We start from the raw sequence: 72,089 nt of genomic DNA, 5'->3' as shown, positions 1-72,089 counted from the left end.
TCTTGTGAGATGTTTTTGAGAATTTGGCTTATTTCACATTCCGATGCTCTTACACATCTTTCTTCATTTCCTTTCATTCGTTCACGGTAAAACACAAGTCACCCGTGTTGTCAGGCACTCAGTTACAGTTACGCAATACTGCACTGCAGGGTGAATGAAGATGGACATCGTCGCTTGATTAAGACCTGCTGTTTATTATTGAGTCGAGTTGATAAAACAAACTTACAGTTGTTTGTTTTATTATTCTGCTCATATTGTTTTGTTTTCACAGGTTGTAGTTTTCTAGAACCATGAAACTTTGGATGATCATAGAGCTGAAGCAGGAATAGTGCGCTTGTGCTTTTGGGGTTAATTGTACGTATGATTTTCATAGAGTGTTGAGAGACAATTTAAATCTAACTGCCACAGATGACGTCACAAAGGACGTCTCTCACACTGACCCTCACGGACATTACACACAGACTTACATGCATACTAGAACACAAACGTGTAATATATATTTAAGCAATAAGACACGAGAGGGAGGGTGTTATTCGCGATAACACACAACCTCGAGTGTTCTATCGCTTTTATACAACAGTTAAATAAATAAAGTAATAAATTAATAAACTGGGTCGTGAACGCGGCGTTTAATATGTTTTAATGTTAGAAATTCCTTCTGCCAAATTATAGTTCCTTAACAAGCAGCTTGTTGCTACGTCAGAGTAACGAACTCCACTCACTCGCTGCAATATCAAGTTCAGCTCAGTTTTGTCAGTTTTTGCCAGATCAGTATTAATGTTGTTTTGCTCCAGCCAGTGTGTAAAGCATCTTACAGCCCGTTTAGTTTGGCGAATGGTGTTGGGTTCATTTCTGGATGATTCCAGGTTGTTTAGCTGTTCTTCTGTCACAGCTGCCGACTGAAAAGCTGCTCAGTCGTGATGACAGTTTGGGAATTTAGTGTCGTCTCATCTTCAGAGTCGGACCAAATCGGCTGTCGGTCAAATGTTAAAAGTGTCCATTTTTTTGTTTGTGTGCAAAATGAGAAGTAAAAACGTTTAAATGGCTTGAGCGTCTCCTACAGCTGTCAAAGTCGTTGCTTAGCAACAGCGTCTCCGTGGAGTGATACAACTGTGATGTTGTGGTGAAATAACAGCACAGTTAGAACGCTTCTCAACCAATCAGCTTGCGTGGCCAGAACTAACTGTTGTATAATAAAGCAATAAGCCACGAGAGGCCATGCATTACTCAAGTGGCTTATTGCTTTTATAAACCGGCAGCCAAAATAAAGTATGACAAAATACAAGACTTTTCAGAAAATAATTTGTTATTCCTAATAATGATCAACATAAAGTATTCTGCCAAGAAATGCAGTTCCGTTCAGTCGCCCATCGCTGTATGTTGTGGTCATTTCGTTTTTTTTTATTTTTTGTCATTTAACAATGAACATATGATTTGCTTTATGAGTACTTTTTGGTCACCAAATTACAACCAAGTCTTATTTAGCACAATCTCAAACAGCCCCCTGCTCCCTACATAGTGCACATAGTGAATTTAAATACTGGATGCTGCAGCCGAACAGTGCAAAATACAGCTAAGAAACAGTCATCTGGGTCTCAGACACACCCACACTCGATAAATGATGCACTTTTTGGCTGTAGAGAAATAAAACCTGTGAACTTCCATAGCTCGCACACTATTTAGGGAGTACAGAGCCGTTTGGGATTCAGCCTGGGTTTGACACTACTTCTGACTAAAACACGAACATATAAATCACGTAATCCATTCTAGTGATATTTTTAGACTTACCTGTTTACTCAATATTTTTAGAAAAATATATTAATATATTATTAAGTATATTTATAAAATGGATAGTTCTGGTCCTAAAATCTAATTGGCTGAGTCTTGTTTGGTGTCGTTGTAAATTCCACAATATACGCACACCTAAGACCACCTAACAACAACTGAACTCTGTATTACTGCACCATGGCATGATCTATCTATCTATCTATCTATCTATCTATCTATCTATCTATCTATCTGTGTAACAGCCACCTGGAATTTCATAACAATGGTCTAGCAACATCTAAGCAACCATCTAGGAATAACATAGCAACACCCTAGCAATTACCTGGGATACCATAGCCTTGGCCTAGCAACATCCTAGGAACCGACTAAGATTGTAACACAGTGGCTTTGAGAGTCAACTTTATTCTTTATTTTCTGGAGACATTTTTAAGGAGATTAGATGTTACATTATCCACTAGCATAACGAAGGAGAAAGTCAAAACTGAGTTCAAAAAAAGACTGAGATAAACAGAAAATGGGGCTCCTAACAACCACCTGGAAGACCTGGTAGACACCAAAACTGCCCCCATCAGATAAACAGCACTTAAAGCTTTCATCTCTGAGAGAGAGGAGAAAATCAAGCTGCTTCAGATCTGAAAACATCCTCAGGTGTATCTGTCCATCCTTCCACTGTGAGAAGACGACTCAGCGCTGTGGGTCTGAAAGGATGTGTAGCTGTCAAGAGACCTCAGCATCACTCAAAGGATTACTTGGACTGTCTTCGTAGGTTTTCTGAAAGCAAGAATCCGGGAAAGAATGGAAACTGAAATAAAATCTGATTTCTAATTCTGAAATATTTATATTTTCTTATATTTACTTGTTGTAATTTTCTGTAAAGGATATGTTTTCTGCATTTGTTCTGAGGCCGAAAAATGAATAGCAGTCCGGTCTATATATATATATATATATATATATATATTATATATATATATATATATAGTATCACAATTTATTACAAGGAGACAGAAGTTAATCAGAAAAAGCATCATAATAAATCAAACTGTGGTCACATGAAGGGGCAGAAAGAGCCAAGCTTGCCCTGTCATTTTAGGCAATGCTTTCTATGTCAACGTTGCCCAAGAAGCAGGAAACCATAGGCCGCAGATCCACGGGGAGCCATGTTAGAGAGAGAGAGGAAGTCAAGCTGACTGGCCGCAAAGCATGACACATCATTTGCTAGCATGTGTATGAGAGAGAGAGAGAGAGAGAGAGAGAGAGAGAGAGAGAGAGAGTTCAAACTGCTGTCATTATACATGCAGCTCATGTACTCCAACTCATCCAAAGAGGACGTTATTCTACATCCAATCTACATCCAAATGGCTCCTCGGTTGAAAGAAACATTTTATGTTCCAGATACATCTTTAATTGTGGAACATAAAAACAAGGTATTACTCAACGTAGCTCAGGTGTTTTCTCCCCTTTTCCGAAACTATGAACGATATGAAAGTACTGCCCTCTAGTGTACAAAAGGAGAAACACTTCATTCTTTTACTGTATATCTCTGTCAGAAGTCTGGACATGTACACACTTAAAAAGATGGTTCTTCAAGGGTTCTTTAGTAAAGGCAAAGGTTCTGTTCAGAACTATGAGTTCTATATAAAACCACTGCATGCTTAAATGGTTCTCTGCATGGTCAAATGGTTCTTCAGACGATGGAGAAGGTGTTGTCTATGGTTCTATTTATAATCTTTGAAAGTGGTTCTATATAGCACCAAAAAAGGGTTCTGCTACTGTTACAAGCTGGACGTCATAACCATTTTCAAAAGGTTCAAAACAGAACCCTTGACAAAACGTTCTCCACTAATCTGAAGAACAATTTCACTATGCAGTAAACCATTTAAGCATGAAATGGGTCTATATAGAACCATTCCATGCTTAAATGGTTCTTTTACAATTGCCTTTACTAAAAAAAACCCTGGAGAACCACAGTTTTAAGTGTGTGGCTTTTTTGTTTACACACTTATACCTCGAAGAACCATTGTTTTATTTAGTAAAGAAAATGGTTCTATATAGAACCATAAGCACTTTGCATGATTGAAGTGTTCTTTGCATCGTGAAAGCGTTCCTCAGACTGATGGAAAAAGTGCTATAGATGGTTCTATATAGAACCTTTTTGAAAAGGGTTCTATATAGCACCCAAACGGTTCTTCTATTGACATCATAACAATAGAAGAACCAATTTGGTGCCATTTAGAACTCTTTTTAAAAAGGTTCACATACACAAGACATTCTCCTTCAGTCTAAATATGCAAAGAACACTTTGTGGTTTACTGAGTGTTCATGGTTCTATATAGAACCATTTTCTTTATTAAAGAACCCTTGAAGAACCTTCTTTTTTAAGAGTGTGTAAAACAAATTAGCGCGTTTTCTTTATCAGTTTGAAATCAGTTAACATGTTAAAGCCTAAGATCGTTTATTTTATTGAAAATAATATCGCACATGCAAACTTTTGCACCAAATTGCACTTTTTTAACCCCTTTTTGTGATGTCATCACATCTTCCAGGAGTTTAAACTGAGTTTTGAAGTGTGTATTTGAACCATAGTTTGGAAAAGAAAAGTGTGAAAGTCATCATTTAAACCAGCTCTTCATAGCAGTGAAGACACTTTAATAAGCTGAGTGTTGCTAAATGTACCCTGAAATCTAATATATAGGCAAAATATTTGTAGGTATTTTCATAACTTTATTGACAGTTAGCAGTGAGAAAATTCAAATTGCAAATAGAAGACAAAGTGCCCCAAACTTCTGGCAGGCAGTGACTACACACAGGTAGGCCTTAACATGACCAGCTGACCACGCTGTAAAGATAGAACTGCCCATAGAGTAACTACATGACCAATAGAAAAAGATAAGCATGTTAGAGATTCTGTGATTCTGTACCAACAGTGTGTGTTAATACCTGTAGACACCTGAATCAATATTGTTGCAGAAAAAATAATTTATGCTTACAGTTCCATAAAAACAGGAAAGAAGAACTGAGTTAGTTCATTTAGAAATGAAAAGGTTTTCTTCTACATCTGCTGTAAGTCACATTTCATAGAGCTTTGCAGTTCGCATGCAAAATGTACCTGTTAAAAAGTTTAGCCAGTGTTTTAATACATCTATAACTGTTTAAAACGTTCTTAAATCACAAACGTCTCGATCTCAGAACAAGACGGACGTTTTTTACCAAAAAATACCCGCATTAATTCAATAATAATGTTGTTATTCCATGTTCTCAAGTTGTTGTTTTTTTGTGTGAAGTTATTAATATTATTATTATTGTTGTTGTTGTTGATGTTGTTGTTGTTGATGTTGTTGTTGTTGTTGTTGTTGATGTTGTTGTTGTTGTTCGTGTTTTATTTGTATTGTTTTTGTGTTTTATTTTATATTTAAATGTCTTTGGTTCACAATTATTATCTTACTTTAATCTCCCTGTAAAGTATGTTTGTGTTACAAGTTTCTGAAAAAATAAAGTTTTATTTATTTATTTATATTTTTTTTCCTCCAGGGTGAAAGGATGGTCTGTTGTTTTTTCAGCAGGTCATTCTTAAGTAACCAAAGTGAAATGTTTTTGTAATTTATTTTATATTTTATATTTTTATGCCCTTTATTTTCATTTACTGTCTCGTTTTTTCTCCCTGTCAAGCATTTTGTGCTATTTGTTACTTGGGATAGAAGGAGTTATATAAAGGTTATAATAACAATAAATACAATAATAAGAAGAAGAAGTTCAACTCCCCTGGGGTCCAGGGAGTCTGTGTGGAGTTTGCATGTTCTCCCCGTGTCTGTGTGGGTTTCCTCCAGGTGCTCCAGACTCCTCCCACAAGTCCAGAGACATGCATTCAGGCCAACTGGAGATACTAAATTGCCCCTTGGTGTGAGTGTTTGTGCATCTGCCCTGTGATGGGCTGGTGGCCTGTCCAGAGTGTTTCCTGCCTTCTGCCAAATGACCACTGGGATAGACTCCAGCAGCCCCTGTGACCCAGGAGGATAAGCGGCTTAGATTAGTTGAGTGAGAGAGAATTATTATCATTATTAGTATTAGTAGTAGTAGTATTAATCTTCTATCTTATATTTTGTGTGTTTGTGTGTCTATCACACATCAGTGTGTTAGTGTAGAGCGAAGGTTTCAGTAGGCCTCTCTTAAGCACGCAAAGTGAAGTACTTATTTAGCTCTGAGCAGCTTTGCTGTGTTCAGAGAAGATGATTAGTGCTGAAAGTGCTGTCACTGCAGGTAAAACTCCCACTACCACACACCGAGCACTGCAGCTTTCAATGTGCTTTTGTCTGCAGGATTGTTATTTGGCTTTTTTGAGTTTGGAGTCCTGATTTGCTCCCAGAATCATGTGTGAAATGTAAATGAATCCTGTGCTCAGCAAATCCTGGCACACTTTCAACAAGTCCTGAATCCACAACTGCGACTGTGATCTTCAGGTCTGTAGGACTGAAAGAAGCTAATCTGGATGATTAAATTCATTTAGTTACTTCATTTAGTTTAATTTTATTGATCTTTCTGCACTGATCCTTCTGTAAACGTCCCACAGTGCACTGGGATTCTGCAGGTAAATTTCACACAGTGCTCTCAAATTTTACAGGTGAGGTTCTCACAATACACTGTGTTTCTCCAGGTACACAATGTATTGTAGTTTAAAGGTGAAGTTCCTACATTGCACTGTGGTTCAACAGCTGAGGTTCCCACTGTCCACTGCTTCTTCAGGTAAAGCTTTCACGATGCACTGTATGTCCATAGGTGAAGTTCCCACAATGCACTGTGCTTCAAAAGGCACAGATCCAAAAATGCACCGTGCTTCAACAGGTAAAGTTCCCACAATGCACTGAAGTTCTGCAGGTGAAGTTTTCACAGTGAACTGTGCCTCAACAGACAAAGTTCCCACAATGCACTGTGCTTCAACAGACAAAGTTCCCACAATGCACTGTGCTTCTGCATATAAAGTTCCCACAATGCACTGTGCCTCTGCATGTAAAGTTCCCACAATGCACTGTGTTTCTGCATGTAAAGTTCCCACAATGCACTGTGCTTCTGCATGTAAAGTTCCCACAATGTATTGTGCTTCTGCAAATAAAGTTCCCACAATGCACCATGCTTCTGCTTGTAAAGTTTCCACAATGCACTGTGCTTCTGCAAATAAAGTTCCCACAATGCACTATGCTTCTGCAAATAAAGTTCCCACAATGCACCATGCTTCTGTATGTAAAGTTCCCACAATGCACTGTGCCTCTGCAAATAAAGTTCCCACAATGCACTATGCTTCTGTATATAAAGTTCCCACAATGCACTGTGCTTCTGTATGTAAAGTTCCCACAATGCACTGTGCTTCTGTATATAAAGTTCCCACAATGCACTATGCTTCTGCAAATAAAGTTCCCACAATGCACCATGCTTCTGTATGTAAAGTTCCCACAATGCACTGTGCTTCTGTATATAAAGTTCCCACAATGCACTGTGCTTCTGTATATAAAGTTCCCACAATGCACTGTGCTTCTGTATGTAAAGTTCCCACAATGCACTGTGCTTCTGTATATAAAGTTCCCACAATGCACTATGCTTCTGTATATAAAGTTCCCACAATGCACTGTGCTTCTGTATGTAAGTTCCCACAATGCACTGTGCTTCTGTATATAAAGTTCCCACAATGCACTATGCTTCTGTATATAAAGTTCCCACAATGCACTGTGCTTCTGTATATAAAGTTCCCACAATGCACTATGCTTCTGTATGTAAAGTTCCCACAATGCACTGTGCTTCTGTATGTAAAGTTCCCACAATGTACTGTGCTTCTGTATGTAAAGTTCCCACAATGCACTGTGCTTCTGCAAATAAAGTTCCCACAATGCACTGTGCTTCTGCAAATAAAGTTCCCACAATGCACTGTGCTTCTGTATGTAAAGTTCCCACAATGCACTATGCTTCTGTATGTAAAGTTCCCACAATGCACTGTGCTTCTGCATGTAAAGTTCCCACAATGCATTGTGCTTCTGCTTGTAAAGTTCCCACAATGCACTGTGCTTCTGCAGGTAAAGTTCCCACAATGCATTGTGCGTCTGCTTGTAAAGTTCCCACAATGCACTGTGCTTCTGCAGGTAAAGTTCCACAATGCACCGTGCTTCTGCATATAAAGTTCCCACAATGCACTGTGCTTCTGCATATAAAGTTCCACTGCTTCTTCAGGTAAAGCTTCCACGATGCACTGTAGTTTCTTAGGTGAAGTTCCCACAATGCACTGTGCTTCAAAAGGCACAGTTCCAAAAATGCACCGTGCTTCAACAGGTAAAGTTCCCACAATGCACTGTGCTTCTGCAGGTGAAGTTTTCACAGTGAACTGTGCCTCAACAGACAAAGTTCCCACAATGCACTGTGCTTCAACAGACAAAGTTCCCACAATGCACTGTGCTTCTGCATATAAAGTTCCCACAATGCACTGTGCTTCTGCATGTAAAGTTCCCACAATGTATTGTGCTTCTGCATATAAAGTTCCCACGATGCACTGTGCTTCTGCATATAAAGTTCCCACAATGCACTGTGCTTCTGCATGTAAAGTTCCCACAATGCACTGTGTTTCTGCATGTAAAGTTCCCACAATGCACTGTGCTTCTGCAAATAAAATTCCCACAATGTATTGTGCTTCTGCAAATAAAGTTCCCACAATGCACCATGCTTCTGTATGTAAAGTTCCCACAATGCACCATGCTTCTGTATGTAAAGTTCCCACAATGCACTGTGCTTCTGCAAATAAAGTTCCCACAATGCACTATGCTTCTGCAAATAAAGTTCCCACAATGCACCATGCTTCTGTATGTAAAGTTCCCACAATGCACTGTGCTTCTGCATGTAAAGTTCCCACAATGCACCATGCTTCTGTATGTAAAGTTCCCACAATGCACTATGCTTCTGCAAATAAAGTTCCCACAATGCACCATGCTTCTGTATGTAAAGTTCCCACAATGCACCATGCTTCTGTATGTAAAGTTCCCACAATGCACTGTGCTTCTGTATATAAAGTTCCCACAATGCACCGTGCTTCTGTATATAAAGTTCCCACAATGCACTATGCTTCTGTATATAAAGTTCCCACAATGCACTGTGCTTCTGTATATAAAGTTCCCACAATGTACTGTGCTTCTGTGTGTAAAGTTCCCACAATGCATTGTGCTTCTGCTTGTAAAGTTCCCACAATGCACTGTGCTTCTGCAGGTAAAGTTCCACAATGCACCGTGCTTCTGCATATAAAGTTCCCACAATGCACTGTGCTTCTGCATATAAAGTTCCCACAATGCACCGTGCTTCTGCATATAAGTTCCCACAATGCACTGTGCTTCTGTATATAAAGTTCCCACAATGCACCGTGCTTCTGCATATAAAGTTCCCACAATGCACCGTGCTTCTGCATATAAAGTTCCCACAATGCACTGTGCTTCTGCATATAAAGTTCCCACAATGCACCGTGCTTCTGCATATAAAGTTCCCACAATGCACTGTGCTTCTGTATATAAAGTTCCCACAATGCACCGTGCTTCTGCATATAAAGTTCCCACAATGCACTGTGCTTCTGCTTGTAAAGTTTCCACAATGCACTGTGCTTCTGCTTGTAAAGTTCCCACAATGCACCGTGCTTCTGCAGGTAAAGTTCCCACAATGCACTGTGCTTCTGCATGCAAAGTTCCCACAATGCACTGTGCTTCTGCATGTAAATCCCTTACAATCCATTGGTATTTTGCAGGTAAAGTGCCCACAATGCACTGTGCTCCCACCGAGAACTCTTCTCTGCTTCATTAAGTGCTCTGCGAATATAAAGAAAGCAAAAGCTCCTGAGGGACAGGGGACTAATTAATTATTTACAGACGGCTCGTTAAAGACTCACACACAGACACTCATGAGAGAGAGAGAGAGAGAGAGAGAGAGAGAGACCGACCTGAAAGCTCAACAGATGGCCTCCTCTGGGGATCTCTCTCCCTCTTAGCCTCTTCGCCCACTCGTTCTCTTAGCGGAAACACTGCATCCACTTCATTCAAGCTTTAGTTTGTGAAATATTTGATCAGCTGAAACAATGTCTAGTGTCTGAGGTTTGCTTCTTAAATTTTACACAGCAGCTACAAGACTAATATACCTAACAAGTAGTGGAGGCAGTGTGTTGTGCACTCTCCATGGCGTTTGTCCATTTTTATAAATAACAGTTAGTCTCAGAGCAGTGGTCATCAACCCTTCTCCTGAAGATCCACCTTCCTGCAGATTTCACCTCCAACCCAAATTTAACGCTCCATTCATGACAACTGGGAACACTGAATCTTCTACAGGTTCACCAAAAAGCTGCCGTGAGGAGCTTAGGGGCGTGACCATGCAAAGTAGCTCTCAGGTGGCACCACAGTCCTGGTAGAAGAAGGACGTTTGTCACAGCCGTTGTTGTTGTGTTGTCTTAATGTGCTGCTTTGGGTTATTCAGTTATGTCCGTGGAGGATGGGCTTTGTGTGTGAGTTTGTCCAGTCTGTATTTGCATTATGTCCTTCCACGTTACCCCATCCCCAGCTTTGTGTTGGGGTAGTGCTGGGCCTGGCATTTCTAGTCCTTGTAAAAAGACTAGGAGCACTGTTGAAGTGCCTGTTTCAATAAAGAGCATTTGCCCATATGCGGGCGGCATGGTGGTGCAGTGGGTAGCGCTGTAGCCTCACAGCAAGAATGGCCTGGGTTCGATTCCAGGCCGGGCAACCAGGGTCCTCTCTGTGTGGAGTTTGCGTGTTCTCCCCGTGTCTGCGTGGGTTTCCTCCCACAGTCCAAAGACATGCACTCAGGCCAATTGGACATGCTGAATTGCCCCTAGGAGTGAATGTTTGTGTGATTGTGTATGTCTGTCTGTCCTGTGATGGACTGGCGACCTGTCCAGGGTGTATCCTGCCTTCCGCCCAATGACAGCTGGGATAGGCTTCAGCACCCCCCGTGACCCAGATGGAGAAGCGGTTTAGATAATGTATGTATGCGCAATGTGTTTTTCTTTGTCTATACCAAAGCTCTAATTTTTTAGAATAGGCAGAAAAATTAAAGCTTTAGCACAACTTCTGCCAGGATGACTCCAATACTACATCACTCATTCATTCATTACTCTGACCAATCGCTGGCCACCTGTCTTTAAAATGACTCGACTTGCATATCTGTTCAGCTGCTTTCAGGTGCTGATGTTTCGATGTTCCTCTCCTTCGTCCCCACACCACCACCAGTTTAGTCCCTGCTTGGTTGTCCATGGAGTGGGTTCTGCCCCTACCATTACTATCCAGCAGGATCTGCAAGGGTCTCGACGCCCCAAGACCTGGGCCGAGGATGGGGCCTACACCAAAGACTCTTTAATTCTTAAGAATTATTATCCTTCAAATTGTAACTCTTATCAATGACTAAAATATTGTTTTCCGTCACTTGTAAAACACTTTTTCACATTCAGACTGTGGCAATCTTTGTGTGGAGTGTTGGACAGTTCTAGGTGTTCAAAGCCAAAACTAGCTTTTCCTCCATGTTGGATGAGTGACTAGAGAGGGCATCCTCAATGAACTGGGCAGCTGCAGAAGATATATGGTGCTCTTTCATGGCCATTTAGATGTTTTTTTCAACCTAGGGCTAGAGAACCACGGTGGGCAGTGCTCCATGGACAACAATGAAAGAAACACCCCCTGTACAAGTCAACTTCAGACGCCAGACATGTCTTGGCTGATTGACTGCGTTTGGGGTAAGGTGGAGTTCTGTACATTTGATTTCCCACCAAACTCTCACTTTAAGCTGCAGCTCTGTTTTACAGTGAGGGCTTTTCTCTCGGCATGCGTGGAGGTGGTGGACCATCCAGATGGAGAGGTGTGAATGGCGTAGGAGTGCAATCCTCACCACGCACGGCTCATACTCCCACCTAATCTGCTTCTTTATTAATCTGTTCCCTCATTCGTTTGCTTAAATTGGACAGGTCGGTTTAGCTTGGAAGAAGCTACATTTGCTGTTCTGGTTTGTCTTCATTGTTCTAATTGATTCCATGAAGCTGGACGCACAGCAGGAATACATTATGGTCATTCTGCTGGGGAGCTGGAGTGGACAGGGGCACAAACATGTCTAGATCAGTTCTTTGTATTGGTTATCCAAAATGTGAAGTGTATTCAGGTTATTCAAGGCATTATACCCGAGACACAACAGGTGTTTCAGTAAAAATCACACTGTATCACAGTTATAAGGCAGAATTTTCAATCTGAACAACGGTGATAATAACAAATCATACATGGAGACAGGAACTGAACCCCATACACTGGTCAGGAGTAACATTATGACCACCTCCTTGTTTCTACACTCATTGTCCATTTTATCAGCTCCACTTACTATATAGGTGCACTTTGTAGTTCTACAGTTACAGACTGTAGTCCATCTGTTTCTCTGATACTTTGTTAGCCCCCTTTTACCCTGTTCGTGGTGGTGGTGTGTTAGTGTGTGTTGTGCTGGTCTGAGTGGATCAGACACAGCAGTGCTGCTGGAGTTTTTAAACACTGTGTCCACTCACTGTCCACTCTATTAGACACTGCTTCTTGTCAGTCCACCTTGTAGATGTAAAGTCAGAGACGATAGCTCATCTGCTGCTGCACAGTTTGTGTTGGTCATCCTCTAGTCCTTCATCAGTGGGCACAGGACGCTGCCCACAGGCTGGATATTTTTGGTTGGTGGACTATTCTCAGTCCAGCAGTGACACTGAGGTGTTTAAAAACTCCAGCAACACTGCTGTATCTGATCCACTCGTACCAGCACAACACACACTGACACACCACCACCATGTCAGTGTTAATGCAGTGCTACAAAGTGCACCTATATAGTAAGTGGAGCTGATAAAATGGACAATGAGCATAGAAACAAGGAGGTGGTCATAATGTTATGCCTGATCAGTGTATATTGTGCATTATTCGGGTACAGAGGCCATTACCTATCTGCAGAATAGGGATATGAGAGTCAGTCTTGGAGTTATTTGCCAATCCATGGTCAAATAGCTCTCTCTAGTGGTGTCCAGTTGAATCACTGGGGTTTTTACAAGGAGAGAATGCCACCAGGCCAAAATGAGGCTCAACCACCTTTGTTTGACCCAGAAGGCCTAGTTAGAAGAATAAAGCTACGCTTGAGGACAGGACAGGGTACAAAATACTGATGGAATACTAAATGATGAGAAAAAGTGTCTTAGTAAGGTGTTGGGCCACCACAAGCCACAAGGAGACTTTCATTCCACCTTTGCATAGACTCAGCATGTCTCAGTATTGAGATTCCCTCAATTGGTGGTGAAGAGTAGAGTCGAACATTTTCGCCCATAATCTCCAAAACATGTTCATTTGGCTTGAGATCTCATGATTGTGAAAGCCAAAGCAAATGATTTACATCAGCCACTCTCATCAGACCATTCAGTGAACCCTCTTGTCCTGTGGATGGGGCAATGTCATCCTAGAATAGGCCAATCCCATCAGTATTTTATTGTAAAGGTGATCCATCAGGTGATTCATTTGGATTGACTTGCAGTGACCCTTGCCTTCAAGGGACAAGCGGATCCAAACCTGGCCAGCAAAACGCCCCCAACAGCATAAAAGAGCTACCTCATTGGAGGGTCAAGCATTTAGGCCTGTACCATCCTTTTGGTGCCAGCTGCACATGCACTTGCCCACTTGTTGAGGTAGAGCCGTGGTCTCCCAGCCTGGTCCTGGAGAGGTACCGTCCTGCAGAGTTTAGTTCCAACCTGCATCCAACAAGCTGCATGACCCCTTACTTAACTCTACATCTGATCCAGCCAATCAGGGACTTGGGAAGAGGTTGATTAGCTGGAGCAGGTTTGCCAAATTGTGGTTGGAACTAGGCTCTGCAGGACGGCAGATCAGACGATAGACCAAAGTTGGAGACCACTGAGGTAGAGAATGATGGTTATTTGTTGTTCAATGAAGGGGACTAAACCTACTAGACTTGCTGTGACCCTTCCTTTTAAGGGACAAGTGGACCCAATATAGTCTTCTGAAAGTATTGCAATTCAACTCTGGTATACACCGACTACTGTTTGGGTCAAACTTTAATGTAGATCTATCTCAGAGGTAACAGGTTTCAGAGGTTGCAGAGGTCACTCAGAAGCCTAGATTAAACTGGACTCAACACTGAACCTCTTTATCAGCGAGACAGATTGAGTTGTGCTGATGAAAAAGAAGCAGAATGCAGGATATACCGCTCTGATGTCTTTATATGCTGTCTCTGTACCTCCGGGACCGCACATTCATCATTGGTGCCTTCTTAGTGGCCATGCTTTGATGACTGTTTCCGTGGCAACCCTCCTGGCATCTCTGAGACTTAGGAGACAGGAGGTAATGATGAAGGCCCAAGAAAAGTTGGGTAAATATGCCTATCAATAACTCATGTCATATAATTCATAGGCTAGTGGATCCCAATTGCAGTGATGTAGGTGACCTGCACTGCGCAGTTCTGTGTTTTCCTGCTCTAACACAGCTGTTTCAGCCCAAGAAGGACTTGATCATTAGCTAATGATGTGCCTCGGGTGCAGGGAGAACAGGAAACTGTGCAGTGCAGGTGGACTACAGTACTGGAGCTAGTAAAAATATCATAACACTCAATGGCAGCTAATAACTCATAAGCTTTACCTACTAATAGCTCATAAGCTATTATCTGTAAGTTATACCTATCAATAAATCATGAGCTACCTGCCTTTAACTCATAAGAGAAACCTACCATTGATTGTTAGGTACTTTTTATACTACTAATAATAATAATAATAATCATTTATATAGCACCTTTCATGCATTAAAAATGCAACTTTACAGTACAAAAACAAAACAGTAAAAAAGAAAAATCAACAGAGAAAGAAGAGAAAAAAGGTAATCAAAAAATAAAATATGTAATAATAATACAACAAATAAAAGCAATATTAGCAATGAATAATATTTAACATTAAAATTAGAATATTCAAGATAAAAGTATAAATAAACGTCCAATAAAAATCTAACAACTGACAAGAAAGTTGAAAGTTATATTTCAGTAAAAACAACAGAAACAATAAAAAGCTTGTTAAATGCTGAAGAAGTATGTTATTAACCGTTTTTTAAAACACTAACAGAAGGAGCCTGATGAATGTTTCTAGGTAATGTGTTCCAGATCTGATGCATAAAAACAGAACACTGCAGCCCTCTCTTTCCATACGTGGCATATGGAGAAGGCTCGTGCTAGATGATTTGGAACATAATCTATCTCAGCAGACATGTATGAAGGTGCTAAACCATTAAGAGTTTTAAAAACTGGCCTAATATGATCCTGTTTTCTAGTCTGTGTTACTGTGATACTGTTGCTGGTACATTTTGCAGAAGTTGTACTGTAGTTAGTTTGTTGTACATATTGTGAGTAATGCATTACAGTAGGCAAGTTGAGAAAAAACAAAAGCAACATTTCTGATGAATTGAGCTCCACTCCAAATTCCCCCCACCTCACTGACACTCTTAACACTGTCCCAGAAGCTATTTGAGTTGTAATAGCTCCCCTTATGGAGAATCTTTAACCTGCTAAATGTGAGTGAGTGAGTGAGTGAGTGAGTGAGTGAGTGAATGGGTAAGTGAGTGAGTGAATGGGTGACTGAGTGAGTGAGTGAGTGAGTGAGTGAGTGAATGGGTAAGTGGGTGCATGAGTGAATGAGTTAGGGCAAACATCACATAGCAGCACTCCAACACAACATATAATGCCTAGTATTGCAGTGAGAGTGCCAATAGACATCAAGTTCAAGTTCATTCATACAGTCTTCTCATATAAATTTAATTAACATAATTTATCACAGGATCAGTTTAGTACTTCCTCACAAACTCATTGTTTTTCAGCTGATAGATATGAAGTGTAAAAGAGCTAGGCCAGTAATGTTTTCTGTGGTGACACCATTAGCACGTCCACACCAAATGTTTATGCTGGTGTGTGTATCTTAACCCTCTCAGGCCGACGATGTCACATGCAACATCAAAGGACATCGTAGAAAAAAAAAATATTTTGTTAATGCTGTATGCCAGCAATGTACTTTCAAGTGTCAGTAACACAGCCTCTGAGTGGTCGACGAGTCAGGAACACAGTCTCTGATTAGTCGATGAGTCAGAAACACAGCCTTTGATCGATCGACAAGTCAGGAACACAGCCTCTAATTGTTGAACGAGTCAGAAACACAGGTTCTGATTGGTCAACAAGTCAGGAACACAGCCTCTGATTGATCACGGAGTCAGGAACACAGCCTCTGATTGGTCAACGAGTCAGGCACACGGCCTCTCTTTGATCGATGAGTCAGGAACTAAGCCTCTGATCGGTTGATGAGTCAGGAACACAGCCTCTGATCGGTTGATGAGTCAGGAACACAGCCTCTGATTGGTTGATGAGTCAAGAACACAGCCTCTGATCGGTAAACAAGTCAGAAATACAGCCTCTGATTAGTCGATGAGTCAGGAAGACAGGCTCTGATCGATCAATGCTGCAGGAACACAGCCTCTCATTGGTCGAGGAGTCAGGAACACAGCCTCCGATCGGTCCATGAGTCAGAAACACAGACTCTGATCAGTCTACAGACTCAACCCAGAGCATCTGATGTCACATACTACATTGTCAACTTGAGAGGGTTAAAAACAAACAATGGTTATGTTAAAAACAATGGTTTTGAGTATTTGAATGGCAGAAACAGCCCATTCACCCTGAAGCTATAAGGAGTGTTTCAACCCAGTCTGTTTTTTTCAGTGAAGCACAATGCAGGGCAGCCAATCAGATTAGAGCTCATTTACACAGCCCTGAAGTCACAGTAGCAAAGACAGCCTGTTAAATTCTGGAAAATGGCCTCGTGAAAATGAATTATGACCATTTTTGGTACACAAAACCAGATACACCTTATAAGTTGACATCAAGGAAAAAATAAAACATAACAAAACATTACAGTCGACATGTATTAGAAATCATAACTCATTTTCCTTCCATATTGCGATGCATTTGAAAGTGACACACAGTGTCAGGGAGGGTCTCTGAGGTAGCTGAGCATATTATTGAAATACTATTATTGATAAGTAGGCCTGTTTCTGGGAAGTAAGAGGTTATATGGTGCTCTTCTCTAAGGAAAAGGTGCTTTCACCCCACCCCCTTCCACTGTTTGCATTCATTGACCTTCAACAGCTCCATAGAAACAGGTCATTTGTGTTCAGTAAAGAAAGCGAGAGCCTTCTAATGACAGCTGCAGCGTCATATATCTGCACACACTCAGACTCAGAGGAGGAAGGTTCATTTTGATTGCTCTCCCAGTGTGTCATAAGCACTTCAAGCAATTCTTCATTATCAGGGGCTTAACCAGCCTGGCTCGGGTAGCAAGGAAGCTTTTGATCCATCACATTCTCACAGCCCAAAGGTCATTTTTAGAGCTTCCTTCAGCGTGTTGACACATTTGACATACATTTCTCCAGACTAAACGCTTTGCTGCTTTGCATTCAAATATGATGTTTCTCTTATATGATCTCCAGCAGGACAGTGGATAGCTGAGCGCTTCTGGACGCAGAGCACAGCTGCTGCAGGGTTGCTGATTTAAATCTCACCAGGGGACGGTAGGAAATCAGTATTATACAGGAGGAAGCTGCCCACATACTGAGCGCACAGGGTTTTCAAGGTGCCTACGCCTGCCTGATTGATTTCCTGGAGTGTTTGGGCCCCTAGAATTACACAGAAATGCTACAGTGAACAAATCCCAGCACTATTTAAACGCTGTTGCCGTCACGTCAAAAACTTTAGCTTTGCAAGCTGCCTCTACGTTGTAAACATTTCCTGAGGAATGAATTTCAATACATGAGGTTTTGTTGCAACTAGATTTGTTTTTCCTTAAAAACACACACACAGTGATTTTTAAAGACAGAAAATAATAGTCGTAAAACCTTCTGCAGAAAAAAAGAAAGAAACAAACAAACAAAAGAAGAGAAAAAAGAAATAAAGAAGAAAAGAAAAGAAAATAAAGAAAGAAAGAAAGAAAGAAAGAAAGAAAGAATGAAACAAAGAAAGAATGAATAAATGAATGAATGAATGAAACAAAGAAAGAAATTAAGAAAGAAAGAAAGAGAGAAAAAATGAATAAAGAGAGAGAAAGATAGAAAAAAGAAAGCAAGAAAAAGAAAGAAAGAAAGAAAGAAAGAAAGAAAGAAACAGAAAAATTTAAAGAACAAAGGAAAGGGAGAAAGAAAGAATTAACTTTGTTAGCCCCCTTTTACCCTGTTCTTCAGTGGTCAGGACCCCCATGGACCCTCACAGAGCAGGTACTATTTGGGTGGTGGATCATTCTCAGCACTGCAGTAACACTGATGTGGTGTGTTAGTGTGTGCTGTGCTGGTGCGAGTGGATCAGACACAGCAGTGCTGCTGGAGTTTTTAAACACTGTGTCCACTCACTGTCCACTCTATTAGACGATAGCTCATCTGCTGCTGCACAGTTTGTGTTGGCCATCCTCTAGACCATCAGTGGTCACAGGACGCTGCCCACAGGACGCTGTTGGCTGGATATTTTTGGTTGGTGGACGATTCTCAGTCCAGCAGTGACACTGAGGTGTTTAAAACTCCAGCAGCACTGCTGTGTCTGATCCACTCAGACCAGCGCAACACACACTAACACACCACCACCACGTCAGTGTTACTGCAGTGCTGAGAATGATCCACCACCCAAATAGTACCTGCTCTGTGAGGGTCCATGGGGGTCCTGACCACTGAAGAACAGGGTAAAAGGGGGCTAACAAAGTATCAGAGAAACAGATGGACTACAGTCTGTAACTGTAGAACTACAAAGTGCACCTATATAGTAAGTGGAGCTGATAAAATGGACAATGAGTGTAGAAACAAGGAGGTGGTCATAATGTTATGCCTGGTCAGTGTAAATCATGTCATTGTGAAATAAGGAAAATGGATTTGTTGCCCAGAGGCATCATTGTGCAATAGAGGGTTCATTCGGAGATCAAATTTCACATGTGAAAAAGACTACATGCCCTCGTCCTACTGTTGTGAACATGAACTCCAGCTTCAATATCACACCCCTGCCAGGCGTTTCTGCTGCTTTGATTGAACACCTTATCAAACATGCCTGTGACCAAACACGGCTGCCATGAATCAGCGCTGCTGCCGCTCCTGTTCAGACTCGGCGAAAGAGCCTTGCGATAGCACATGTAAATCAGCTTTGATAGCAGATCCACATTGTGCTGTAAATTAAAGCTCACACAGACTCACTCGTGAAAGAACCATAGAATGTATATTTAATTCTGCCTCAGGGTTTTTCTCTGGAAAAATACAATCATGTTTCATCTTCTACTGCAATAAAGGAAGCCAGCCTAGTGCTGCAGTGCACTTTGGAGATTTATATAAACCCAATTCGAAAAAAAGCGTGGGACAGTATGTGAAATGCAAATAAAAACAGATCAGACAGATTTGTGAATCCACTTTGATCTGTATTTAAATGAAAGCAGTACAATGATGAGATATTTACTTTTATTGCATCAACTTCACTGTTGTTTGTATACATTCACTTATTCTGAAGTTGATGCCTGCAACATGTTCCAAAAAAGATGGGACAGGAGCAATTTAAAATTGGGAACGTTGTTACATTTTACAGGGAAACAATTTAAAGGAGGTGACGTAATCATGTTCAGGTATAAAGGGAGCATTTATAAAAAGTAGAGTCCTTTATTAGCAAGGATGAGTCGAGGCTCACCACTTTGCTAAGAAATGCATCAGCAAAACATTATTTAAAGGTACAGTGATGCAGTATGCTGGCTGCTACCTAGCAGAATAGAATGGGCTTCCACTAATATAGCATACAGTGTTGCCTCTAGGCAACAAATATATTTAAGCAGAAAGTGACTCAAAAATGCCCACCAGGAGATAGTGTGCCAAGTACAAGCTTTTTATTGATTTATACAAATTCTTGCTTCAATATTAACCATTTTAATGTTTATAAAGTCTTGTAAAGCGAGGAAAATGGGTTTGTTGCCCTGAGGCAACATTGTGCAATAGAGGTTGATGAAAAAGATTATGAGTATGTTGTTAGGAATGTTGTTAGATTTTCAGAAATCGATTTATAGGAAGTTGTGATTATGTTTGGGTATAATGGCGAAGGAGAACTGTAGAAGTTAAGTAAGATTGAACTGCTTGCATGCTAGAGCAAAGCAAGGAGAGGTGGTGCACAGTTCTGCATAGATAGTCATCAGAAGAAATTCTTACCTACAGCCTTATCACAGAAATCAACATCTAAGGTCTGCAAAATAACATCTACATAAGCCGGAGGCATTTGGGGAAAAAGTGCTGTGGACTGATGAAGTAAGAATTGAACTCTTTGGCCACAAAGTTTGGAGCAAAAAAAAAAGGAGCATTTGATGAAAAGAACACCTTGACAACTGTCATGCATGGGGGTGGATCTATTGTTCTTTGGGAAGAAATGCAAGTTGAATGGCCCTCACAGTCCTCTGCCCTGAACATCACTTAAAATTTAATGGATACATGTTCAATATTCTATGTATCTAAGATGGCCCAAGAACATGGCAGACATTTTGCATGCCACGATTGCTATTTTGCATTTTTTCTATTGTTTAAGCTTATAAAATATACAGTAACTCTGTGTTCACATTTGCAGAAAATTCAAGTATAAAATATTTCGTAACACTTTACTTGAAAGGTGTCTAAATAACGCATTCATAACATCTTACATAAACACTTCGTAACATGTTAATGAATGTTTAAATCAACATTTATAAGGTATACATGTTTTTACATGATATTAATACAGACCAATATGTCATTTTATTAAGATACATTTTTTTAAATAAAAAGCCTCATTTTTTATTTTGGAAAAGTGTATTATTTTCAATAAAATGCCTCATTTCTGGACAGCCAAAATAATCCCTTTGGTCATTAAGTACTTTGACACGTTTCACCTATACTTTCAATTTTCCTGACATTCGACTGAATCTTAGTATGGTGGTGTACTTAAGTGTCAAAGAACTTAATGACCAAAGGGGTAAAGCGAGGTCATTTTTATTTTGGCTGTCCAGAAATGAGGCGTTTTACTGAAAATAATATAGTTTTTCATAATATAAAATAAGAACTTCTATTTTGAAAAGTGTGACATAGTAGTCCATATTAAATCATGTTAAACATGCATGCTTTGTGAATGTTGATTTAACGTTCATGAACATGTTATGAAGCGTTTATATACAATGTTATGAATGTGTTATGTAGACACCCTTCAAGTAAAGTAAATACCAAATACTTTGGGTTTATCTCCTCACCTGTCACAAGGCCCTGTTTTCGGTTAATGTTATTCTACCGTAACATGTTATGATGTACTGTAGTGTTTATAGTCAAACTCAGCGTACAGTAAACAAAGCAGTGCACATTTCAGACCTACATTATAAGGTATGGTTAGTTTACTGTGAGGCTTGCATGTGAAAGTGTAATATCCTGTCGCACAGATGCTTATCTAGGACAAACATTCTTATGAGGACGTTACAAACGTCACGCTGTTTTTCTGCTCTGCATTACTTACATTTCACCCCCCCCCCACACACACACACACACTCACACATACACTAACAAACACAAACACACACACCACACACACACACACTCACACATACACTAACAAACACAAACACACACACACACACACTCACACACACACACTCACACATACACTAACAAACACAAACACACACACACACACTCACACATACACTAACAAACACAAACACACACACCACACACACACACACACACACACACATACACTAACAAACACAAACACACACACACTCACACACACACACACACATACACTAACAAACACAAACACACACACCACACACACACACACACACATACACTAACAAACACAAACACACACACCACACACACACACACACACATACACTAACAAACACAAACACACACACCACACACACACACACACACACATACACTAACAAACACTCACACACACACACTCACACATACACTAACAAACACAAACACACACACCACACACACACACTCACACATACACTAACAAACACAAACACACACACCACACACACACACTCACACATACACTAACAAACACAAACACACACACACACTCACACATACACTAACAAACACAAACACACACACACTCACACATACACTAACAAACACAAACACACACACCACACACACACATACACACACACATACACTAACAAACACACACACACTCACACATACACTAACAAACACAAACACACACACCACACACACACATACACTCACACATACACTAACAAACACAAACACACACACACTCACACATACACTAACAAACACAAACACACACACCACACACACACACACACACATACACTAACAAACACACACACACTCACACATACACTAACAAACACAAACACACACACCACACACACACACTCACACATACACTAACAAACACAAACACACACACACTCACACATACACTAACAAACACAAACACACACACCACACACACACACTCACACATACACTAACAAACACAAACACACACACCACACACACACTCACACATACACTAACAAACACAAACACACACACCACACACACACACTCACACATACACTAACAAACACAAACACACATACCACACACACACACACTCACACATACACTAACAAACACAAACACACACACCACACACACACACACTCACATATACACTAACAAACACAAACACACACATACACACACACACACACACATACACTAACAAACACAAACACACACACACACTCACACATACACTAACAAACACAAACACACACACCACACACACACACACTCACACATACACTAACAAACACAAACACACACACCACACACACACACACTCACATATACACTAACAAACACAAACACAAACACACACATACACACACACACACACACTCACACATACACTAACAAACACAAACACACATACCACACACACACACACTCACACATACACTAACAAACACAAACACACATACCACACACACACACACACACACACACACACTAACAAACACAAACACACATACCACACACACACACACACACACACACACATACGCTAACAAACACAAACACACATACCACACACACACACACACACACATACACTAACAAACACAAACACACATACCACACACACACACACTCACACATACACTAACAAACACACACACACACACTCACACATACACTAACAAACACAAACACACACACCACACACACTCACACACACACTAACAAACACAAACACACACACTCACACACACACACTCACACATACACTAACAAACACAAACACACACACTCACACACACACACATACACTAACAAACACAAACACACACACTCACACACACACACATACACTAACAAACACAAACACACACACTCACACACACACACATACACTAACAAACACAAACACACACACACACACACATACACTAACAAACACAAACACACACACACACACACACACTCACACATACACTAACAAACACAAACACACACACACTCACACACACACACATACACTAACAAACACAAACACACACACACTCACACACACACACATACACTAACAAACACAAACACACACACTCACACACACACACATACACTAACAAACACAAACACACACACACACACACACACTCACACATACACTAACAAACACAAGCACACACACTCACACACACACTCACACATACACTAACAAACACAAACACACACACACACACACACTCACACATATGCGCACACACACACACATACATTAACAAACACATACACACACACACACACTAACAAACACAAAACACATGCACATAGACATACCACACACACACACACACCCCCATAGACACACACACACCACACACAGAAACACATTCACACACATACAAAACACACACACACACACATACATACAAAACACACACACACACACATACATACAAAACACACACAAACACACAAGCACATACACAAAAACAAACACATGCAAACACACACATAGACACACATTTACAAACACATAAACACACACACACTAACAAACACAAAACACACGCACATAGACATACCACACACACACACACCCATAGACACACTCACACCACACACAAACACACACACCACACATACGCACAGACACACAACAACTCACACAAACACACACACACACATACAAAACATAAAACACACACAAACACACAAGCACATACACACACACCACACACAGAAACACATTCACACACATACAAAACACACACACACACACACACACACACACACCACACAAACACACATAACACACACATACAAAACACACACAAACACACAAGCAAATACACAAAAACAAACACATGCAAACACACACATAGACACACATTTACACACACGCCAACACACACGCACGAACAAACACACACATACAGACACACACACTACATACGCACATTAACACCTAACTATACACCAACACACAAACATACAGACACACACACAAACACACATAACACACACACACACACACCCACACCGCACACACACATGAGCACACATACGCAGAGACACACACCAACTCACACAAACACAGACACACATTCACAAACACAAGCACCACACAAACACACACAAGCACATGCACAACTACCACACATACAAGCACATAACACATCAACACATACACCACACACAGACAAACACATGAGCACACAGACACACACCAACACACACAAACACAGACACACTCACAAACACACACAAACACAAGCGCACACACACAAACACACACAAGCGCACACACACATAACACACACCCTAACATATAAACAGACACAACACACCGTGCACACGGACATAACACATACACACACAGAGCACACACAGACAAACAGACAAGCACACAGACACACATGACACATACACACAAACACATGAGCACACAGACACACACTAAAACACACAAACGCATACACATGCATGTGCTCATACACACAAACCCATCAATACACACATACTCACACAAACACGCACAGAAATGCTCTAGCACACACACACATCCTCACAGAAACACCCACATGCAAACATATGCTGTGACGTAAAGCTAGGCCATAGCCTCAGTGACGCACTGTTTCACGCAGTGACCTGCTTCAGACTGACACCGGCTGCGTGCGCATGTGTGTGTGTGTGTGTGTGTGTGTGTGTGTGTGTGTGTGTGTGTGAGTGGAGATGTCTCAGTAAAGGTTATACTCTCGTCACACAGCTGAGGTTTTCCTCCTCCCTCGCTTCCCAACAGCACAAGAGAGAAATAAAACTTTAAAGTCAGTTTGTTGTCTTCCCTCTGTAGGCTTCAATAATTGATCCTGGTGGTTGGGGGCGGGTCGGTTGGGGGGGTGTCTGCAGGCTCCTGGAATATTCCTGCTTCTCCCACAGCTCTGTACTGAACACACACACACACACACACACACACACACACACACACACACACACACAGTCTCCGCACTGCTGAAGGTGCCGGGTGTGGAGAGGTACAGGGGGCTTCTCAACCATCTGCTTAGCTTGTGTGTGTGTGGGTGTGTGTGAGTGTGTGTGTGGGTGGGTGTCTGTGTGTGTGTGTACTTGTGGTCTACTGAATATTTCATGTAGACTTTCATTAGTGGGCTCCAGTCTGCTCTTTCTCTCCCCTGACCCCTTTCTTTGTATATATACATAGATGGACAGACAGATGGACAGACAGACAGCAGATATATACATATGTGTGTGTGTGTGTGTGTTTAATGTATATTTAAATTAAATGTAAATTAAATATAATTAGTGTTATCAGCTTTTAATTGCCTGTTTATTAAACTGTGCTGGTCTGGTTGCCCCATTTGACTTACTGGTTACGCCACCTGACTTTTCAGACTAATTTTAAACTGAACAGGCATCTACTCAGACACCAGTAGAGACCTCTGCCCTTGAGCTTGAGTTTATATTTACATGTTTTCAAATAAATAAACATTTTTAGAATAATTACACTCTTTCATGGTTTTCCTGAGGTCGAACCACCTGACATGGTACACTGAATTGTTCTAACGACGACTCACAAATGACACTTTCTCAACACTTGTGAAAGAGCTACTGACCTTGGCATTGCACCATGAAGGTCACTCGGGGTGGTCTTTGTGATGCAGTACACTGGCCCTTCTTTTTAGAAGCACGTCAAAATTAAAGTCCTTTTTGGTTGTGCCGCCTGGAGACAAAAGTGTTTCAGTGGGTTGAGCACTTTTAAAGTTGCCTTATTTTGCAGCATGTTTTAAATATATATATATATTTTTTTAACGCAAAATCATGCCAAACTAATTGATTTAGAATTGTAAATAATTGAATTGAGTAGTGTTTTGGTAGTTTACTTACTCAACATATATATTCAGTGGTCAGGACCCCCCTGGACCCTCACAGAGCAGGTACTATTTGGGTGGTGGATCATTCTCAGCACTGCAGTAACACTGACGTGGTGGTGGTGTGTTGGTGTGTGTTGTGCTGGTCTGAGTGGATCAGACACAGCAGTGCTGCTGGAGTTTTTAAAGACCTCAGTGTCACTGCTGGACTGAGAATAGTCCACCAACCAAAAATATCCAGCCAACAGCGTCCTGTGGGCAGCGTCCTGTGACCACTGATGAAGGACTAGAAGATGACCAACACAAACTGTGCAGCAGCAGATGAGCTATCGTCTCTGACTTTACATCTACAAGGTGGACTGACAAGGTAGGAGTGTCTAATAGAGTGGACAGTGAGTGGACGGTGTTTAAAAACTCCAGCAGCACTGCTGTGTCTGATCCACTCGTACCAGCGCAACACACACTAACACTCCACCACCACGTCAGTGTTACTGCAGTACTGAGAACGATCCACCACCCAAATAGTACCTGCTCTGTGAGGGTCCATGGGGGTCCTGACCACTGAAGAACAGGGTAAAAGGGGGCTAACAAAGTATCAGAGAAACAGATGGACTACAGTCTGTAACTGTAGAACTACAAAGTGCACCTATATAGTAAGTGGAGCTGATAAAATGGACAATGAGCGTAGAAACAAGGAGGTGGTCAGAATGTTATGCCTGATCAGTGTATATAGTGTTTAAATATGTGTACACACGTGTGTGTTGTTTCTGTAAGCAGCATGTGTCACTCTGAGGAGCACTGAGCAAATCTAAAAGCACACCCTGCTGTGTGCATGGATGTGTGAGTACATGAGTGAGTGTGTGTGTGTGTGTGTGTCTCGTGCTGTTTTAGCCCATGCTCTTTAAAAGCACCTTCATCTGTCTATCCAGTCGCTTGTATATTTAAAATGGTATTTTAATTGTTCTTTACCTGTCAGTATTGCTTTGCTATGGTGGTGTATAGATTTGTGTTCATTATTATTGTTTTTTTTTTTCATTATTATTTTACTTCCATTTCATTCTTATGTTCTGCATTTCAATGCCAGCTTTCATTTCAGTAGGTTTAGTTGTTGGGCTGGTGGATTATCTCTCTATGTCATTTTGCTCTGCGCTGACCTTTAGCCGCGAGCGATTGGAGACCATCTGCATGAATATTCTGTGGCCGAGGGGCTTTACAGTTGCATGATTTCCACACAGATGAGGAGCGAGGCATTCGCTCAAGCAGCTTCACGAAGAGCCACCAAGGATGCTTTTCTAAACTAAAGACGTTCCTTATGCTGCTGCTGAAAACTAATTAAATTCATTTTAAAAACTGTGTTTAATGAGGTGTGTCCACAGTTTTAACTGGTGCTGTATATTTGTATATGTACCTTCTCATTCAGCTCATGCTCTGTCCATACTGACATACAAGATGTGTAGACAGAAGATGGTTCAGCAAGAAAAAGTACATAAACATCTTGCAAAGTACCATAACCTAAAGACACAAGCTTAGTACTGTAGTCATATTCCACCAGAATGAGTTGGAGCTACACGAGTAGAATGAGCTACAAAATTACACCAGTAGAGCTAGAGTTAAACCAGTAGACCTAGAGTTACACCAGAATGGGTTACAGCTACACCAAGTGAATGAGCTACAGAGTTACAGCAGTAGAGCTAGAGTTAAACCAGCAGACCTAGAGTTACACCAGAATGGGTTACAGCTACACCAGGTGAATGAGCTACAGAGTTACAGCAGTAGAGCTAGAGTTAAACCAGCAGACCTAGAGTTACACCAGAATGGGTTACAGCTACACCAGGTGAATGAGCTACAGAGTTACAGCAGTAGAGCTAGAGTTAAACCAGCAGACCTAGAGTTACACCAGAATGGGTTACAGCTACACCAGTAGAATGAGCTACAGAGTTACAGCAGTAGAGCTAGAGTTAAACCAGTAGACCTAGAGTTACACCAGAATGGGTTACAGCTACACCAGTAGAATGAGCTACAGAGTTACAGCAGTAGAGCTAGAGTTAAACCAGCAGACCTAGAGTTACACCAGAATGGGTTACAGCTACACCAGTAGAATGAGCTACAGAGTTCTGCCAGGAGAGCTAGTTACACCGGTAGACCTAGAGTTACACCAATAGACCTACAGTTACACCAGAATGAGTTAGAGCAACACCAGGAGAAATGGAGTAACATCAGAATGAATCAGAGTTACATCAGTAGCGCTAGAGTTATATCAGTAAAAACTGAGTTTTACCAGAATGAGTTGGAGTTACACCAGTAGAAAGAGTTATAGAGTTACACTAGCAGACCTAGAGTTACAACAGCAGAAGTGGAGTTATATCTGAATTAGTTACGGTCGCATGAGTAGTATGAGTTACAGAGTTACACTAGTAGAACTAGTTACACCGGTAGACAGAGTTACACCACAATAAGTTAGAGCTACACAAGTAGAATGAGCTACAGAGTACACCAGTAGAGCTAGAGTTACACCTGTAGACATAGAGTTACATCACAATGGGTTAGAGCTACACCAGGAGAATGAGTTACAGAGTTACACCAGTAGAGCTAGAGTTACACCAAAATGAGTTAGAGCTACAGCAGTAGAATGAGCTACAGGGTTACACCAGCGCAAATAGAGTTACACCAGAATGACTTAGAGATACACCATTAGAATAAAATACAGAGTTACACCAGGAGAGCTAGAGTTATACCAGTAGACCTAGAGCTACACCGTAATGAGTTAGAGCTACACCAGCAGAATGAGCTACAGTTACCCCAGTAGACCTACAGTTACACCAGAATGAGTCAGAGCTACATGAGTAGAATGAGCTACAGTTACACCAGTAGACCTACAGTTACACCAGAATGAGTTAGAGCTACATGAGTAGAATGAGCTACAGTTACACCAGTAGACCTACAGTTACACCAGAATGAGTTAGAGCTACATGAGTAGAATGAGCTACAGTTACACCAGTAGACCTACAGTTACACCAGAATGAGTCAGAGCTACATGAGTAGAATGAGCTACAGTTACACCAACACAGCTAGAGACACACCAGTGGAGTTACACCAGTAGAATGAGGTACCGAGTTACACCCGTACAACTAGGGTTAGACCAGTAGAATGAGCGACAGAGTTACACTAGTAGAGGTAAAGTTACACAAGTAGAACAATGATTTAAAGTGAGGTTGGTCAATGTTATTTGTTGAGGCATGTATTTTTGCTTGTTTGGAATTCAGATACCAAAACAAATTTGATGTGGACACAACCCCCTCATTCACTCCCGTACTCACACAGACACACACTCCATCGTGCTGCACGCTGCGTGTGACTGTGGTGTGTGTGCGTGTATGTGTGTGTGTTGGGGGGGTGGGGGGATTAGATGAGGGTTTTGGCTGGGATTGTGGGAGTCCTACCAGCAAGGGGCCGTAGAGATCCTCCACTCACTGCTGGATCAAATTCAATTTGAGCACCTGGGGTGGATCACACAAACACCAGCTCCTTAGAACTGCGCTCCGGCGCCCAGACACAAGCTGATTAAGAACCCAGCCATGCAGACAGAACAGTCTGAGAGCAAGTGTGTGTGTGTGTGGGTGTGTGTGTGTGTGTGTGTGTGTGTGTGTGTGTGTGTGTGTTTGTGTTGTAGAGAAACAGAATAGGTTACACTTTTTATGAATACCAAGCCAAAATTAACCCATGAAAACATTCATATTATACACTTATTATTCATATAATTATTATAAAGCATTATTAACATTATGGTTTTAAACATGAATAACAGTGCATTACAATATATAGCCTGTTTATACTGCATTATTGATATAATGCATTATAAATTCTAAATTCATAATACATTAGAACAATATGAGCTTGTTGAACAGATATGCTCACATAGTTATGGGGGCAGTCAGGGCTGGAGGTTAGGGAACCAGCCTTGTGACCGGAAGGTCGCCGGTTTGATCCCCTAAGCTGACAGTATGTGACTGAAGTGCCCTTGAGAAAGGCACCTAATCCCCAGGCGCCATGGATAGGGCTGCCCACCGTTCCGGGCAAGTGTGCTCACTTCCCCTAATATGTGAACATTCAGCGTGTATGTGGTGTTTCACTGCATGGATGGGTCAAAATGCGGAGGTGTAATTTCCCCATTGTGGGACTAATAAGGGTCACTTAACTTGTAATATAGCAGAAATTTCACAATCTGACTCGCGGCAAACGTGGCATCCTGTGGCAGTGCCACGTTTAAAATGACTGAGCTCTTCGGTGCAACCAATTCTACTGCCAGTGTTTGCCTATATAGATTGCATGGTTATGTACTTGATTGTACACACCTGTTAGCAATGAAACACCTGGGTTCAGTCATTAAGAGAGGTGTCCACATACTTTTGGCCATATAGTGTATGTGACGTATACTTTCATTGGTAGGAAACATGCAGACGCTTCTGCTCTCACCAGATATTGGTATTTACTCTGGAGAAATCACAGGTTTTTATGTTTAAGCTCATGAGAACTTTGCATATATACATCCCCATGTCCAAAAAAGTTGGGACGCTGTGCAGAATGTAATTAAAAACAGAATTCAATGATGTGCAAATCATTTAAACCTAATATTTGAAAATAGTACAAAGACAACATATCAAATGCTAAAACTGAGAAATTTTGTTTTTTGAAAAATATATGCCCATTTTGAATTTGATGGCAGCAACACGTTCCAAAAAAGTTGGGACGGGGGCCTGTTTACCACTGTGTTTCATCACCTATTCTTTTAACAACACTCTGTAAGCATTTAGGAACTGAGGACACCAATTGCTGTAGTTTTGAAAGTAAAATGTTTTCCCATTCTTACTTGATATAGGATTTCAGCTGCTCAACAGTTCGAGGTCTCTTTGGTCGTATTTCTCATTTTATAAAGTGCCATAAGTTATCGGTGGGTGACAGGTCTGGACTGCAAGCAGGTCAGTTTAGCACCCTAACTTTTTTACTATGGAGCAATGCTGTTGTAATATGTGCAGAATGTGGTTTGTCACTGTCTTGCTAAAATAAGCAAGGCCTTCTCTGAAAAAGACATCAACTCGATGGTAGCATATGTTGTCAAAACATGTATCTATCATTCAGCATTGATGTTGCCTTCACAGATGTGCACATCACCCCTGCCATGTGCACTAATGCACTCCCACACCATCACGAATGCTGGCTTTTGAACTGTGTGCTGATAACAAGCCAGATGGTCTTTAGCCTGGAGGATGCAGGGTCCATGATTTCCAAAAAGAATTTCAAATTTTGATTCGTTGGACAGCAAGACACTTTTCCACTTTACCTCAATCCATCTCAGATGAGCTCAGGCCCAGAGAAGGTGGCAGCATTTTCTTTGCATGGTAGAGTTTTAACTTGCATTTATGGACGAAATGATGAACTGTGTTCACAGACAGTGTTTTTCAGAAGTGTTCCTGAGCTCATGCAGTGATTTCAACTACAGAATCATGTCTGTTTTTAATGCAGTGCTGCCTGAGGGCCCAAAGATCTTGGTTAGCCAGTACTGGTTTTTCAGCTTTGTCCCTTGCATACAAAGATTTTTCCAGATCCCCTAAATCTTTTACTGATATTATGTACTGTAGATGATAAAAAGTAAAAGTTCTTTGCTATTTTACATTGAGAAACATTATTCTTGAATTGTTGCATTATTTGATCATGTGGTCTTTCACAGAGTGGTGAACCCCTCCTCACCTTTACTTCTGAAAGACTCCGCCTCTCTGAGATGCTCTTTTATACCCAATCATGTTACTGACCTGTTGTCAGTCAACCACCATGCGTTTTTTTTAGCATTACACAACTTTACCAGCCTTTTGTTGCCCCCATCCTAACTTTTTTGAAACATGTTGCTGCCATCAAATTCAAAATTGACATATATTTAATTCTTAGTTTTTGTATTATATATTTTGTCTTTCTACTATTTCCAAATAAATATAGGTTTTAAATTTGCACATCAATGCATTTTGTTGTCATTTATATTTTGCACAGCGTCCCAACTTTTCCGGAAGTGGGGTGGTACAATGGAAATAATGTTGTGGTTATTGTCATTGCAAAATTCAGTGACTGCATTCTGATGAAGCTTATTTTGTCCCAAGCTATAACAAAATGCACTGCTTTTAGAATGGAAAAACTCTCTATAGGATCAAATTTGAACAAATAAGACAAATGTGATTAATTATGATTAACTACAATCAATAGTGAAATCAGTCACAATTAGTTAATTGAATCATTTGAGTGCCCTATTTTTTTCATATTTGTGTATTATTTTCATATTAATGAAAACAAATACATTAAAATGTGTCTCACAGTCACTTTTCTTTTACACTGAAATTGTAATGTGTTATGAACACCATGTAAAAATGCATTATAGTAACAATTCATATTGTACAACAAACATGGCAATAAAGTGTACTGCATTACATAAATATTTACAGCTATGTTTACAACGCTGTACGAATACATTATAATATGTTGTGAATTTGTCCATAGATTGAAATGGACATGGTATTCATAGGTGTTACCACAGTGTGAACGAGAGTGTGTGTGTGTGTGTGTGTGTGTGTTTGTGTGTGTGTGTGTGTGACACGAGACAGAGAGAGAAGGAGAGAGAGAGAGAGAGAGAGAGAGAGAGAGAGAGAGAGAGAGAGAGAGAGAGAAGATAGAAATGGTGAAAGGACAGAGAGAGAACAGGAAGAGAAGGAGGGGGAAAGGACAAAGGAAAGAGAGAAACAGAGTGAGAGGAAAAGGATGGCGAGAAAGAATGGATAAAGAGAGAAAAGAAAGCCTATAAAGAGAGAGAGAGAGAAAGGAAGGACAGAGGAGGAGGAATAAGAAGAAAAAGAAGAGGAAGAGAGAAGGCAGAAAGAATAAGGGAAAAGATAAAATGAGAGAGAGAAAGGATGGAGAGAGAGAAAGAGAATGGGGAGGTAGAGAAAGAAAGAATGGAGAGATAGAGAAAGGATAGAAAGAGAGAATGAGGAAGGAGAGAGAGGAAAGAAAGAAAGAAAGAAAGAAAGAAAGAAAGAAAGAAAGAAAGAAAGAAAGAGGAAGGATAGCTTGAGAGGGGAAGGAGGAAAGAGAAAGAGATAAAGAAGACCAGAGAAAGAGGAAAGATAGAAAGAGAGTAAGTGAGGGAGAGAGAGAGAGAGAGAGAGAGAGAGAGAGAGAGAGAAAGAGAGTGTAAGGGAAGGACAGTAAGGGTGAGGGTAGTGTGTGTGTGTGGAAGGAAAAAACATACTTTACTTTGAATGTAAGTCAATGGAACGAGAATTTTTTCATAGTCATTTTGGGCCATTTTTCATGAAATTTACACACACTATATATATATATATATATATGAAAATGTTCTGAAACACATTTTAGTGTTTGGAATTTCGGCATGGATTGCAATGTTTTTGAAATATAATTTAAATACATAAAGTACAAGTCCATATATTTTTCTTTTCCATATGGGTCGTTCACAGTGGTGGTGATGGGAACCAGACGTCTCAAGAGTTAAATGCCTCTCAAAGCTCCTTCACAGAAAGTTATTACATGAAATGGTTATGAAGGTCTGACACTGAGTGTGTTTACCTGCACTCAATAATCTGATCCTAATCAGATTTCTGCAGTTATCTGATTATTCAAATGGTTATCTAAACAGCACACTCTGATTTCTCAGATTGGAGTAAAGTCTTGAAATCTGATTAAGAAATCTGATAAAGAGAGCTGGATTTTAGCTCAGTAATCAGATTTCTCAGTGCATGTGAACTCTTACTCTGATTTCTTTCGGATTTCTCAGTCGGCGCATGCGCGAAAACAGACAGCGTTCCCGGAATTAAGCGAGCAATGCTTTTTATGAAATGAAGGATTTAAATACTCTTCATCGTCTAGATGATATACGTTCATATTTTCTGGTAAAGTGGCGTAACTTTTTTTTTTATATATTTTTTTTAAGCCGCAGCATCAAGTTTGAGTTTTACATTATGTTTACTTCACGTCGTCTTCTGTGAGTTTATTGGCTGGTTGCAAAGCAGAAATCTGACTACTGTCTGACTCATGCAGACCCAGAGTTTGCCCATTATCTGATTACTCAAGTGCATGTAAACGTTGCTGACCAAATCTGATTTTCTGCAGTGATCGGATTATTAAGTGTTTGTAAACACACTCATTGTTTTGAGAAAATATTTGTGTTGTGGACATGGTGACCCCTGGTTCCTATCACCACCCCTGTAAAGAAATTTGAGTTTGTAAGTTTCTCTACCACAAACCATGTGACATCAAATCACTCGGAGTGACTGAATCATGCAGAAGTTTGTACGAATCGGTTCCCCTTTAAGTGTTTACAGAGACTCAAGACTGGAGTGAGGCTGGCACAGTGTTGGCTGTTTTACCTTAAAATGAAGTGGTGTTGGTGTCAATATCACATGAGTCCTGTCCCTGATGACCTCCCAATGCTCTGCCCACAAACACATTCTTTTGTAGGTTACTTTTGTGTAAGATTTAGAGGGATCTATTGGCGTAAATGGAATACAATATACAAACCATGTTTTCATTAATCTATAATCACCTGTAACTACGAATCACTGTGCTTTTGTCCGCTTAGAATGAACCCTTCATACGTACAGATAGAGCAGGTCCGATTCCAACAGAGGCCGCCGTGTTGCGCTGCCATGTTTCTACAGAAGACTAGAACAGACAAACCAAAGAATCAGTGGTTGCTGCCGGTGCTAGCTAACCTTTTTGTGTTGAAAGAAGCTGAGAACCCAAGTTTTGACAAATGTACTATCTATTATTTAGCACAGGAAAAAACAAGGGAGGGTGAATCCTCATCGTCAGAGAAGCGTAAAAACATGAAGAAACAATGACGCCCACCGCAGTTTCTACTACATGCTTGGAAAGGGAGGGGCGAGGGAGGGGTATTTATTTGGATGCAATCTGCAACCTCACCACTAGATGCCACCAAATCTTACTTACTGCACCTTTAATGCAAATCTATCTATCCAATCATGTGTATGTCTGTCTGAATATCTGTCTGTGTGTCTTTCTCTCTCTCTCTCTCTCTCTCTCTCTATATATATATATATATATATATATAATCACTTGTATGCCTCTCTGTTTATGCTGTTTGCTGCACCATCTTAAACAAATGAGACAAAGCCAGTGTGCTGTTAAGCTCAACTGACACATGCACTGTGTCTGTCTGCCAGTCTCTCTCTCTCTCTCTCTCTCTCTCTCTCTCTCTCTCTCTCTCTCTCTCTCTCTTCTCTAACCTTCCTATCTCTCACTGAGGGTAGACAAGGTCAGTTGCTGTGTGTTCCAATCATTAAATCAGGCCAAAGTCAATTACTCACAACCAAATTCACTCGCATGTCCGCTCACGTTCATTTCCTAAATGGACGTAGACGTCTCAAGCAACTGGACACTGAAAGGGGGTGAAAAGTGCATGAAGTATCTGACGTTGCAGTTGTGCCACACCTTAGCTTTTCTGATGAAGACACACTCTGCGGTTGCTTCCTGTACAGTACAGAGCACGAAATCTGCTGGACAGTAAAGGGTGTAGATGAGCAGGAATAAATGACAAACTGTTTGGACATGCAGGCGTAACAGAGCTGAGTTTGGTCCAGATGCTGAGGAGCTGTAAACATGTCATGTATGACGGAGTGACCGGCGCGCTCCTATTATTCTGTTTTGGTCAGCACATGAACGTGCTCTGCTGAAGCGCTTTCTCCCCACTGACCTCACCCTGAATAGAGCCATCAATCAGAGATGAAGCCTTGAGGATGGACAGAAAGAGAAAGGACAAGGCCCTGACCACACACATACACACATACATACACACACAACCACACACACACACACACACACACACACACACTCAACACCTGACTAATCATATGTGGAAGCTGGCTTTTCCAAACAGTCCTGACACGTTAGAGGACAGACTTACTGAATGCCTTTACATCTGACCATCTGACCAACCTGGTGTTATCTGTCTGTTTATCTGTCTGTCTGGCTGTCTGCCTGTCTGTCTATCTATCTATCTATCTACCTATCTGTCTGTCTGTCTGTCTATCTATCTATCTATCGATCTGTCTGTCTATCTATCTGTCTGTCTGTCTATCTATCTGTCTATCTATCTGTCTGTCTGTCTGCCTGTGCCTGTGTCTGTGTCTGTCTGTCTGTCTGTCTATCTGTCTGTCTATCTATCTGTTGTCTGCCTGCCTGCCTGTCCGTCTGTCTGTCTGTCTATCTATCTACCTATCAATCTGTCTGACTGTCTGTCTATCTATCTATCTATCTATCTATCTATCTATCTGTCTGTCTGTCTGTCTGTCTGTCTGCCTCCCTGTGTGTCTGTCTGTCTGTCTATCTATCTGTCTGTCTGTCTATCTATCTACCTGTCTATCTATCTATCTGTCTGTCTGTCTGTCTGTCTGTCTGTGTCTGTCTGTCTGTCTGTCTATCTATCTATCTATCGATCTGTCTGTCTATCTATCTATCTATCTATCTATCTATTTATCTATCATCTGTCTGTCTGTTTATCTGTTTGTCTATCTGTCTGTCTATCCATCTGTCTATCTCTCTATCTATCTGTCTGTCTGTCTGTCTAATCATTTGTATGCCTCTGTCTGTCTGTACGTCTTTCTCTCTCTTTCTAACTATCTTTCTATGTCAGTCTATCTATCTCTCCCTCTTTGTGTATCTCTCTCCTCTCTCTCTCTCTCTCTCTCTCATTAGTCATTCATCTAAATCAGTCGAGTTATTATTATTACACTGCTCTCTGTTTATGCAGTGATGGTTGTTGCCCCCTCATGCAGCTACATCTCCTGAGAAATAGCTCAGTGGTCAGTACGGCTGATGGTGCTGAGCTGTCCAGTGCTGATCGATACGGCTCGTCACAGCTGTGTGTCCAGCCGCAGACTGCAGAGGTCACAAAGGAGTCCAAGCACAGCACATGCAGACACGCATACACAGTCCAGCTGCTGTTTTTTTGCTTACGCTCAATTATTGCATTAGTGCTGCCGGACGCAGGAGCAGCACGGCAGATGAACTCAGAGCTTATTGGATAAAAGCTTTCTGTAGAGTCTACTTTCCCCCTAAATTCATTAGGAACACACAGAGGAGCCTCGAGGTAAAGCCGTGTGTTTTTTAGGCTTCATTAAAAATATCATCGCCGTCGCAACAAAATTTCCAGAATGATAAATATAAATATGTTCCTCACTTTTAATGCGTGTTAATGTAAAGAGATGTGGAGCCCTTCTGTTGGTACAGTCATCAAGAAATGCTTACACAGAGTAAAGGCCAGCTAGCACTTTCAAAACATGCAAAATAATAAATAATAAATAAATAAAAATGCGTTATGAGATGATATGACAGTGAAGATATACAGGCTTGATTTAAAACTGATGCTGTATGTGTGTGTGTGTATGTATCTATCTATCAGTCTATCTATCTATCTATTTATCTATCTATCTATCTATCTATCTGTCTGTCTGTCTGTCTGTCTGTCGGTATCTCTTTCAGTATACTTCTATATCTTTGTCTCTCTCTCTCTCTCTCTCTCTCACACACACACACGCACATATACACACACACACACACACACACTCACGCGCACGCTCTCGTTCATTCAGAGCTGGAGGTGGGCGGGCCTGTGTCCTTGCTCCTCCTCCTCTACACTCACTGTGTGCTGCGCGGGGCGCGAGCGCTTCATTCCCGCTGAAGCGGTGGCGCTGCGCGAGGAGCCCGTGAGCTCCAGGGCTCCGCGTCCGCGCACACACAGAAACGCGCGTGTGGGGATGCTGTAGACGGAGCACGCGCCGGAGCGGCACGGAGGCGCGCGCGACTCCAACTTTTAAACCACGCACCTCTTTGTTTTTAATTGTTTTCTTTTCTTTTTCAATTCTGGAACATCAAAGTGTCCTGAAAAGGAAGAGCCATGACGACGGCCACGGCGCGCGCTTCTCCATCACCTCTGCTCAACGGGACAGGCCAGCACGCGACAGACGCGGAGGACTCCGCCGAGGCCGGGTGGCGCGCGCTGCTGCTCTTCGGCGCGTCGGTGGCGGTGGGCGCCGTGGTGTGCGCGGGCGGCCTCTACTCGCTGGCGTCTGTGCCGCGCATGCGCGCGCGCTCGCCGCTGTGCCTCATCGTGGCCTGCCTGTCCGTGGACGACCTGATCGGCGTGGTGCCGCTCGCGCTCGCCGCGGTGCTGCAGTGGAGGCGAGAGGGGCACGGCAAAGACGGCGATGATGACGCGGCCGTGTGCACGTGGGCGGGACTGTTGTACGTCTTCCACGGGCTCGCGAGCAACATGAAGGCGTGCCTCATCGCCGCCTACACGCTCTACGCGAGCAGACGGAGAAGAGGAGCGCGAGGAGCGCGAGCAGGTGCAAGAGGAGGCGTGCCGTGCGCGCTCGCCGCCGTGTGGGCCGCCAGCCTGGCCGTGAGCGCGCTCCCGCTGGGCGGCTGGGGTCGCTTCTCGCGCGCCTCTCTGGGCTGCCTGCCGGCGCGCGACGGCTTCTACGCGCCGCTGCTCGTGGCCCTGTACGCGCTGTGCGCGTGCGGCTTGGCCGCGTGCTCGGCGCCGCTCACGCACCAGCTGCTGTGCTCGGCGGACGCGCTCAGGCCGCTCTGCCGGTGGGAGGGAGGAGGGGGCGGGGCCGCAAGCGCCGAGGGGCCCGCGGCGCCCCTCTGCGAAGTCGCCTCCGTGTCGCGCGAGAGCCTGGAGAGGAGCTACGGCGAGCTGGGCTCCGGCGCGGCGGGCTCGGAGTGCGGGGCGGAGGCGTGTCCCTGCTCCAGGGGCCAGTTTGGCGGACAGGGGGTCCGGCACTGTCCGGTGGTCTTCGCGCAGAAACGCTTCTCCATGATCCTCGCCATGGCACGGATTGTTCTGTGGATGCCAATGATGGTGAGACAGATTGACCAAATGGCTTTTTCTGGAGACACTTAAAGGAAATGTCCAGTGGCTTTCCCCAGTTTTTAAAGGGGAATTCCACCAATTTTTTTAAAATTAGTTTAACAATTAATGAATGTAAACAAAGTCATTCAGAGTGGTTTGGTGTGAAATGCAGTGCTTTAGAGTAACTAACAGAGTCTAGATTGTTCACGGTGGTGGTGATAGGACCCAGACGTCCTCTCAAAAGTGGACGTCCCTCACAGGAAGTTATTGCATGAAATGGTTACTAATACGCTGCCCGATGCCTGAAACATTAGCCACGTTCACATGCTGCCTAATCCGTCAAAAATTCAGACTAATAGCTCAATTGGAATAGAATGCGTCCATGTAAACACCTCAATCAGAATAGTCTAGTCTGATTGAGGCCATTCGGAATACAGTTTCTGTCCGATTGATCGAGGTGGATAATCCTGTAGATAATCTGTTAAATAGAAGAATAATATCTGTGTAAACGCCTGTATCTGATTACATTCCCTATCTGAAAGTTTAAGTCTGTTCTGATCATGTTCGAAGTTTATGCTCTGGTCTTTAAAAGACGGCGGTGGGACGGACGTCCATCTTATGTGTCTCAGAACACGACGTCTTCCTCTCGGCCTTCTTTAATAAGGACATGTGAAGGACGTTTTTCTGAGTCTGACATCATTTTAAAGCAATTAAACACACACGCACTGCTCACTGCTGCTCATCTCACTCTGACTGGACTCACGTGATGCTCGTTGTCATGGTAACGTCTACACTAAATGGTTCTCTACACGTGCGTTATTTTGGATGGGATTACTTGTAGTGAGCATGTAAACAGAGATTTCATCAGATTGTCTTCATCTATAATCAGAATGTATTCAATCTGTCTTTAAAAGGTTCTGGTCTAAAAAATTTTTTTGAATCCATTCATGGTGGAGGGGTACATGCAGAGCATTGTGAGGCAAAATAGTCCCCAAAGAAATTCATTTTTTCAGATTTAAGACTTTTACCATCAACCACGTTCCATATAAACACTCAGAAGACTCGTGTAGGTTCACTGGTGGTTTTGGATAGTAAATAAAATGGCTATATTTGTGTTGTAGACAGTGTGACCCCTGGTTCCTATCACCACCACTGTAAAGAAATCTGCGTCTCGACAATGGACCACTTCACACCAAACCACTCTGAATGACTCTTTACATGTGAATGACAGAAATATTCAGAAACTTTGAAACACTGGTGGAATTCCCCTTTAAGTTCAGAAACAGTTTTGGTGAATTTTAGTGTAGAAGTGTGTCCTCCGCATAGTAACACATGGCAACCTTCCACAGGCTTCCATATGGCACAGAATGTGACTGCAATACTATAAAATGGGTAAATAATAGGGTCCTAAAATCTGGCTGAGCTGCATTCGGATCACTAAGAAACAAATTCGGTCACTAAAAAACATTGGGCCTCATTCACAAACGAAGAAATTTGCACCCAAAATGACCACTGAGTGTGTTGATATTAGGCCCCTTTCACAAGAAACACAAATATGTAAAACTAATTATTAACCTATTATATTACAGATTTTTAACCCCTTACAAGGTCAGGGCCCAAAGATTTATTACACACTTCTTTTACCTAAGAGTAGCCCAACCAGTTTGCATACACTCATCAAAAAGATGGTTCTTCAAGGGTTCTTTAGTAAAAAAAATGGTTCTACATGGAACCATGAGCGCTCAAAGAACCCTTTGCATGATTAAAGGGTTCCTTGCACACTGAACTAGTTCTTCAAACTGATGGAGAATGTGCTGAATAGAACCTTTTTGAAAAGGCTTCTGTAATGCACCCAAAAGGGTTCTTCTACTGTTACAAGCTTGACACCGTAGACGATAGAAGAACCCTTTTGGGTGCAATATAGAACCCTTTTTTTAAAAAGGTTCTGTGTAAAACCATTTATAACACATTCATGCACAAGTGACAGAAAGATAAATAACAGAATTGTTCTGTGGTGCTTTGCTCTGTACCCTGCTGGGTGACGCTAATGCTAATGTTGCTAGTTATCCGGCTACAGGTGAAACCCACCGCAGAACAGGCTGTTTCAGTAACAGATGCTCAAATTACATCCGTGTAGAGGACGCCGAGAGACTGGAGTCGGAGTGACAGACGGGATCAAACGTGTTTTGTGGTGGGAGCTGCCTGTTAGTGGTTAGCCACTCATTTGTGTAGTTTTCTTGGCTATTTCCTGGTACAACTGCGGCAAAACAGATGGAAAAAGAATGGTCCAGTACAGCCCTGATGGAATGGAATGGTCCAGTACAGCCCTGAGACCCATTTGGCTCGATAGTGGAAAAGTGGCCTAAGTTTCTCCTGAGGACCCAGAGCGTTACAGTAATTGGCATCTATTGATTTGCCTACATTTGGCCAAAAAATATCCAAAATCTAAACCCACTGACAGGAAAGTTCTTTTTAAAACCCACTTATGGAGTTTTTATGAAGATTCTGACATTCACCAATGTTTTCTTATTTGGGATTTGATCTTAGGTGAGAACAGAATCTACCCACACTGAAGAGCACAAAGCGGTAAACAGTTCTGCGGTTTAAGAACACGTCATAAATCTGACGTAAACCTTTTCTTAGGACATTTCTCAAGAACAAACTTAGGAAAAAAAACAGAAGATATTGGTGAATGAGGCCCATTGTTCTTGCTTTTGGTTGAGTGTAGTTGGCCACCATGTTCTTAGTCAGTCCAGGACTCTTATTTTGAAGGACTCCGGGGGGCGTAAGGCAAGCTTCAGTAGCCTCGCTGGCTAGCAGGAAAACAGTAGAGCCTGAGCAGCCTGTGTGCTGCATGTTTCCCCCTTTGCTGCAGCTATTTTGAGTTGAATTTCTATTAAAGCTGAGTTATCGTCGACATTTCAAGGTCTCAGAGTGTTTCGTAGTTGGCCATTTCGCCAACTAGTGCAAACAAGCAGGCTTGTAATGGTTCGTGCTGATAATGTAATAATGTCACTCTGGCGCTGCATGAATGAGGTATATAGATCTGTTCCGTCATCACTGCTCTAGCAATGTCTTTATCACGGACACTCATATCGCGATAACGATAAAAATACCTTTTATCGTGTAGCCCTAAGGGCGAGTATGAAATAGAGACCGAAACGTGACCCATTAAGGCTGTGATAATCAGTCACTTCCAAGCCATTTCCAAGCTGCTCTGCACTGCCAACATTCTGATTTAATAACCGCAACGTCAGAATCACCACACATACCATTTAAATATCACAGCTGTGCTGTGATTTCAGCTATGTTTACATGTAAAATGATCACTCAGAGAGAAAGTTCGAAGCGACACAGCACACAGCCTCCGACTGAGTAACAAACCACGAGAAGGATGTTCCATTTTAGTGTGATAGTGAGTGATAAAACAGTGATTACCATCAAAACAAGCCGGTTAAATTGCTTAAATTGAAGCAAAAGAGAAGCAAACAGTGCAGATTAGAGATGGGCCACCTGGCAACGCTGCACACGCCCAGCTCATTCATGTCTATGTGAGCTGCCTTGCAGATTAAATGTGCTGCTTCCCCACTCGGCTGCTCACTGAACAGAGTAGGTGTAGAGAGAGGTGGGCTTCTTGCTCACTGGACAGTACTGTCCACTCTCTTCTATGGAAAGAGCTAAGGTTTGTCACTGGGGGCTTTTTTCCAAAGTTCTCCCCAGTTTAGACATATCCAATTCCACCCACTAGTTAGTTAGGACTCCCCCAATCACATAGAACCACCAAGCTAGCCACTGCATTTTTTTAAACCGCCATTAATGCAACGCCATTGGACAGCTGAACACGCTTAGAGGAAAGCGCCAACCGCCAGTTCTTTTACATCAGCTAACAGACGCCTACGCTGGCTAGGATTGGGCTGGGTGAAGGGGGGGGGGGAGCATCCTACACCCCCAGAGAGAGCAAGGCCAGTTGTACTCTCTCAGACTCCCAGTCACAGATGGTTGCAGCATACTTGGTGCTTTTTTAAAAAAAGTTGCTAAAGGGGTCTGAAAAATTGCTTAATCTAGGAACAGTTGCTAAGTTGGCAACATTGGGCAGAAGCATTGTTTACGGCAGTTCTTATTAATAGTGAATTGTTTATTGAAAATGTGTGTACTTCATCAAAATCTACGTCACCATGTTAGAAAAGCAGTAAGCTATGTGAGGGCATGTCTTACAGTGATTTAACACAGGTAATGGACTATCACTCTGCTTTGTGATGTGCCTAATAACAACCCTTACTTGTGATAAACCCACAGTAATGCACAACATCAAGTGACTCATGGCTTCATAAGAAACACTAACACATTATTAAGGCAGTGATAAGCAGTGATAACAGAATGTATTGGACTATTTTACTGCACTGTGCTTGTTTAAATGTAATGGCTAGTGATGTCACCACTTTCCTTCATCTTAGAAGTTTGAACTCAAATACCTCAAAGGCAAATTACTCACAGTTCTCACAAAACCCCAAGAAAGTAATGTCACTGGACTGTTTTTGTGCTCGGGGTTGTACAAGGGAATGTTGAGCCTAAACTGGATGCAGTTATATGCCCTGTGGAAATCTATGAGAGGTCATTTTTGTACTCTATCTTACTTTAGAAGCTCTGAAAATAAGAGAAAAAAATTCTGAGAAAAGACATTAGAAATTCCTTTAAGAATACTCTCGGGTGGGATTCTCGACTGATAATTAGAAACGAGACAGTATTGAGTGGTGTGTTAAGATGTGTGGCTGTGAAAAACTGCACAGCACTGTTTTAGGTTCAGCTCTCAGTAGGTTATTCAGCAGTTCTTTAGACTTTTTCGGTCCAAATATTGGTGCTCCAGGGCCTCTTTGCCACGTTTTTGTCAATAATATGCTGATTATGAACTATAAACTGGGGGCTTATAACTTATACAGATGTGTAGCCAGCTGGTATGTATATGTTCATTAATGTAAAGTTTCAACACAAGGTTGCCACATTTCTGTTATAACCTTTCTTCCTCTATTATCTTCATGGCTGCCCTTGTAGGCCCAGATCCTGGTAAGCCACACTGTCCAGATGCACAGCTCGTCTCTGGAGACGCTTTGTTTTTTCCTGACCTTGCTCTCGGCAGCGGTCACCCCGGTGTTCGTCCTCTCGGAGCGCTGGATTCACCTTCCCTGTGGCTGCTTCATCAACTGCCGCCGGGGCTCCACCTCCACATCTATCTCTTCCACCTGTAAGCATTTACGTAGTTCGATTGAGGCCTACAAAACATCATTTTTAGCAAGACTTTATTCTTGGTTTGTCTTTTCTGACAAATTTTCGAAATGTTAATTTCTTGATTTGGAGCTTGAGTGGGATCAATTGTCGGCGTAGATGGACCCTCACAGAGCAGGTACTTTTTGGGTGGTGGATCATTCTCAGCACTGCAGTAACACTGATGTGGTGGTGGTGTGTTAGTGTGTGTTGTGCTGGTACGAGTGGATCAGACACAGCAGTGCTGCTGGAGTTTTTAAACACTGTGTCCACTCACTGTCCACTCTATTAGACACTCCTACCTTGTCAGTCCACCTTGTAGGTGTAAAGTCAGAGACGATAGCTCATCTGCTGCTGCACAGTTTGTGTTGGTCATCCTCTAGTCCTTCATCAGTGGTCACAGGACGCTGCCCACAGGAAGCTGTTGGCTGGATATTTTTGGTTGGTGGACTATTCTCAGTCCAGCAGTGACACTGAGGTGTTTAAAAACTCCAGCAGCACTGCTGTGTCTGATCCACTCAGACCAGCACAACACACACTAACACACCACCACCACATCAGTGTTACTGCAGTGCTGAGAATGATCCACCACCCAAATAGTACCTGCTCTGTGAGGGTCCATGGGGGTCCTGACCACTGAAGAACAGAGTAAAAGGGGGCTAACAAAGTATCAGAGAAACAGATGGACTACAGTCTGTAACTGTAGAACTACAAAGTGCTCCTATATAGTAAGTGGAGCTGATAAAATGGACAGTGAGCGTAGAAACAAGGAGGTGGTCAGAATGTTATGCCTGATCAGTGTATACTGCCACAACTGTTTACTCATGATTCACAGAAAGATCCAATTTCTTAATGACGTACTTCACCACTTGGCTTCCATCAACACTACAAAGACACTGATGTCTGTTTATCTCTGTTTTATTTATAATGCAGCTCATACATGTTAATTGCATTCAAACTGATGCTTCACAACTTGCAACATGACAAGTTGATGATTCATGTCCAATGTATGAAACACAGGGGGTCCTAAGAGGTCCCTGATTCCCTAATCGACCTCCTGGACCCACTGAATCTCTCAAAATCACAATTATGAGGGGTCCCAGAAAATGACATAACATGATGGTATGTTGTCTATCAGGGAAAAATAGATGCTGAAATACAAATTGAGGGAAAGGCCATTGTTTAGATGCTTCACCCACAATCAGTGAGGTTCTTTCTTCTTAATGCCTCAGGGTGGCTTCATAGCCTACCATCTGTAACTACGCCTGGGATACCTCTGAAAAACCTCTGAAAAGCTGCCCAATTCCCCAAGAGATTGGCGGAAAGAATGTATTGTTACTTATTTCTCAAACCGAACACAAAAGAGATGTGTACGATCCCAGTTATTGTGAGGAAAAATGCATTACTGCACTTTTTTACTGCCCTACATTCTACATTTATCCCTACCCCTTGTTTTTGAGTATCACCTTGCCCCTTGAAACTGAGTTACAAGGGGTAGTGGTTAAAATCTTCCCTATAAAATGGGACCCTCAAATATAAAAGAGCATTACTTCATTAACAGCTATTAGCGCTGCTCTGTAGGCGACTCTGCCCGCCTGCAGTGACAGCAGAGGAGGGTAAAGTTCAGCTCCTCACTGCTGGACTTTAGTCAAATTTAGGGCTTCATATGTCTTCAAAGAGGGGGGCTGCGACTGTGATTTATTATCACCCACCCCTAATTATTCAGTGATATGAAGCTGATGTCAGCGACTCGCCAACTTCTTCTTCTTTGAATTTCCCCATTTCACCTTAAATGGTGCAGCAGTTCTGAGTCCTAAGGCGGCAGAATGTAACTGCACCATTTAAGGTGGAATGGGAAATTCAGCTAGCAAGCTACATTGAAATTAAACTAAGATAATACAGTGGTTATTGTAATCTTTTAACGGAGAAAACACTTACATTTGTGAGTAAGTAAGAAATACTTACATTTCTTTGGTCACTTGTGCAGCCATCTTGCCAGTTTTCTTTGTTCTCTTAAGACTTCATTTGGAAGGTGCCTCTGAAAAATCTCCGTTTGGAGGGCCACATAGCCCTAGCACTCTGCCCTACCCCTCTATCTCAACAAAGATCAGGACACCCTACCCCTAGACGTGTCTGCACAAAATGGAGGGGTAGGGCTAAGTAGGGGCGAGGGGTTAAATGGGACTGGGCCTTAGCCTCGTATAACAAACCTAAAGTATGAAACCTAGGTGTGATCTCAGACTCTGAGCTCTGTTTTTTCCCCACATGTAAACGTAGTCACTAAAGTAGCTTTTTATTATGGGAGAAATATCGCTAAAGTTTGGCCTTTTCTATCTCAGAGCGATGCAGAGAAACTTGTTCATGCATTTGTTATAAGCAGAGAAAACATAAAACAGTCCATCCTGTATGAAATGCAGCAGCATGAATCTTAACAAAAAAGCAAATAAGAGAGCTTATATCACTCCTGTTTTGAAAGAACTGCACTGTATCTTTCAGGATAGACTTTAAAGTTCTGCTCCTAGTTTTTAAGGCTCTAAAAGACCTTAAAAACCTGTTTACATCGCAGAGTGTCTGTTTATGATCTTAGATCTGCAGATACTGATCTTCTGCAAACGCCTTCTGTAAAATACAGAAAATGTGGAGAGACTCTTTCAGTTATTCTGCTACTAAACTGTGGAACTCAGTTTCACCTTTTAGTAGACACTCAAGCTCATTGCGCACTTCAGAGGCTACGTTCACACAGCAGGTAAAAAGTCTGATTTTCTCACCAAATCTGCTGTTTTTTTCTAAGCTGTTCACATTATTTCTGTATCTATATATCAGTCTGAATAGATCACACTCCTAAACTGACCCGCATGCACAAAAAAACAATGCTTCATGTGGCTCATCCAGAGGTAAACAATCAAAATGGAGTCAACAGTGACAGCCACTCACAGGGGCTTCGGTTGCATCTTCACCCGCATCACAGGAGCTAATAGGAAGTTCCACATTCAAGGGCACGTTATTCGGCTGCGGCCACTCCTTCAGTTGCCGTCCTTGTTTTCTTTAAACTTTGCTTTGCCTCGTTCTCCTATGGCTGCTTTCGGCCATTTCTTTCCGAATCTCTTCGAACACAGAGCGATCTGGATAAGTGTCTTCATCACCCCAAATGTCCCCACAGTGCAAAATTATGATGAATGTTGAGTTGGACTGACGTAAACGTCACATGTATTCCTATTGGATACGTATCGGATTTTAGTACCACATGTTAAAGGTTACGTTCACACAGCAGATAAAAGTGACCCAAATCTGATCTTTTTCTTCATATGTGACACAGATGTGTTCTCTATGTGTCAGTGTGAGCAGATAAACACACTGAATCTGAAATGTTTCAATTCCGATTCGAGGCGCTTTCATATGTGGCGCTGTATATGATCCGTATCCGATCTGCGGCAATGCGACTCAGTCTGAACAGCCAGATCGGAATTCATGTGACTTTTACATCAATCCAACTTGACATTCGTCATAATTTTACACTGCTGAGACCTGATAAACATGGGGGGGATATTTCTGTACAACAAAATTAGAAGAGACATCGCAACCGCTCAGTGTTCGAAGAGATTTCGAAAGAAACGCGGCCGTAGGAGAACGAGGCTGCAGCGTCAAAGAAGTCTGAAAGCAAAGTTTAAAGAAAGCAAGGACACAAACCAAATAAGTGACCGCGCCCTTTTTACGGCAAGCTTGAACACATTTTGAGTGATGAGCCCAGCTATCAGTATGTGAAGCTTCATGATGGCTCCTGTGTTGCTGGTAGCGACTGGCGTTCGTCGGCAGTCGTGATTGTTTACCTCTGGATGAGCCACATAAAGCAACGTAAAGCATTGCTAATTCACTCATGCGGATCAGTTTTAGAAGCGTGATCTGTTCAGACTAATGCCACATACAGGTCACATTTATAAGATAATCTGAACAGCCAAACAAAAAAATCGGGTGAGAAAATCAGATTTGGGCCACTTTTACCTGCTGTGTGAACGTAGCCAAAGTGTCCCAAATCGGAATTGACATTGTCCGATTTCAGTATGTTTTTTGCTGTTCACACAGATGACATATCTGTGTCACATATGAGGGAAAAGATCGGACTTGGGCCACATTTACCTGCTGTGTGAACATAGAAACGTGTGCAAATGGACCTCTTTAATTTAGCATTTAATATAAAGTCCTACATCTCTTTAGTATTTGTCTTTCTAATTTGATCTGCCATTGTCTACAATTTGAAATGAATACTTATCTCCTGTCTGTGAAGCACTTTGAGCTGCAACCAGTATTAAAAGTGCTCTACAGATAAAGATATTATTATGTCTTGAGAAGTTGGTGAATTTCGACATGCACATTGGCATCCTCGACCAATAGCACTACTACTCTGGCTGAGTTGAGCTCTGAAGGGGTGACTCTTTATACCAGTGAACCTCCAAACCAGAAGAAACCCTTTTAACATTTCTTCCCCACTAAATTAACACATGAAAGAGAGACTGTGTGATACACAGTTAGGCCTCCAGGTGTTTGCAAATGATCAAATGATCAATTTTTACGACTGAAAACATATGAGTGCTGCATTGTGAGACGGTCAGAGATGTAATTGGATTGCTGATGAAGGTAATTGCTTATGACAGAGTCAGGAAAAAAAAGAAAAAAGGTTGAAGAGACATATAAGCACTCTATGTGTGCAGTGAACCACAGAGATGGAGGACAAGCTGGTGGAACTCTGGCAAACGCATGAGTGCCTTTATGATTTATGCGCCAGAACTTCAAGGCACTGACTGTACCATTTAAATTCAGCTGCCAGTTCATAAGAGAACATTGCAGATCTTGCTGCAGGCTACGCAGAGGATGATGGCCGCATTTTCCCAAACACATCTTCATCCACAGTTTGCGTTTCTAATGTACAAATGAAAATGCAAAGTCTGGCAAGATGCATGTCAGTCTCCATTGTTAATTGTCACTTGATAGTGAGATTGCGTTGCCTGCCTCAAGATTCAGAATCTTTTTGAAGTATATGCCATATTCAAAAACCTGTTTTTTGATGGGTGCCTTGATTGTGAAATGTTAAACCTTTTTATAAAACTGTCTTTGCAGCCCACAAAAGGAGATTCGAATTCAACCTGTCCTTCCAGCAAGGCTACGGCATCTACAAGATACCTCACGTCACGTCACCCTCCGTTGAGAAGCCCTCCTACAACAGCCTGTACAACTGCGACTTCTCCGAAAGCCGGATTGCAGTGTTGGACAGCGGTCAGATCGCCAACCTGGCCGCTCGTGAGCTGAGGAGTCCGGGGGAGGCGGAGGACTGCTCTCTCCACAGTGAGCTCCTGCTAGATGCTGTGTCTGCCGAATCCAGGAGAGAAGGCCTGCCCCAGCTGAGCTCGGGAGAACGGGACGGCTTTGGAAGCGTCTCACCTCCTGTCTCAGCCTGTGATGGGGAGGACCTCAACCTGGACGCTTCCTCAGTGTTTGATGGCCCTGAGAGGAGGCTGTCTCACGAGGAGTGCCGCAAGATCGAATTGACGGACTGGGAGTGGTGCAGGAGCAAATCGGAGAGGACACCAAGACAGGTAGTGATCTATGCTTTAGAATGTGTTATTGCAAAGGTGCCCAAACATAGTCCTGGAGATCTACCACACTGGAGAGTTCAGATTCAGCCCACAACTGGCTCTAGATGCCCTTGAAGGTCTTCATTATCAGGATCAGGTATCTTAAATGAGGGTTGGAGCTAAACTCTGCAGGGTGGAGGATCTCCAGGACCAGGATCGGGCACCCCTGTGTTATGGTGTTACTTTCAATAAAATATGAATCAGTAGCAAATGGCTATTTCTAATAAAGTGGCTGGTAAGTGTAGCGTACATGACCTAAGAGGTAGAACTAATGAAAGGCATAGGTCAGTGGTTCTAAATCTAAATCAGGGACCCACAGATTTGCTCATCTTACCCAATCAATCAAGAGCCGAATACCTGGTGCAGATGTGCTAGGAACTGCGATATAGTGAAAAAGTGAACCATCTGGGGGTCCCCAAGGGTTCTAATGAAGCAGAGAGTGGGTATATTCCATGTGCTACAGAATACACTTTCATATTTCAGCCTTCAATCATTTATGAAACTGGGTTGTGAATAAGTTATGGGTCAAGTAAAAAGCTTTGATGTAGATTAATATATCAAATTATGTGTAGTAAATTACATAAAACAATTGCCTATAACAGCCAGTTATATCCAGTTGCTTGGAAGCCCTGACGCAAACGTGACGTCATTAGCGGCCCCCTGTCCTGCTACAGTACATGCACATGCCTGTTTTATCTACTGGGTAAAACCACCAATTTTTTGTCCAGGGTGTTTTCTGCATTGCACCCAATGAGCGCTGGGATGGGCTCCAGCAGCCCCCGCGACCCAGCAGGATAAAACGGTTTAGATGATGAATGAATGAATAAATTCAAACCATCCACCATCCAGTGCTGAAGCAAATGCTAGAAAAGACTGCAAGGCTGGTCACCAGCAAATCCAGCAATGGCAGCTTTACAGGAGAAGGCAAAATTATTCTTTATATTTCAAGAAGCAATTTGTAAGATTTTTCAGTTTAAGATATTCCAAAATTAATTGAACTAATCAACAGAACATGAAGAAATAACAGTTTTGACGTTATGTCAAAGACATATATGTACCTTGTTGCAGAGCCATCCTCTGAGGTTAGCATGCGAACCAGCTAGCCCCAGGCTGTCCTGTCTTGTAATACCACTTTAATCCCCACAAGGCGGTAGTGAGTCATTGTAGCGTTGAGTTTGTCATCAAGATGAGGGGATGAAGAAGTAGCCACCCACTCCTGGCAAGAAACCACAGAGAAAAGAAGTGACAAATAGAAGCAAAACAAGAGTTAACATTGCCGTTGCCACGAGTAAAGGGATGAAATTTGATGTTGAACTCATGATATTTCTTCTAGACTAGTAAGTAAACAGGGGGAGGAATGAAAAGGGAGGAGGAGGGATTGTATGAGTTCAAATTCGCCAGGTTGATATTTTATTTTTCAATTTTAGAGCTTCTATTGGTCCATTAATCATGAAACTTTCACACAATAAAAGAACAGCTTTTCTTTCTCAAATCATATCTCAAAATGAAAATGGAGATTTTTTTTGTTGGACAATGACAATGTGTTGGGTTTTGGATGGATGCTGATATGTGGTCAGCAGCACTGGAAGTTAATAAGCTGGTCACCAGCAAAACCAGCATATGTTGTGTTTTGGATGTTGGTATGCTGGTCAACCAGCGTGAACATGCCGGGTGATGAGCTAAAGCAGCACCAGACCGGCATAAACCAGTTTTAACCAGCATGGAATACATGCTAGTCTGTGCTAATTTGGAGCAGGGGCATGAGTAGACCTTGTCAAGCTCTCTCATTTGTAAAATAGCACCACAAAGTGACCGTTTCTCATGGAAATATACGGTCATTTCCTTCATAAGCATGTCAAAAAAGCCCTCTACATAAGACAAAATATAGAAGTGGACTTTCTGTACATTCTCATTCAAAAGTGCCGTCGTTGCTGTATTTTCCCTACTAGCTTGTACTTATTGTTAGCATCATTTGCATAGTTGGCTTAGCTACTACTTGAAACATGAGAATTCTGTTGGATCTTTGCGAAGAGATTTTTGAAGTGTAGATTTTAGCTCATGAGGGTGAGGGCTACTGAGGTCAGTGGGCTGTGATATGCTGTCCATTGATCTGGCCAGTTCATGAGCGAAATGCTGTGTTAAGGTGACGTATCTCTCACATGCATTCTTTCCTCCACATTTCCATTCAAATGCATTTTCGTGCTTCTCACACCCCCCCACCCCCCCCCACACACATGTGCATCCCCCCACACAAATGCAAAACACACTTATTGATTCAGGCCGTATGTAAACACATGCAGAGGAACATTAGTCACGGACATATCAAGTACGTGTTACCGCATTCTCTCCCCCCACCCCTCTGTGTGTTTTCCATGGCATCATGGGAAGATGGCAGAAGCTTCACAACTCAGTGCTGCAGCCTCCGGGGATCATCTTCCCCTTTCCTTCATCCCCAAATCAGAGAGCTAGATAGTGGGAGGGAGGGAGGGAGGGAGGGAGGGAGGGAGGTGGAGGAGGCTGTTAAGTGCCACACGCACACCTTCTCCTCTCCCTGCGGCATTCCGGCCTCTGCGCACCGCCGCAGCCCCACTTACCCCAATCTATTTCCGTCCACCATACAGCGCGACTCTGATTAATACCCCTAATCAAACCCACTGCAGGCTCCTGTCTCCTCTCACTAAATTATGATTTGATTAAAGCCTGCTCCCTAAACTCAGAGATGAGTAAGTAAAGGAGCTTCAGAGAACTGACCAGCACTGAGCTATAAATGGACGCCAAGATGGATGTTTTAAGGCCCTGTAAAGCTTTGCTTGATGATGGACTTGATTAATCTGTCTTTCCTCCTTTCCATGACCATCACTGCAAAAAGCCATGTCTCGGCAAGTGGACACATTGTAGATCTAGTCAATATGGCAGCTATTTCTTATTTTGGGAATGTAATTAGAATATTTTGAACTAATTAAACTAATTTAACTAATAAAACAAATATGTGACAAGGTAAATAAGAGCATTTCATAAAGTTACCGTGGTGATTAGAGTGCTGGTGTCTTTTTAATGCTGCAGTTTTATTTTACTGTCCCAGACAAGAGCCAATCAAAATCTACATGTAAACGAGGTCATACATGTTAAAGACCCACACCAAGGGAAGTTTGGGTTGTCTGCCAAAAGAAATGACAACAAAGAAAAGCAGAATTCTCAGAAACTGAGCTACAATGTAAGGGAAGAGGTTCTGACAAATAACAGTAAATTGTTTGGTAAAGATGCTTGTAACTTTTAATCAAGAAGCAAAATTTCTTTATCAGAAAATTCAGCTTTTAATTGTAGGAATAATGTTTTAGGAAGTAAAATTGAATTTCCCACATTAACAATAATAATAATTAATATAATAATTAATAATAGTAGTTTTACCTTTCATTTTCTCAAGCAAGTCTTTTTCGCCTCTGTTTTCCTGTGATTTTATGTATTCAAATTAGATGGAAAATTTCCATACAGTTGAAAGTTTAACTTTTACTTGTGGTATTTTTTTGAGTGTACAACAGCAGTTAGAAGCTTTGCCATGTTGCTCTGTCCAAACAGATCAAAACGTGCCTTAGACAGACAGACAGACAGGCACGCAGGCAGAAAGACAGACAGATAGATAGACAGACAGACAGACAGACAGACAGATAGATAGATAGACAGACAGATCGATAGATAGATAGTTAAACAGACAGACAGACAGATAGGTAGATAGATACATAGATGGATAGATAGACAGACAGACAGACAGACAGACAGATAGACAGACAGACAGACAGACAGACAGACAGATAAACAGACAGATAACACCAGGTTGGTCAGATGGTCAGATGTAAAGGCATTCAGTAAGTCTGTCCTCTAACGTGTCAGGACTGTTTGGAAAAGCCAGCTTCCACATATGATTAGTCAGGTGTTGTGTGTGTGTGTGTGTGTGTGTGTGTGTGTGTGTGTGTGTGTGTGTGTTTGTGTGTGTGTGTGTGATTTGGTGCATATAAACATTGTAGAAAATGTAATTTAATCTGCATCGGCTTTTTACTGGAATATTACTGTCAAAACGATTTAGGTGGTATTTTTGCGGGACATTTTCCCTAAAGTGTAATAATCACAAGCACATCTGTTTTCTCTTTTTTTGTAGACTTTCCAGCATTTATTGTTTGTTTTAGGACCCATTAACAATACATTTCTACAGAAATTCATGCAAATTATTCTTTTGCTCAATATGAACTATAAGCCTGTCTTTACATGGTGAAACTTTCATGCAACTAGTTTGCCTGATGTGAGTTGCCTGCAACATAATTGCCAAGTAACTTGACAGTCACACAAAGCAATTCAAAAACTAAGTTGCTCACGAAACATTGTTTACTCCACTAGTTAGCCATATTAGCAGCTCATATTTTTTGACACACCATATCATTCTCACTGTAAAGTCATCCACAAAGGAGAGCTGGATTTTAGCTCAGTAATCAGATTTCTCAGTTCATGTGAACTCTTACTCTGATTTCTTTCCGATTTCTCAGTCTGTGAATGTGCAAAAATAGACGGTGGCTCCGGTGTGGCATCCGATTCGGTGTCTTCTCAAATTCACATTCCCTTTTACAAATCACACACATCACTGAGCAGAAATCAGAAAGTGAGAAAATTTAAGAAACGCTGTACGGGTAAAACATTTATAACAACAAAAAAAGCAAAACTTTATAACAACATAACAATCATCCATGTAACATTAAGATTTCCTGAACTTTTCAGCTTTCCGTAGTTCCAGTGCTGTTTGGCATTGGCATTGGTGAATGCCTGACCCTGAGGGCTTGATTTGTGAAGGAGAACATGAATTTGAAAGAAAACTGAATCAGATTCAGAAATAAGCAAGCAGTGTTTAACATGGCAGCCGCAAAATGGGAACAAAACACTTCTGGAGCGACGCTGAAACCAAATACATGCTTGACGAAATTAAGGATTTAAACATGCTTCATCTTCTAGATGATGTAGGCTAATATTTTCAGGTAAAGTGGCGCGAGTGTTTGAAAAAAAAGCAGAAGTTTGAGTTTTACATTACGTTTACATCACGTCTTCTTCTGTGAGTTTATTGGCTGGTTGCAAAGCAGAAATCTGGTTATTTTCTGACTCATGTAGACCTGGAGTTTCCTATTATCTGATTACTCAAGTGCATGTAAACTCACTGATTGGATTACAGACAAAATCTGATATTCTTCACTTATCGGGTATTAAGTGCACGTAAACCCACTCATTTTTTGCTGTGCGTGATTGCCTGATCAACAGGCCAGAATAAGAACAATAAATTTGGTATTTTTTCGATGTATTATGTGAGACATTTAAGGTGTGCACAGCTTTATGCCCTGACATGAAGGGTCTTGGCTCAGTGCAATAAAAAGTGTGCTGCTTGCTATAGCGAGTTTTGCACTGGGCCAGTAATGATTCCCAGCCTGCTGTGTCTGGGATGCCAAGGGTGTAGTTTCTCTAATGGCAAGAGCTTTTAGAATTAACAGGGACCCTTATTATATTAGATATTGCTTTCCTTTGGGTTTTGGCCTATAAGCCAAGGTCACCTCAGAGGAGGAAGATCATTATATATGAAGGAATGGTCAAGCGTAAGCATTTGAATAATTCACACATCAGTGATTCAATCTTCTGAGCACAAGATTGATGCTGACCACTCCATTTAAAATGCAGCTTCCTCTTATTTCCCATTTGAAATGGGGTCTTTTTTCATCTTGGTGATAGTCAGTTCCCAATATCACATAATGGCACCATTAGTCAACGACAACAAAGGCCACCTTCCGCGCCTGTGCTACCTCCAACTGTCTCAAAGCTCAATCAAGCACCTCAACACGCTCAGAGCAGAATGATAAGCACTTTACTTTGCTAATTGACCACATACCCGAATGTCCAGTGTGTTGCACTATGATGATAGTATTGTTTCACCAATGGTGGGGTTTTGTGGGGCTTTATTGTACTGTATTCCTTTGTTATGTTTAGTTACCTTGGATATTGGTCTACACGCTAATGCAGGGGTGCTCAATCCTGGTCCTGGAGATCTACCACCACTGCAGAGTTTCCAACCCTAATCTAACACACCTGATCCAGTTAATGAAGGCCTTCAGAAGCATCTGAATATTAAAGCCGGGTGTGTTGGAAATCTCCACGGTGGTCGATCTCCAGGACGAGGACTGGGCACCCTTGAGCTAAGCTGACCTCAGAAGTGCTGTAAAAAGCTCCACAAAGTTGGGAAACTTTTTATTCAATGGCTACATATATTGGGACATATGGATGTTATTTTAGCCATATTATGAAGAAGAACCAATTCATTGGAAAACAAGTAAAAGAGGAAGAGGATGACCAGCAACAAGATTGAGAAACACAATCAAATGAACCATGAACCAGGATTGATGGCAGTTAATAATAACGATTAACATTTAAAAAGCAATACTTGACTATTTACAAACAGCTCATGTTAGTATTGTCAAGATGTTTTATGAAGTAAAATGTTGGGTTCCATAGGATTCCATTGTTACAAAAACTCATAAAGGCAGAGACCTAGTTACAAATACCAATACAAGACATATATAGACGTATTCACGTAAGTTTGAGGGCATCCAATGGATGAGTGTTCTTAACTATCTACCTTATATGGTGAAAAGTGTGTGGACACCTGAGCATCACACCTAAATGAGCTTGGTGGACATCCCATTCCAAAACCATGGGTACTTAATATGAAGTTTGCCCCCCTCCTTTATAACAGCCTCCACTCTTCTGGGAAGGCGTTCCACAAGATTTTAAGGTGTGTCTGTGGGAATTTGTGCTCATGAAGTCAAAAGAACATTTGTAAGGTCAGGAACTGATGTTGGACGAGAAGGCCTGGCTCGCAATCAATGTTCCAGTTAGTCCTGAAGATGGTCAGTGGGTTCAGTTGTCAAACCATGTCTTTATGGAGCTCGCTTTGTGCACAGGGGCTTTTCCCCAAACTGCTGCCGCAGAGTTGGAAGCATATAATTGTCTAGAATGTCTTTGTGTGCTGTAGCATTAACATTAGACTTTAGTGGAACTGAGGGGCTCAAACCATGAAAAAACAGCCCCAGCCCATCATCCCTCCTCCACCAAACTCTACTGTTGGCACTATGCATTCTGGTAGGTAATGTTCTCCTGCCATCCACCAGACCTAGATTCGCCCATCAGACGGCAAGATAGTGAAGTGTGAGTCGTCACTTCGGACAGCACATTTTCACTCCAGAGTCCAGTGGCGGTGTGCTTTGTACTACCCGAGCAGACGCTTAGCATTTCACAAGCGATCCCTGGTTTGTGTGGAGCCGGAAACCCATTTCATGAAGCTCCCAGCACACAGTTCATGTGCTGATGTTGCTTCCAGAGGCAGTTTGGAACACTTTGTGACTGAGATGTTGTTTCTCGTAGATGCTTCCATTTCACAATAATAATACAGTTGACTGGGGCAGATCTAGCAGGGCAGAAACTTCGTCAGCTGACTTGTGGCAAATGTGGCATCCTAGGACAGTCACTGAACTCTTCAGTACGACCCATTCTACTGCCAATGGAGATTGCATGGCTATGTACTTGATTTAATTCCCTTGTTAGCAATGGGTGTAGCCAAAACACCTGAACTCAGTAGTAAGGAATGGTGTCCACATACCTTTGGCCATATAGTGTAAGTTTCATTACTTGGGAATGATGCATCATAACGATATTATAAATAGAATCCATCACTTTCGTTAAAAGGCCCGTATATCATTTACATAAGAGAATATCTTATGTCATCTTGCCCTTATGTCAATTTTTTGTTTGTGTTATTGTTATTTTATTTACTTTCTAAAACATCTTGGAAATACTACATAAGCTTTTCATAAATACTCATTAATTGCTTATTAATACATCCCTCAATGCTTATGCATGTGTTATGAATCTCTATAAGCAGCCTTACCAAATGAACGAATGGGTGTATGAAAATGTGTTGCTCTTGCATTATTCATGCAAAAGAACAGGAATATTTTTCTTTTCTCTCTGTAAAACGATCTGCACTTAAGGCCCCTTAAGCTGTGAGTTACGTTGCATTTCAGACAACAAAGGCAGATGTTCTTGCTCGGCCGCTGCCAGCCGTTGCTTTGAAAACCAAGCTTAATTGGGAACTGTGTGCAACAGACGGTGTTGGGGCTGTTGCATGTCCTCAGCAAATTGCAGTGCAAGCGGTGTTACGAAACTCTCCCTCATGATTTCCTCTGAGCCGTAGGAGTAGCCGTGGAGAGGAAGTGCAAAGGCAGCGCAAGTTGGCTACCATCAGCTCCGCGTTTGCTGCTGGAAATGGCATGAGGACCACGACCCACCCTACGGATGAGCCTCTGAGTGGGAGGCGAGGTCAGGACTCAGCCTGGGGTCTTGAGTTCCAGTCTCACAATGCTTTCAGAGAAGCACCCCCGGAGCGCTCTAACGAATGTCTCAGAGAGGCAGGGGTCACATCTGACCTCGCTGGCAGTCAAGTTTGCAAATGCAAGCCAGCGTACCACATGAATTGCTGTTTTAGTGGTGACTAGCTGACTTTTTGAGCTATACTGAACACATATTATACACTACTAGAAAAAGACCTCTATGCTTAGCCATTTAAATAGAAGACGCCTCCAAAAACGTATAATTGGAGTCTTAAATCAGTGGCCACCAGCCCTCATTTTGGAGATGTACATTCTTGCAAAGTTTGGTTCCAAACCACATGCACAGTTTTGCAGAAGTCCCTGTAGTTATTGAATAATAAGCCTTAGTATGTAATAAGCCTGACATTTTAAGGGGTTGAGGGCCCATAATCCACTATTTTTTTCTCAAGTTCAGTTATAACATGGCTTTACTTCCCAAAAATGCCTTCAAAACGTGCATTCCAAACTGAAATTATATCATTTGTCATGTTGTTTTTTCAACCAATGTTCTCTTGCTACAATATCCAGTACGTGTTACTCAAATACAGCATACAGCAATTGGAAATCCCTGTTATGTCAACCATTCCTGTCTGCTAGCCTAGCAACTGATCTATAGGCAAATAAATACAACAAAGAACAGTAACTCTCTAATTATTCAGCAGAAATAAGATGCCAGAGCCATGTTTTTTTTACCCAAACTGAGGTAAGGTGTCATGATAGCCAGATAACCTTGCTAACTGTAGTTTTTAGCTTGTTGTCCTCCTCATCCTTCTGTATTTATCAGCTAATGAAAAAAACTTTCAAAACAGCCCATCCCAAAACACTTTTTCAAAGGTTCCTGCCACTTTCATCAGTAGAAGAGGAGTTCTCCTAGTCTACATGCAAGTGACCTGTGTTCTCATTGGCTGCCCTGTATTAGGCCTACAGTCAGCATAGTGGAGCAGTGGGTAGCGCTGCCTCAGCAAGAAGGGCCTGGGTTCGATGCCCCGGCCGGGCGATCAGCATCCTTTCTATGTGGAGTTTGCATGTTCTACCCGGTTCTGCATGGGTTTCCTCCTACACTCCAAAGACATGCAGTCAGTCTAAATTGGCCCTAGGTGTATGTATGTGTTTGACCGGCGGCCTGTCCAGGGTATTTTCTGCCTTCTGCCCAATAAGCACTGGGATAGGCTCCAGCACCCCCCATGACCCAGGAGGATAAGCAGCTTACATAGTGTGTGTGTGTGTAAGGCCTCATTCAAAAAGTAGCTCAGCATAAAATACACTCAGCAATCATTTAAACTGAGATCCTCAGTGACATCACGGAAGTGACCCTCAGCTACTTCTTTTGGATGTTCAGGTCCTTTAGAACAGTGGTGGTTCTCAAAACAGTCCTCAGGGACCCCCAGACAATCCAGATTTTTGCTCCAACCTAACTTGCAACACAGGGATAGAGCATAAATGTGGGCCGTCTGGAGGTTGCTGAGGACTGGTCTGAGAACCACTGCTTTTAGAAGGCTGTGCCATGACCCATTTGCTTCCTGACAGCCAGGAACAGTACAATGTTTAATCAGTTCCCCCACATCTTCCACTCCAGTAACTCTGCTGCAGACTGTCTAGATTATCAACACTCGTCAGGTCAACATGAAGTGAGGGGCTAAACTGCTATATAGGGGTAGCTGATCATATATAAAGTGCTGATGGGTGGAACATCACTGCAAAGGGTTTTATGAATCAGTATTTTTTTAGATGAGTGCATGTACTTTGGCTGACAGTTTGCATATTCGACTGTGTGTGATGGAAGGCTGTAGTTTGATGGTACTGAGTGGACCCACATTCGTAAGGCTCCATCATGCATTCTTGATTCATCCACAATCAAGGCCTAGGGGAAAGTAAGCTGCACATATTTCGTTATAAAGCAACCCATAGGCAGTCTGGGATACGAATGTGTCAATTTGAACTTCTTTCCTCTCGCTTCCTCGGCCTGATCTGGATGATCATGATTATCTTCTGCTGCTCCAGTTATTCTTCCTCTTTCTTAGTGTGGCTTAGTGTGCAGTTGGACCATTCATACTAAAGAAACATGCTTTTATTTTGGTACCTAATAGTGCCATATCTGTTAAGGCATAAAATTCTATGTATTTCTGGTAGAGCCTTTTCAAATCAGGTGTAAATTGCATCTGTGGATTCCATCACCGGACTTGTCCCTAGGTAATGTTTTCCATCATGCTGCCATCTGTAGCCTTTTCCCAGTTGTTCTTCTTCAGCTCCAGAGAACATTGCATGTTGTTTAATCTAGTCGCAGGACTGTGTCTCAGGCTTGCAATGTGCCAGGCTGTTGCCGTCTGGAAACTAATATTAAACAATAAAATAGGGAAAACTGAGGCTGATCATTATACGGGACAGAATGGTCAGAGGCAATCAAGAATAAGCATTTGAATAATTCACACATCTTGGTGGAGTGGGGTGATTTAATCTCCTGAGCACAGGATCGACTGGCTGCTTGCTTATCTTCCTTTTGATTTGCAGCTGTCTCTCATCTTCCGTTTCAAATGCAGTCCTCTCTAAAATTAGTCATCGCAACAATCCCGTCGGACATGATACCACCAGTCGGGGAACCCTCTGGGCATTTTATTTAGTGGAATCATCATGCATGATTAAACTCTGCAAGTTTTGTATGAATACTCTTATTTTAATGTTAAGTGTTGTTTGGAACAAAAGGGTTAAGAACACCCAACAGAAAATTGTTGAAATAAGAATTTTATCCTGTGGTATCTAGACAGACACACCCAAGAGCTCTCCCATTGTTTAGGACATCAGGAGCTGAACAGAAGGCCTTACATGTTAGATTACCTACCGTCATAATTAAGAAGTGACACTGGAACCTACTACTAGGACCAATTTTGTGAGAAAAAACATCATGTTAGGTTTAACCAAGTTTATGTTAGTTGTAAGGAAAAGAAAACAGCGGCAGCAGCTCTAGGTCAGGACTCTTTACTGAAACAGTCGCTGTACAACTGATACATACAAGGGAAAATATAAATTAATGATCGTATAAGTCTAAATAAATAAATATGTCTCTTTAGAAGCTTTAAATGTCTATATTTTATGTGAAATAGACAAACCGACATTAGCTTAGTGCTAACATACTATTAGAAATCCCATAACTGTGCTAGGAGAAATTGCCATATTGAACCCTTGCATTCAATTTTTGAAGATGTTCTTTTATACTCACACATCTCATTTACAAAAGGGCTCCATAAAAGGGTTCTTTGCGGGAAACAGACTCTTCTGTTGCTCCAATGAACCCTTTTATCCTTTATTTTTAAGAATGAAAGTCTTCCAATGTCCACAAAAGCCTCTAACTCACTGGGCCAGCCCAAAGCATCAAGTGCCTCAACATGCTCAGATGAGGTTGCCAAGCACTCAACAGCTTCTAGATATTTACAGAGTAAGTGTGGGGTACAACCTCCAAAGTGCTGTGTAACTATTTTGGTTAAAAGAGGTGAAGTACCAAGAAGGTTTAACAAAATTACACTGAAATCTCCATCAAGTTCTGCCTATTAAACTAATAAAGGACATAGTAAAATACATCATATATATTTGGAGTAACAAGGTGGGTACATTTAAACATAAACTAAATTTTAAGTACTGCCAGGAAAGTAAATCAGAAACAGGTAGCGGGGAAGTTATGGCGTAAAATTATGGCATATAATAGTTTTCCGAACTAAATTCTGGGAATCATAGTAAGAGTTATTGCTTTCCTTAACAGCCCAGGACTGAAGTGCTGCTGTGTTTCGAGAATAGACCCAGTGCCAAATGTGCTTCACGCAGCAAAATACACTAAAATAAGCCGTGAAAATCAGTGGAAAAAAATAGAAAACTGTATACAAACTTAAAACACTATTTTTTTTATTTAATTCATGATGAAATACTTCTTAAACATTCTGTGCTGCACACAGATTTCGCTGTTGGTCTACCAGGCTTGAAACTTTTGCCCGACCTCTAGTCAGAATGCTGTGCAGGAAGAACAAGTATAACATGCATTTATGTAAATTATATTTTGTTGAGCAGAGTGACTGATGTGACCATTTATTCGTCTGGAAAAAGGAATGTCTACAACTTTATTGCTGCTCCACTTTGCAGCACAAACGCTGTATGTATGAAGGGCAGGTGCGGTCGAGCTGTAGCACTCACACTGCCCGCGTTGCTCACACCACGCAGATGCAGTATGTGTGAATAGTACCTTAGGCATATTATCGTAAAGTACTGCTGTCGTGATAACTAAAATACTGAGCACCTCTGAATTTGTACCTCACACTAACCTGGTTAATACCCAGTGCCTATTTAAGGTACTGTAGAACAAAGCATTACCGAACCTTCTGTAATGACAAGCGAGGAGAACGACCCTTCCATTCCACTGTTTCACTGTGGGAAGCCCAACTCGGCCTGAATTTCTCATTACCGTGTCTTTGCAGAACACAGAAACGCAAGCAGAGTCTCCGAAGTGAGCGTAAATGGATAGTTGGAACAATTAGTGCTTAGACTCCTTGTCTTGATTTGATTAGAGCCCTGCTGTTTGTGGGTCCCTTGCACACACTGCTCTCATTATCTCCAGGCGAGCGGCGAGCGAAACGGCAAGAAATTCATCAACCTGCTTTTAAACGGCACTACCGTTTTTTTAATTAATCAAGCGCCTTTCAGCTTTTCTTTCCCGTGAGGTTGAAGAGAGTGTTTGCCACATTTTCTCTGTCCTTGTCAAAGAAAGTCCTTTACCATGTGTCTTTTTAATCATTGAAAGTGATTTTGAATTAAAAGAGTGTAAAAGAATGTTCTGTCATAATAGACCGAGCACTATGACAAACAGCCATCTGCCTTTGTGAGTGATGAATCTACGTCATGCATTTCTAATTAGAAGTTGCTGTATTTCTCTTCAAGCGATGTCGTAGGCTTTTTACGGAAGCAGCTTGTAATGCTTAAATCAGATACATTTTTTATGTGCCTTTATTGGGGTCCACTCACCGTTTTGTGAGAGGCTAGCTAGGCTCAAGAGTGATGGTCAGACAGGGTAACTCTGGATTATAGATGATGTTTTTCACCACTCTATGGATTACAGTGAGTTCTCATGAACTCCAACTGTGTTAACTGTTCAAAGTATTCAGAGTAGCAAGAAAGCTCAAAGTAAAACAGAGACAACATGTGTTGATGTGCTTTTTTATTTGGGAAAAGTAAATCGGTTCTGATCTGTTCACACTGTATTTTAGTGAAAAGTGTAAATGGAATCCAGTCAAAGTTTATCCAGATATAATCTGGACATGAAACACATATGAATGCAAGGTGTAAACAGGTTCACTGAGTGCAAATGCTGAGATCTAAGTGGTAGAAGGTTCATTAGGGGAGTGGACAGCTGGAGCTTCGGTCACAAAGACTGCTCAACCAGCTAGGAGTTCAGTAGGAAAAATAGGAAAAAAGTACATTTATACCTATAGGAAATACATCAGTCAGTAGGGTTGGAAATGGTGGTCCAAAATTCATCCAATTACTGTGTTACTTGTGCATTAGTATGATTAGTGTGAGACAGAATTTTTCATTGGAAAAGTGATATGGTCAGATGAGTGATCCACAAATGGAGGCATGCATATGTGGTGTACAAAAAAAAAGGACAGTACTGGCCTGAATGCTTAATCCCGTGAGGGGTGTCTGGTGGCTGGCTATGCTGTTGGGGTCATTTTACTGGCATGGTTTGGATCCACTTGTCTGTTTAGAGGGAAGTTCACTGCAAATCAATACAAAGTTATTCACCTATATCAGGCATGTCAAACTGGGGACCTTCCGGGCTAAAGTGCTGTGGAGATTAGCATTTACCCTCATCTAATGCTCTCCATTCAGTTCATGAAGGTCTTGCTAATTAACTGATAAGTTGAATCAGGTGTGTTTAATGAGGTAGCATGCTGAAGTAAGCAGTGTTTTGGCCCGCCAGGACAGGAGCTTGACACATGCGACCTATATCCTAGGAAGATATATTTCTGTCCTGTTGATCCCTTAAAGGATGACAGTGCTGCACCGAAGCTGTCCTGGCAGCTTGTAAAGGCCCAGCACTTTCCCAAGGCTCTTTTTGTTGTTTTTTCCATTTATTTTTAGCAAACCCAGATTTTCAGTTGAACACAAATATCCAATATGAAACATGTTAGTGTGCAAATGAATAACACCCAGTGCCTCAACTGGATCTTTAATACTCTGATTTAGAAAAATGGTAACCGAAATAAAACATATTGAAGAGTGGCTACTGACTGATGAGCTATATTTGAGATCTAGTACTGGACAATACAGAGGACCCACAAGATATTTCTGTCCAAATTTCAGTCTGTATCTTGAAATGATCCTGGCTGTCCTGGCTTTGACTGACGCTATATTGCTCTGTACTGTGTTTCTCCACAGAGATCAGCGGGTGCAGGCGGATTGGCCATCCCCCTCTGTGCTTTCCAGGGCACTGTGTCTCTCCATGCGCCCACAGGCAAAACGCTGTCCCTTTCCACCTATGAGGTCAGCAGTGATGGCCTCAAGATCTCCCCCAACAATGCCAAAAAGGTGGAGGTGTACCGCTCCAAGTCTGTGGGCCATGAGCCCAGTGCCGACGAGCCAAACTCGAGTGGCAGTGGTGGGGGTGGAGCTCCGGCGCCTGGGGGTGTAGCCGACACCAATGTGAAGATCCACCTGGAAGTCTTGGAGATCTGTGACAATGAGGAGGCCATGGACAGTGTGTCAATCGTGTCCAATATCAGCCAGTCATCAGCCCATGCTCGCTCCCCGTCGCTGCGTTACTCGCGTCGCGAGAACCGCTTTGTGTCATGTGACCTGGGCGAGACTGCCTCCTACTCACTGCTGATCCCAACCAACCCAGATGCTGACAGCATCAACATCCATATCCCTGACACAGTTGAGGCGCACAGGCAGAACAGCCGACGCCAGCGGCAGGATGCTGGTGGTTACCGGGAGGAGATCCAGCTCCTGAACGAGGTCTACAGAAGGCAAGGTGGAGACCTGGGTGACTGAAACCCCGGCCAGCCACTTTATATTAAGACTCTGTTAGTCTGGACTGAGATGGACTTTGAACGTTCTCTGAATTTGATTTGAGGAAGAAGACTTGTTTGGGTGCAGATCATGTCAGAACATGCTTTGAAAGTATTTAGGTAAGAAGGGATGAAGAGTTTCAGGGGAAGGAAGTTGGGAAATTTGGAAGGGAAGACAGAAAACAAAACAAGGAAGTCAGGAGAATGAGAATGACTTGTTGGAATACAGTTCATTTACAGTCTTAGCTGAGGTTCACTGGTCATTGACCAACCAACCAAATGAACAGGTAAATTGGTAAATTATAAAAACAAAAGGTTAAGGAATATGAAGGAGGTGGGGGCTCAACTGAAAAATAATGGGCGGGGGAGGTCACGGGTTGTTAGTGACAGTATGTCAGCGGCAGCTACAACGAGGAGATTTAGGTCCTCAGTGAGGTCTACAGAAGACTGGGCTGAGACATGACTGATATCCTGGTCAGCCACTTTAAAGACTTGAGATGGTTTTGAAGTTGCTTTGAATTTGTTTTGGTGAAGAAGACTTGATGGGATGCATTTCATGTCACAGGATTGACAGACTGACAAATGCAGGCTAAACATGCAATGTTCCCCTAGTTGTGTAAAAATTGTCTTGAAGAAAGAATAATTGTTTATAAGTTAGGATGATATCAGAGAGAAAATTGGTCATTGTTCAAGTGAAGTGAAGGGACCCCAAGGGGAACAGGAATGTAACAAGCAGACAGTGTTAAACTAGTTTAGGAGTAAGAAATAAGAATGCAACTGTAGCAATGTAGAGAAGCAGGTGAACAGGAGAATGAGTTGAGATACGGTATTCTTGAGATATAGTTCTCAGAGGTTTATTGGTTATTCAACCAATCAAATCAGCCTATATATGCTGGTTTTCCTCAATTGGGTAAACTGATTTGGGGCAGAAGATATGAAGGAATTTTGGGGGGAAAATTGTGGAGAATTTGAGTGACACAAATGGCTAAGTTTAAATAGACTAAAAGAGGGGAACAAAACCTACTTAGGAAAGACGGCGACTAGGAGAAAAAGCATGACTTGCCGGGATCCAGTACAACCGATGAAGGTAAAACATGGAGGTTTTCGTAAGTGCCATAAGTGCATTAAAGCTGTCTTGAAGAAGGAATGGTGGAGCTGATTTTGGAGGGTAAATTGTTAGAGACAAAAAACTTGTGGAATGCTAGGAATGGAAGGGCCTAACTGAAAACAATGTACCAGGTAGATGGGAGGAAATGAGGTCATGGGTTGCTAGTGGCAGGAGAACAAGAATAAACTGTTAGGATACATTTTGAATGAGGCTTGACGGAGGATTGTCATTTGACCCAAGGACAGGGCTAAACATGGAAGCTTTCCCTAGTTGCGTGAAGCAGTCTTGATGAAGGAAGGAATGGTCATAGATCGGATAACACTAGAGGGTAAGGTGCTAAAGTGTTCAAGGCATGCCAGGCAGGTGGAGACCTTACTGGAGAAAGAATGTTTTAGAGAAAGAAGTGAAGTCGTTTGTTGCTACTGTCAGACAAAGAACAACTTGTCAGGATACAGTTTGTGTCAGAACTTTGACAGAGGTTTTTTGCTCATTTGAAGTTGTTTTGAAGACAGAAGTGGCAATTAGTTAGAGGGTATCAAAGCAAAGAGAAGAGCGTGTCGGAAGGTTCTTTCATCTCCCAAAGCAGTTTCACTGCTCCGCAGAGTTGACAAGTGAGCGCTGGATGGACATGTTTTGCCTTTCGTTCAGCTAAAGAGACCAGAGAGTCGACAGAGAGTTCCGGAAGAGCAGACAGGGTTGGAGAATGCGAAGGTCCCCACTTTAATCTTACTTCCATCTCACAGCAGTCAGTTGTCCTTGAGCTTCTGAATGGGCAGAAACAGTGACGGTTGAAGCCTCAGAAAGACATCAGAGGCTGACGTATAAAGAACGAAAAAGGGAAGAAAATGGAGTAGCTTGCCACAGGGACAAACGAAACTATGTCTGTGTGTGCGTTTGAGAGAGTGAAAGAGCAAGCAGAAAAAGTGAGTACTATAAATACTTATAAGTATTCAAGCTCAGGCACGGGCCATATGGGGACCTGGATTGCTAAAAAAACGACTGCAGACATCAATCAGGCCGATGAGATTTACCCCAATGAGAAATATCACGTCGCTGCGCGAGAATCCCAAATGACTCACCGCTCGGGACAAATTCTCTGAGTCATCTATGTATGTGTGTGTATGTGTGCCCTTATGTAGGTCTCTGTGCGTGCCAGTATGTCGCTGTTGATTGCTTTGCTGCTCTCCGTGTTTGGTAGATCCGTGTTTCTCCATCTCCATCTCTCTCTCACACACATGCGAATCCCTCTCCGGCGGCAAATGGTGTCCATTAGCGTGCCAAACAGGATGTTCCAATGCGCACGTCTTTGCCCTCGTGCCAGATCCACTGTACGAGAGTGAGGGTGAATGGCAGAGAGAGATTGTTTTCTGCCGCATTAACGTTCCGCAGATGCAATTTGCAGAAGAGGGAGCGATGCATATTTTAACCGTTGATGAAAGTGCAAATGAATGTTCATTTCAGAGCCACTTAGGAGACACTTTTTCCCACTCTCTGTTTTCACCCCAGCACATCTGAAATGCAGCAGAAATGTAACCCAGGCAACTCAGTTACATTTAACATAGAGGCAAATGCAGCTTTGGATTGCAGTATTAAAGCGATTCAGCGGAAGGCCTGTCACCTCTAGCCCTTAAATGCGTGAAGGTTTTCTCTAACTGTTCGTCCATATCTCGGGCCTCTATTGACTCGGCACTTACATCGAATACAAATCAGGCTTAAGACTGCCATGACAGTGTAAAACTGTCCTAAAGGTAAATCCGACCTTAAAGCTCCACTGTTGCTGCTACAGTTATTTGTGTTCACTATTAATACAAGATTTGCGTGAGAAATCATGTGAGCACCACACAACCTACAGCGAATCAAGCCCGCTTTTATGGTTCTGTTATGCGATGGGAAACAGCTGTACAACAAACTCTACTTTGTCTAGTTTCCTAGACACAGATTAAGCTTAATCCTAAACTAAAATGGGATTTCAAATGTAAACAGCCCTTGACATTACAATTTAGTCCTAGATTAGCCTTAATCCATGTCCTCAAAACTGGGCCTGTATATCTAAACGTGTAGACACCAATGTTTCTTCTGAAACCAAAGGGGTTTGTCCCCCTGTACTGCTGCAGCAACAGCCACGACTCTTCTGCAAAGGCTTTACAGTAGATGTTGGAACATTGCTGTGAGGATTTCATTGCATTCAGCCAAAAGAGCATTAGTGAGGTCAGGTACTGACGTTACTTTTGAATATAAAGTGTATCTCTGGCTTTTTGTTATTGGTTAAAACGAAAAGTGTGAAGAGCTATGAGCACCCTGTGAGGAGGGGGAAATGAGGTCATGCATTTAAGGCCTAGATAAGCAGTTTCACTTAAAAGACAGTGCTTAATTCCATCATTACTCCTTTTCGTACTATATGCTGTAGTATGTACTGTATATAGGCAAATGGAAATGTGAAAAGGAAAAGGCTACATTCACTGCTGTGCATATAGTTGATAAGCTCTGCTAATACTGACAAATGGGCTATAGGCTATTGGCTCATATTAGCTTTCTGTGCCCGCTGTTTACATAGAGGAGGAAAGTATTGTGTTTTTTCAACACATTTCATTTTAAAGTGATGTCACTTCAAGCAGGAAAATAGCCAAGGCATTGTGTGACAAAATGTTCTCTTCGGTTGAATGTGCTCATTAAAGATTTATTTACAGAGAACACCCTTATACAAGCGTGTTGATGCTTTTTTTCCATTCTTCATCTCACAAATAATCATTAAAGTAATGCGCAGGGCTTCTCGAAATCAATGAACAAGACCTCTTGTGTTTAGATGCTTAATTGATGTTGAGTTTGCCAGCCACGCAGCAGAAAATCAGGCTAATCAACCGTAACAGGAGATCACACAGTTGTGTTCGCGCTAATCTGAGAGTGTATTTAAGGTCAAGAGTGAAATCACTTGGGTTATCTTGGATTACTGCCTTCACTGGACACTTTAGGTGGTGGTGAACTGACTATTATGCTACATTTATGCTACACTGTATGGACAAAAGTATTAGGACACTCATTTTAATTGTTGAGTTCAGATGTTTTAGCCACACCCATTGCTAACAGATAGATCAAATTATACACATAGCCTTGCAGTCTCGATAGACAAACACTGGCAGTAGAATTGGTCGTACTGATGAGCTCAGTGACTCTAAACATGGCACTGTCTTAGGATGCCACCTCTGCCAAAAGCCAGTTTGTGATATTTCTGTCCTGCTAGATCTGCCCCTGTTAACTGTAAGTGCTATTGTTGAGACACTGAAGCACCTCAGAGCAACAGCAGCTGTGCCATGAACCGGTGGACCAAGCAAACTCACAGAGTGGGGCCACTGAGTGCTGAAGTGCACAGTGTCTGTCCTCTGTTGAATCACTCAATAAAGAGTTTCTAAATTGCCTCTGGAAGCAACATCAGCAAAAAACTGTGTGTTAGGAGCTTCACGAAATGGTTTTCCATGGCCGAGCAGCTACATACAATCCTAGCATCAAAATGCTCAATGCCAAGTGTCAGATGGAGTGGTGTAAAGCATGCCGCCACTGGACTCTGTGGAAATATGTTCTATGGAGTGACTAATCGCGCTTCTCTGTCTGTCAGTCTAATGAACGAGTCTGGGTTTGGTGAATGCCAGGAGAACGTTACCTGCTTGACTGCATTCTGCCAACTGTAAAGTTTGGTGAGGAGGGATAATGATATGGAGTTGTTGGTAACACTTTCTATGAATGTCACGTTTGTAAGCATCTATAAACACATTTACAACATGTTATAATGCATTCACATGGCATTATAAACATGATAATAAACATTTATAAAAATGAATTACACTTTATATATGTCTATTATACATTATGAATTGTTAATATAATGCGTTATAAGTAGTGTCGATAACATGTTATACTATCAGTGCCAAAGAAGTCAGTCCCAGCTTGGAGAGCGTAAAGTAAAGACAAATACCAAGCTAACGGTGGTGAACATTACCTTTCCCACATTGGGTAAAACACTGATGGCAGCTCTAGTTTAAACTCTGACATTTGAAGCCTGTAATGTGCTTTACTGTGAATGTTTTAGTGTTTCAGTAAATCCTTCAGTAAATACTTCATCTTGAAGCCTCACTCTTAACACTGGAGGAGGCTTTAGTACAGTACGCTTCACTTTACTTAGAGCGGACAAATACCACTTATGAGCTCTTATAATTTGTTATGAACAGTACTTTTAATGTATTATGTTAACAATTCATAATGTATAATAATCATGGCTATAATGTATAATGCATTTTTATAAATATTTATAGCCATGTTTATAATGCCTTATGAATGCATTATAACATGTTATGAATGTGTTTATAGATGCTTACAAAGGTGACATTCATAGAAAGTGTTACCGAGTTGTTTTTCAGGGTTCGGCCTAGACCCCTTAGTTCCAGTGAAGGTAAATATTAATATCTCAGCAGACCAAGACATTTTGGACATTTGTACACTTCCAACTTTGTGGAAACAGTTTGAGGAAGAACCTTTTCTGTTCCAGCATGACTGACCCCCGGTCCATCCATGGCTGGGTGAGTTTGGTGTGAAAGATTGCACAAAGCCCTGACCTCAACCCCATGAAACACATTTGGGATGAACTAGAACAGAGATTGCAAGCCAAACCCTCTCGTCCAACATCGGTGTCTGACTTAACAAATGCTCTTTTGCTTGAATGGGCAAAAATTCCCACAGACACTCTCCAAAAACTTGTAGAAGGCTTTCCAGTGGAAGCTGGTATAGCTGCAAGGGATGTTATGTGTAGGTGTCCCAGTACTTTTGTCCATATAGTGTATGTTAATATTAAAAAAAAACAAAAAAACGCTGCAACATCAGTGATGGTATGCACTGAAGGAGGCATGCAGCCAGGTAAACTTTGCCATGGTAATAGTGTTGCTGAAACGCAGGGCCAAAAAAGGTTTCTACCATTGCCTTCTTGAGGAGCTGCCCTACCCTGCAGTCCTAATGGATTGTTCAGAGACTCATAGCCAAGGGGTGGCTGGGCTGTGCCTGTGATGTACATCTTCACAGGAATAGCCCATCATTAGACTCCTGTATTACCTGTAGTGATTGCACCCCAAATTAATAACTTCTAACACACTGTGGCCCATCTGTTGCTACGCAATTTATCAGCTCCCCCTCCACCCCACGGTCACTGGTCAGCTGTTGCCCAGATATTGTTTGAGTGGTGGTTCATTCTCAGCTCAGCAGTGTCACTGACATGGTAATGTGTGTGGGGCTGGTACGAGTGTATTAGACACAGCGGTGTTGCTGAGTTTTTTGCACACAGGTTGAGAGTGGACCGCCAGCCAAAAATTTCC

The 72,089-nt window shown here is 42.0% G+C and overlaps 1 protein-coding gene across 1 annotated transcript; it reads left to right on the top strand.

Annotated features, from left to right (window-relative positions):
• The first annotated feature begins 38,282 nt into the window (after nt 1–38,282).
• On the top strand, nt 38,283–65,704 carry LOC118818474 (probable G-protein coupled receptor 149). Its single transcript, XM_036585741.1, has 4 exons — nt 38,283–39,254; nt 44,295–44,484; nt 49,617–50,092; nt 64,996–65,704. The coding sequence occupies exons 1-4, from the start codon at nt 38,283–38,285 to the stop codon at nt 65,608–65,610; spliced, it is 2,253 nt and encodes a 750-aa protein (XP_036441634.1). The 3' UTR covers nt 65,611–65,704.
• Nucleotides 65,705–72,089: the final 6,385 nt, after the last annotated feature.

Source organism: Colossoma macropomum, unplaced genomic scaffold (assembly GCF_904425465.1).
Source record: "Colossoma macropomum unplaced genomic scaffold, Colossoma_macropomum, whole genome shotgun sequence".
Lineage (NCBI taxonomy): Eukaryota > Metazoa > Chordata > Actinopteri > Characiformes > Serrasalmidae > Colossoma > Colossoma macropomum.
The sequence above is the reverse complement of the archived record's forward strand: the minus strand, read 5'-3'. Positions and strand labels throughout refer to the sequence as shown.

Coding starts and splice junctions, on each gene's coding strand:
- LOC118818474 (XM_036585741.1), top strand. CDS start 38,283: ATGACGACGGCCACGGCGCGCGCTTCTCCATCACCTCTGCTCAACGGG. Junction 39,255..44,294: donor TTCTGTGGATGCCAATGATG/GTGAGACAGATT, acceptor CTGCCCTTGTAG/GCCCAGATCCTGGTAAGCCA. Junction 44,485..49,616: donor CACATCTATCTCTTCCACCT/GTAAGCATTTAC, acceptor CTGTCTTTGCAG/CCCACAAAAGGAGATTCGAA.